The following is a 71,934-nucleotide window of genomic DNA, read 5'->3' as shown; positions in this document are numbered from 1 at the left end:
TTTGGGCACGAAAAATGCATCCTACACCCCTGAAAGTTCAGAATATGATAGCAGCCCAAAAAAAGGCCTTAAAATGCATCTTAGGCCTGCAAAAAGGTTGAAAACTTTGAAGGCCCAAAAAAGGGGTTTACAGGCATCCTAGCCCCCCTAAAGTCCAGAAAATGTTGGTGGCCCAAAAACTGTGCCAGAGAGCTCTGAATGTCCCAAAAGCATTTGCAGCCTGAAAGGGGCATTAACCCGCATCCTAGACCACTGAATTTCCCAAAAATATTTTGGGCACGGGAAATGCATCCTACACCCTGAAAGTTCAGTATATTTTAGCAGCCCAAAAAGGCCTTAAAATGCATCTTAGGCCTGCAAAAAGGTTGAAAACTTTGGATGCCCAAAAAAGGGGTTTACAGGCATCCTAGAGCCCCTAAATCCAGAAATTATTGGTGGCCCAAAAACTGTGTCAGAGAGCTCTGCATGTCCCAAAAACATTTGCAGCCTGAAAGGGGCATTAACCCGCATCCTAGACCACTGAAAATCCCAAAAATATATTGGGAACGAAAAAATGAATCCTATACCCCTGAACGTTCAGTATATGTTAGCAGCCAAAAAAATCCCTTAAAATGCCTCTAAGGCCTGCAAAAAAGTTGAAAACTTTGGAGGCCCAAAAAAGGGGTTTACAGGCATCCTAGCCCCCCTAAAGTCCAGAAAATGTTGGTGGCCCAAAAACTGTGCCAGAGAGCTCTGAATGTCCCAAAAACATTTGCAGCCTGAAAGGGGCATTAACCCGCATCCTAGACCACTGAATTTCCCAAAAATATTTTGGGCATGGGAAATGCATCCTACACCCTGAAAGTTCAGTATATTTTAGCAGCCCAAAAAGGCCTTAAAATGCATCTTAGGCCTGCAAAAAGGTTGAAAACTTTGGATGCCCAAAAAAGGGGTTTAGAGGCATCCTAGAGCCCCTAAAGTCCAGAAATTATTGGTGGCCAAAAAACTGTGTCAGAGAGCTCTGCATGTCCCAAAAACATTTGCAGCCTGAAAGGGGCATTAACCCGCATCCTAGACCACTGAAAATCCCAAAAATATATTGGGAACGAAAAAATGAATCCTATACCCCTGAACGTTCAGTATATGTTAGCAGCCAAAAAAGCCCTTAAAATGCCTCTAAGGCCTGCAAAAAAGTTGAAAACTTTGGAGGCCCAAAAAAGGGCTTTACAGACATACTAGACCCCCTAAAGTCCAGAAAATGTTTGTGGCCCAAAAACGGTGTCAGAGAGCTCTGAATGTCCCAAAAACATTTGCATCCTGAAAGGGGCATTAACCCGCATCCTAGACGACTGAATTTCCCAAAAATATTTTGGGCACGGAAAATGCATCCTACACCCGTGAACGTTCAGAATATGTTAGCAGGCAAAAAAGGCCTTAAAATGCATCTTAGGCCTGCAAAAAGGTTGAAAACTTTGAAGGCCCAAAAAAGGGGTTTACAGGCATCCTAGACCCCCTAAAGTCCAGAAAATGTTGGTGGCCCAAAAACTGTTTCAGAGAGCTCTGAATGTCCAAAAAACATTTGCAGCCTGAAAGGGGCATTAACCCGCATCCTAGACGACTGAATTTCCCAAAAATATTTTGGGCACAGAAAATGCATCCTACACCCGTGAACGTTCAGAATATGTTAGCAGGCAAAAAAGGCCTTAAAATGCATCTTAGGCCTGCAAAAAGGTTGAAAACTTTGGAGGCCCAAAAAAGGGGTTTACAGACATCCTAGACCCCCTAAAGTCCAGAAAATGTTGGTGGCCCAAAAACTGTCAGAGAGCTCTGAATGACCCCAAAAACATTTGCAGCTTGAAAGGGGCATTAACCAGCATCCTAGACCACTGAAATTCTCAAAAATATTTTGGGCACGAAAAATGCATCCTACACCCCTGAAAGTTCAGAATATGATAGCAGCCCAAAAAAAGGCCTTAAAATGCATCTTAGGCCTGCAAAAAGGTTGAAAACTTTGAAGGCCCAAAAAAGGGGTTTACAGGCATCCTAGCCCCCCTAAAGTCCAGAAAATGTTGGTGGCCCAAAAACTGTGCCAGAGAGCTCTGAATGTCCCAAAAACATTTGCAGCCTGAAAGGGGCATTAACCCGCATCCTAGACCACTGAAAATCCCGAAAATATATTGGGCACGAAAAATGCATCCTACACCCCTGAAAGTTCAGTATATGTTAGCAGCCCAAAAAGGCCTTAAAATGCATCTTAGGCCTGCAAAAAGGTTGAAAACTTTGGATGCCCAAAAAAGGGGTTTACAGGCATCCTAGAGCCCCTAAAGTCCAGAAATTATTGGTGGCCCAAAAACTGTGTCAGAGAGCTCTGCATGTCCCAAAAACATTTGCAGCCTGAAAGGGGCATTAACCCGCATCCTAGACCACTGAAAATCCCAAAAATATATTGGGAACGAAAAAATGAATCCTATACCCCTGAACGTTCAGTATATGTTAGCAGCCAAAAAAGCCCTTAAAATGCCTCTAAGGCCTACAAAAAAGTTGAAAACTTTGGAGGCCCAAAAAAGGGCTTTACAGACATCCTAGACCCCCTAAAGTCCAGAAAATGTTTGTGGCCCAAAAACGGTGTCAGAGAGCTCTGAATGTCCCAAAAACATTTGCATCCTGAAAGGGGCATTAACCCGCATCCTAGACGACTGAATTTCCAAAAAATATTTTGGGCACGGAAAATGCATCCTACACCCGTGAACGTTCAGAATATGTTAGCAGGCAAAAAAGGCCTTAAAATGCATATTAGGCCTGCAAAAAGGTTGAAAACTTTGAAGGCCCAAAAAAGGGGTTTACAGGCATCCTAGACCCCCTAAAGTCCAGAAAATGTTGGTGGCCCAAAAACTGTTTCAGAGAGCTCTGAATGTCCAAAAAACATTTGCAGCCTGAAAGGGGCATTAACCCGCATCCTAGACGACTGAATTTCCCAAAAATATTTTGGGCACAGAAAATGCATCCTACACCCGTGAACGTTCAGAATATGTTAGCAGGCAAAAAAGGCCTTAAAATGCATCTTAGGCCTGCAAAAAGGTTGAAAACTTTGGAGGCCCAAAAAAGGGGTTTACAGACATCCTAGACCCCCTAAAGTCCAGAAAATGTTGGTGGCCCAAAAACTGTCAGAGAGCTCTGAATGACCCCAAAAACATTTGCAGCTTGAAAGGGGCATTAACCAGCATCCTAGACCACTGAAATTCTCAAAAATATTTTGGGCACGAAAAATGCATCCTACACCCCTGAAAGTTCAGAATATGATAGCAGCCCAAAAAAAGGCCTTAAAATGCATCTTAGGCCTGCAAAAAGGTTGAAAACTTTGAAGGCCCAAAAAAGGGGTTTACAGGCATCCTAGCCCCCCTAAAGTCCAGAAAATGTTGGTGGCCCAAAAACTGTGCCAGAGAGCTCTGAATGTCCCAAAAGCATTTGCAGCCTGAAAGGGGCATTAACCCGCATCCTAGACCACTGAATTGCCCAAAAATATTTTGGGCACGGGAAATGCATCCTACACCCTGAAAGTTCAGTATATTTTAGCAGCCCAAAAAGGCCTTAAAATGCATCTTAGGCCTGCAAAAAGGTTGAAAACTTTGGATGCCCAAAAAAGGGGTTTACAGGCATCCTAGAGCCCCTAAATCCAGAAATTATTGGTGGCCCAAAAACTGTGTCAGAGAGCTCTGCATGTCCCAAAAACATTTGCAGCCTGAAAGGGGCATTAACCCGCATCCTAGACCACTGAAAATCCCAAAAATATATTGGGAACGAAAAAATGAATCCTATACCCCTGAACGTTCAGTATATGTTAGCAGCCAAAAAAATCCCTTAAAATGCCTCTAAGGCCTGCAAAAAAGTTGAAAACTTTGGAGGCCCAAAAAAGGGGTTTACAGGCATCCTAGCCCCCCTAAAGTCCAGAAAATGTTGGTGGCCCAAAAACTGTGCCAGAGAGCTCTGAATGTCCCAAAAACATTTGCAGCCTGAAAGGGGCATTAACCCGCATCCTAGACCACTGAATTTCCCAAAAATATTTTGGGCACGGGAAATGCATCCTACACCCTGAAAGTTCAGTATATTTTAGCAGCCCAAAAAGGCCTTAAAATGCATCTTAGGCCTGCAAAAAGGTTGAAAACTTTGGATGCCCAAAAAAGGGGTTTACAGGCATCCTAGAGCCCCTAAAGTCCAGAAATTATTGGTGGCCAAAAAACTGTGTCAGAGAGCTCTGCATGTCCCAAAAACATTTGCAGCCTGAAAGGGGCATTAACCCGCATCCTAGACCACTGAAAATCCCAAAAATATATTGGGAACGAAAAAATGAATCCTATACCCCTGAACGTTCAGTATATGTTAGCAGCCAAAAAAGCCCTTAAAATGCCTCTAAGGCCTGCAAAAAAGTTGAAAACTTTGGAGGCCCAAAAAAGGGCTTTACAGACATACTAGACCCCCTAAAGTCCAGAAAATGTTTGTGGCCCAAAAACGGTGTCAGAGAGCTCTGAATGTCCCAAAAACATTTGCATCCTGAAAGGGGCATTAACCCGCATCCTAGACGACTGAATTTCCCAAAAATATTTTGGGCACGGAAAATGCATCCTACACCCGTGAACGTTCAGAATATGTTAGCAGGCAAAAAAGGCCTTAAAATGCATCTTAGGCCTGCAAAAAGGTTGAAAACTTTGAAGGCCCAAAAAAGGGGTTTACAGGCATCCTAGACCCCCTAAAGTCCAGAAAATGTTGGTGGCCCAAAAACTGTTTCAGAGAGCTCTGAATGTCCAAAAAACATTTGCAGCCTGAAAGGGGCATTAACCCGCATCCTAGACGACTGAATTTCCCAAAAATATTTTGGGCACAGAAAATGCATCCTACACCCGTGAACGTTCAGAATATGTTAGCAGGCAAAAAAGGCCTTAAAATGCATCTTAGGCCTGCAAAAAGGTTGAAAACTTTGGAGGCCCAAAAAAGGGGTTTACAGACATCCTAGACCCCCTAAAGTCCAGAAAATGTTGGTGGCCCAAAAACTGTCAGAGAGCTCTGAATGACCCCAAAAACATTTGCAGCTTGAAAGGGGCATTAACCAGCATCCTAGACCACTGAAATTCTCAAAAATATTTTGGGCACGAAAAATGCATCCTACACCCCTGAAAGTTCAGAATATGATAGCAGCCCAAAAAAAGGCCTTAAAATGCATCTTAGGCCTGCAAAAAGGTTGAAAACTTTGAAGGCCCAAAAAAGGGGTTTACAGGCATCCTAGCCCCCCTAATGTCCAGAAAATGTTGGTGGCCCAAAAACTGTGCCAGAGAGCTCTGAATGTCCCAAAAACATTTGCAGCCTGAAAGGGGCATTAACCCGCATCCTAGACCACTGAATTTCCCAAAAATATTTTGGGCACGGGAAATGCATCCTACACCCTGAAAGTTCAGTATATTTTAGCAGCCCAAAAAGGCCTTAAAATGCATCTTAGGCCTGCAAAAAGGTTGAAAACTTTGGATGCCCAAAAAAGGGGTTTACAGGCATCCTAGAGCCCCTAAAGTCCAGAAATTATTGGTGGCCCAAAAACTGTGTCAGAGAGCTCTGCATGTCCCAAAAACATTTGCAGCCTGAAAGGGGCATTAACCCGCATCCTAGACCACTGAAAATCCCAAAAATATATTGGGAACGAAAAAATGAATCCTATACCCCTGAACGTTCAGTATATGTTAGCAGCCAAAAAAGCCCTTAAAATGCCTCTAAGGCCTGCAAAAAAGTTGAAAACTTTGGAGGCCCAAAAAAGGGCTTTACAGACATCCTAGACCCCCTAAAGTCCAGAAAATGTTTGTGGCCCAAAAACGGTGTCAGAGAGCTCTGAATGTCCCAAAAACATTTGCATCCTGAAAGGGGCATTAACCCGCATCCTAGACGACTGAATTTCCAAAAAATATTTTGGGCACGGAAAATCCATCCTACACCCGTGAACGTTCAGAATATGTTAGCAGGCAAAAAAGGCCTTAAAATGCATCTTAGGCCTGCAAAAAAGTTGAAAACTTTGAAGGCCCAAAAAAGGGGTTTACAGGCATCCTAGACCCCCTAAAGTCCAGAAAATGTTGGTGGCCCAAAAACTGTTTCAGAGAGCTCTGAATGTCCAAAAAACATTTGCAGCCTGAAAGGGGCATTAACCCGCATCCTAGACGACTGAATTTCCCAAAAATATTTTGGGCACAGAAAATGCATCCTACACCCGTGAACGTTCAGAATATGTTAGCAGGCAAAAAAGGCCTTAAAATGCATTTTAGGCCTGCAAAAAGGTTGAAAACTTTGGAGGCCCAAAAAAGGGGTTTACAGACATCCTAGACCCCCTAAAGTCCAGAAAATGTTGGTGGCCCAAAAACTGTCAGAGAGCTCTGAATGACCCCAAAAACATTTGCAGCTTGAAAGGGGCATTAACCAGCATCCTAGACCACTGAAATTCTCAAAAATATTTTGGGCACGAAAAATGCATCCTACACCCCTGAAAGTTCAGAATATGACAGCAGCCCAAAAAAAGGCCTTAAAATGCATCTTAGGCCTGCAAAAAGGTTGAAAACTTTGAAGGCCCAAAAAAGGGGTTTACAGGCATCCTAGCCCCCCTAAAGTCCAGAAAATGTTGGTGGCCCAAAAACTGTGCCAGAGAGCTCTGAATGTCCCAAAAACATTTGCAGCCTGAAAGGGGCATTAACCCGCATCCTAGACCACTGAATTTCCCAAAAATATTTTGGGCACGGGAAATGCATCCTACACCCTGAAAGTTCAGTATATTTTAGCAGCCCAAAAAGGCCTTAAAATGCATCTTAGGCCTGCAAAAAGGTTGAAAACTGTGAAGGCCCAAAAAAGGGGTTTACAGGCATCCTAGACCCCCTAAAGTCCAGAAAATGTTGGTGGCCCAAAAACTGTTTCAGAGAGCTCTGAATGTCCAAAAACATTTGCAGCCTGAAAGGGGCATTAACCCGCATCCTAGACGACTGAATTTCCCAAAAATATTTTGGGCACAGAAAATGCATCCTACACCCGTGAACATTCAGAATATGTTAGCAGGCAAAAAAGGCCTTAAAATGCATTTTAGGCCTGCAAAAAGGTTGAAAACTTTGGAGGCCCAAAAAAGGGGTTTACAGACATCCTAGACCCCCTAAAGTCCAGAAAATGTTGGTGGCCCAAAAACTGTCAGAGAGCTCTGAATGACCCCAAAAACATTTGCAGCTTGAAAGGGGCATTAACCAGCATCCTAGACCACTGAAATTATCAAAAATATTTTGGGCACGAAAAATGCATCCTACACCCCTGAAAGTTCAGAATATGATAGCAGCCCAAAAAAAACCCTTAAAATGCATCTTAGGCCTGCAAAAAGGTTGAAAACTTTGAAGGCCCAAAAAAGGGGTTTACAGGCATCCTAGCCCCCCTAAAGTCCAGAAAATGTTGGTGGCCCAAAAACTGTGCCAGAGAGCTCTGAATGTCCCAAAAACATTTGCAGCCTGAAAGGGGCATTAACCCGCATCCTAGACCACTGAAAATCCCAAAAATATATTGGGAACGAAAAAATGAATCCTATACCCCTGAACGTTCAGTATATGTTAGCAGCCAAAAAAGCCCTTAAAATGCCTCTAAGGCCTGCAAAAAAGTTGAAAACTTTGGAGGCCCAAAAAAGGGCTTTACAGACATCCTAGACCCCCTAAAGTCCAGAAAATGTTTGTGGCCCAAAAACGGTGTCAGAGAGCTCTGAATGTCCCAAAAACATTTGCATCCTGAAAGGGGCATTAACCCGCATCCTAGACGACTGAATTTCCAAAAAATATTTTGGGCACGGAAAATGCATCCTACACCCGTGAACGTTCAGAATATGTTAGCAGGCAAAAAAGGCCTTAAAATGCATCTTAGGCCTGCAAAAAGGTTGAAAACTTTGGAGGCCCAAAAAAGGGGTTTACAGACATCCTAGACCCTCTAAAGTCCAGAAAATGTTGGTGTCCCAAAAACTGTCAGAGAGCTCTGAATGACCCCAAAAACATTTGCAGCTTGAAAGGGGCATTAACCAGCATCCTAGACCACTGAAATTCTCAAAAATATTTTGGGCACGAAAAATGCATCCTACACCCCTGAAAGTTCAGAATATGATAGCAGCCCAAAAAAAGGCCTTAAAATGCATCTTAGGCCTGCAAAAAGGTTGAAAACTTTGAAGGCCCAAAAAAGGGGTTTACAGGCATCCTAGCCCCCCTAATGTCCAGAAAATGTTGGTGGCCCAAAAACTGTGCCAGAGAGCTCTGAATGTCCCAAAAACATTTGCAGCCTGAAAGGGGCATTAACCCGCATCCTAGACCACTGAATTTCCCAAAAATATTTTGGGCACGGGAAATGCATCCTACACCCTGAAAGTTCAGTATATTTTAGCAGCCCAAAAAGGCCTTAAAATGCATCTTAGGCCTGCAAAAAGGTTGAAAACTTTGGATGCCCAAAAAAGGGGTTTACAGGCATCCTAGAGCCCCTAAAGTCCAGAAATTATTGGTGGCCCAAAAACTGTGTCAGAGAGCTCTGCATGTCCCAAAAACATTTGCTGCCTGAAAGGGGCATTAACCCGCATCCTAGACCACTGAAAATCCCAAAAATATATTGGGAACGAAAAAATGAATCCTATACCCCTGAACGTTCAGTATATGTTAGCAGCCAAAAAAATCCCTTAAAATGCCTCTAAGGCCTGCAAAAAAGTTGAAAACTTTGGAGGCCCAAAAAAGGGGTTTACAGGCATCCTAGCCCCCCTAAAGTCCAGAAAATGTTGGTGGCCCAAAAACTGTGCCAGAGAGCTCTGAATGTCCCAAAAACATTTGCAGCCTGAAAGGGGCATTAACCCGCATCCTAGACCACTGAATTTCCCAAAAATATTTTGGGCACGGGAAATGCATCCTACACCCTGAAAGTTCAGTAGGCCTGCAAAAAGGTTGAAAACTTTGGATGCCCAAAAAAGGGGTTTAGAGGCATCCTAGAGCCCCTAAAGTCCAGAAATTATTGGTGGCCCAAAAACTGTGTCAGAGAGCTCTGCATGTCCCAAAAACATTTGCAGCCTGAAAGGGGCATTAACCCGCATCCTAGACCACTGAAAATCCCAAAAATATATTGGGAACGAAAAAATGAATCCTATACCCCTGAACGTTCAGTATATGTTAGCAGCCAAAAAAGCCCTTAAAATGCCTCTAAGGCCTGCAAAAAAGTTGAAAACTTTGGAGGCCCAAAAAAGGGCTTTACAGACATACTAGACCCCCTAAAGTCCAGAAAATGTTTGTGGCCCAAAAACGGTGTCAGAGAGCTCTGAATGTCCCAAAAACATTTGCATCCTGAAAGGGGCATTAACCCGCATCCTAGACGACTGAATTTCCCAAAAATATTTTGGGCACGGAAAATGCATCCTACACCCGTGAACGTTCAGAATATGTTAGCAGGCAAAAAAGGCCTTAAAATGCATCTTAGGCCTGCAAAAAGGTTGAAAACTTTGAAGGCCCAAAAAAGGGGTTTACAGGCATCCTAGACCCCCTAAAGTCCAGAAAATGTTGGTGGCCCAAAAACTGTTTCAGAGAGCTCTGAATGTCCAAAAAACATTTGCAGCCTGAAAGGGGCATTAACCCGCATCCTAGACGACTGAATTTCCCAAAAATATTTTGGGCACAGAAAATGCATCCTACACCCGTGAACGTTCAGAATATGTTAGCAGGCAAAAAAGGCCTTAAAATGCATCTTAGGCCTGCAAAAAGGTTGAAAACTTTGGAGGCCCAAAAAAGGGGTTTACAGACATCCTAGACCCCCTAAAGTCCAGAAAATGTTGGTGGCCCAAAAACTGTTGCAGAGAGCTCTGAATGTCCCAAAAACATTTGCAGCCTGAAAAGGCCATTAACCCGCATCCTAGACCACTGAATTTCCCAAAAATATTTTGGGCACGGGAAATGCATCCTACACCCTGAAAGTTCAGTATATTTTAGCAGCCCAAAAAGGCCTTAAAATGCATCTTAGGCCTGCAAAAAGGTTGAAAACTTTGGATGCCCAAAAAAGGGGTTTACAAGCATCCTAGAGCCCCTAAAGTCCAGAAATAATTGGTGGCCCAAAAACTGTGTCAGAGAGCTCTGCATGTCCCAAAAACATTTGCAGCCTGAAAGGGGCATTAACCCGCATCCTAGACCACTGAAAATCCCAAAAATATATTGGGAACGAAAAAATGAATCCTATACCCCTGAACGTTCAGTATATGTTAGCAGCCAAAAAAGCCCTTAAAATGCCTCTAAGGCCTGCAAAAAAGTTGAAAACTTTGGAGGCCCAAAAAAGGGCTTTACAGACATCCTAGACCCCCTAAAGTCCAGAAAATGTTTGTGGCCCAAAAACGGTGTCAGAGAGCTCTGAATGTCCCAAAAACATTTGCATCCTGAAAGGGGCATTAACCCGCATCCTAGACGACTGAATTTCCAAAAAATATTTTGGGCACGGAAAATGCATCCTACACCCGTGAACGTTCAGAATATGTTAGCAGGCAAAAAAGGCCCTAAAATGCATCTTAGGCCTGCAAAAAGGTTGAAAACTTTGAAGGCCCAAAAAAGGGGTTTACAGGCATCCTAGACCCCCTAAAGTCCAGAAAATGTTGGTGGCCCAAAAACTGTTTCAGAGAGCTCTGAATGTCCAAAAAACATTTGCAGCCTGAAAGGGGCATTAACCCGCATCCTAGACGACTGAATTTCCCAAAAATATTTTGGGCACAGAAAATGCATCCTACACCCGTGAACGTTCAGAATATGTTAGCAGGCAAAAAAGGCCTTAAAATGCATCTTAGGCCTGCAAAAAGGTTGAAAACTTTGGAGGCCCAAAAAAGGGGTTTACAGACATCCTAGACCCCCTAAAAAGTCCAGAAAATGTTGGTGGCCCAAAAACTGTCAGAGAGCTCTGAATGACCCCAAAAACATTTGCAGCTTGAAAGGGGCATTAACCAGCATCCTAGACCACTGAAATTCTCAAAAATATTTTGGGCACGAAAAATGCATCCTACACCCCTGAAAGTTCAGAATATGATAGCAGCCCAAAAAAAGGCCTTAAAATGCATCTTAGGCCTGCAAAAAGGTTGAAAACTTTGAAGGCCCAAAAAAGGGGTTTACAGGCATCCTAGCCCCCTAAAGTCCAGAAAATGTTGGTGGCCCAAAAACTGTGCCAGAGAGCTCTGAATGTCCCAAAAACATTTGCAGCCTGAAAGGGGCATTAACCCGCATCCTAGACCACTGAAAATCCCGAAAATATATTGGGCACGAAAAATGCATCCTACACCCCTGAAAGTTCAGTATATGTTAGCAGCCCAAAAAGGCCTTAAAATGCATCTTAGGCCTGCAAAAAGGTTGAAAACTTTGGATGCCCAAAAAAGGGGTTTACAGGCATCCTAGAGCCCCTAAAGTCCAGAAATTATTGGTGGCCCAAAAACTGTGTCAGAGAGCTCTGCATGTCCCAAAAACATTTGCAGCCTGAAAGGGGCATTAACCCGCATCCTAGACCACTGAAAATCCCAAAAATATATTGGGAACGAAAAAATGAATCCTATACCCCTGAACGTTCAGTATATGTTAGCAGCCAAAAAAGCCCTTAAAATGCCTCTAAGGCCTACAAAAAAGTTGAAAACTTTGGAGGCCCAAAAAAGGGCTTTACAGACATCCTAGACCCCCTAAAGTCCAGAAAATGTTTGTGGCCCAAAAACGGTGTCAGAGAGCTCTGAATGTCCCAAAAACATTTGCATCCTGAAAGGGGCATTAACCCGCATCCTAGACGACTGAATTTCCAAAAAATATTTTGGGCACGGAAAATGCATCCTACACCCGTGAACGTTCAGAATATGTTAGCAGGCAAAAAAGGCCTTAAAATGCATATTAGGCCTGCAAAAAGGTTGAAAACTTTGAAGGCCCAAAAAAGGGGTTTACAGGCATCCTAGACCCCCTAAAGTCCAGAAAATGTTGGTGGCCCAAAAACTGTTTCAGAGAGCTCTGAATGTCCAAAAAACATTTGCAGCCTGAAAGGGGCATTAACCCGCATCCTAGACGACTGAATTTCCCAAAAATATTTTGGGCACAGAAAATGCATCCTACACCCGTGAACGTTCAGAATATGTTAGCAGGCAAAAAAGGCCTTAAAATGCATCTTAGGCCTGCAAAAAGGTTGAAAACTTTGGAGGCCCAAAAAAGGGGTTTACAGACATCCTAGACCCCCTAAAGTCCAGAAAATGTTGGTGGCCCAAAAACTGTCAGAGAGCTCTGAATGACCCCAAAAACATTTGCAGCTTGAAAGGGGCATTAACCAGCATCCTAGACCACTGAAATTCTCAAAAATATTTTGGGCACGAAAAATGCATCCTACACCCCTGAAAGTTCAGAATATGATAGCAGCCCAAAAAAAGGCCTTAAAATGCATCTTAGGCCTGCAAAAAGGTTGAAAACTTTGAAGGCCCAAAAAAGGGGTTTACAGGCATCCTAGCCCCCCTAAAGTCCAGAAAATGTTGGTGGCCCAAAAACTGTGCCAGAGAGCTCTGAATGTCCCAAAAGCATTTGCAGCCTGAAAGGGGCATTAACCCCCATCCTAGACCACTGAATTTCCCAAAAATATTTTGGGCACGGGAAATGCATCCTACACCCTGAAAGTTCAGTATATTTTAGCAGCCCAAAAAGGCCTTAAAATGCATCTTAGGCCTGCAAAAAGGTTGAAAACTTTGGATGCCCAAAAAAGGGGTTTACAGGCATCCTAGAGCCCCTAAATCCAGAAATTATTGGTGGCCCAAAAACTGTGTCAGAGAGCTCTGCATGTCCCAAAAACATTTGCAGCCTGAAAGGGGCATTAACCCGCATCCTAGACCACTGAAAATCCCAAAAATATATTGGGAACGAAAAAATGAATCCTATACCCCTGAACGTTCAGTATATGTTAGCAGCCAAAAAAATCCCTTAAAATGCCTCTAAGGCCTGCAAAAAAGTTGAAAACTTTGGAGGCCCAAAAAAGGGGTTTACAGGCATCCTAGCCCCCCTAAAGTCCAGAAAATGTTGGTGGCCCAAAAACTGTGCCAGAGAGCTCTGAATGTCCCAAAAACATTTGCAGCCTGAAAGGGGCATTAACCCGCATCCTAGACCACTGAATTTCCCAAAAATATTTTGGGCACGGGAAATGCATCCTACACCCTGAAAGTTCAGTATATTTTAGCAGCCCAAAAAGGCCTTAAAATGCATCTTAGGCCTGCAAAAAGGTTGAAAACTTTGGATGCCCAAAAAAGGGGTTTAGAGGCATCCTAGAGCCCCTAAAGTCCAGAAATTATTGGTGGCCCAAAAACTGTGTCAGAGAGCTCTGCATGTCCCAAAAACATTTGCAGCCTGAAAGGGGCATTAACCCGCATCCTAGACCACTGAAAATCCCAAAAATATATTGGGAACGAAAAAATGAATCCTATACCCCTGAACGTTCAGTATATGTTAGCAGCCAAAAAAGCCCTTAAAATGCCTCTAAGGCCTGCAAAAAAGTTGAAAACTTTGGAGGCCCAAAAAAGGGCTTTACAGACATACTAGACCCCCTAAAGTCCAGAAAATGTTTGTGGCCCAAAAACGGTGTCAGAGAGCTCTGAATGTCCCAAAAACATTTGCATCCTGAAAGGGGCATTAACCCGCATCCTAGACGACTGAATTTCCCAAAAATATTTTGGGCACGGAAAATGCATCCTACACCCGTGAACGTTCAGAATATGTTAGCAGGCAAAAAAGGCCTTAAAATGCATCTTAGGCCTGCAAAAAGGTTGAAAACTTTGAAGGCCCAAAAAAGGGGTTTACAGGCATCCTAGCCCCCCTAAAGTCCAGAAAATGTTGGTGGCCCAAAAACTGTGCCAGAGAGCTCTGAATGTCCCAAAAGCATTTGCAGCCTGAAAGGGGCATTAACCCGCATCCTAGACCACTGAATTTCCCAAAAATATTTTGGGCACGGGAAATGCATCCTACACCCTGAAAGTTCAGTATATTTTAGCAGCCCAAAAAGGCCTTAAAATGCATCTTAGGCCTGCAAAAAGGTTGAAAACTTTGGATGCCCAAAAAAGGGGTTTACAGGCATCCTAGAGCCCCTAAATCCAGAAATTATTGGTGGCCCAAAAACTGTGTCAGAGAGCTCTGCATGTCCCAAAAACATTTGCAGCCTGAAAGGGGCATTAACCCGCATCCTAGACCACTGAAAATCCCAAAAATATATTGGGAACGAAAAAATGAATCCTATACCCCTGAACGTTCAGTATATGTTAGCAGCCAAAAAAATCCCTTAAAATGCCTCTAAGGCCTGCAAAAAAGTTGAAAACTTTGGAGGCCCAAAAAAGGGGTTTACAGGCATCCTAGCCCCCCTAAAGTCCAGAAAATGTTGGTGGCCCAAAAACTGTGCCAGAGAGCTCTGAATGTCCCAAAAACATTTGCAGCCTGAAAGGGGCATTAACCCGCATCCTAGACCACTGAATTTCCCAAAAATATTTTGGGCACGGGAAATGCATCCTACACCCTGAAAGTTCAGTATATTTTAGCAGCCCAAAAAGGCCTTAAAATGCATCTTAGGCCTGCAAAAAGGTTGAAAACTTTGGATGCCCAAAAAAGGGGTTTAGAGGCATCCTAGAGCCCCTAAAGTCCAGAAATTATTGGTGGCCCAAAAACTGTGTCAGAGAGCTCTGCATGTCCCAAAAACATTTGCAGCCTGAAAGGGGCATTAACCCGCATCCTAGACCACTGAAAATCCCAAAAATATATTGGGAACGAAAAAATGAATCCTATACCCCTGAACGTTCAGTATATGTTAGCAGCCAAAAAAGCCCTTAAAATGCCTCTAAGGCCTGCAAAAAAGTTGAAAACTTTGGAGGCCCAAAAAAGGGCTTTACAGACATACTAGACCCCCTAAAGTCCAGAAAATGTTTGTGGCCCAAAAACGGTGTCAGAGAGCTCTGAATGTCCCAAAAACATTTGCATCCTGAAAGGGGCATTAACCCGCATCCTAGACGACTGAATTTCCCAAAAATATTTTGGGCACGGAAAATGCATCCTACACCCGTGAACGTTCAGAATATGTTAGCAGGCAAAAAAGGCCTTAAAATGCATCTTAGGCCTGCAAAAAGGTTGAAAACTTTGAAGGCCCAAAAAAGGGGTTTACAGGCATCCTAGACCCCCTAAAGTCCAGAAAATGTTGGTGGCCCAAAAACTGTTTCAGAGAGCTCTGAATGTCCAAAAAACATTTGCAGCCTGAAAGGGGCATTAACCCGCATCCTAGACGACTGAATTTCCCAAAAATATTTTGGGCACAGAAAATGCATCCTACACCCGTGAACGTTCAGAATATGTTAGCAGGCAAAAAAGGCCTTAAAATGCATCTTAGGCCTGCAAAAAGGTTGAAAACTTTGGAGGCCCAAAAAAGGGGTTTACAGACATCCTAGACCCCCTAAAGTCCAGAAAATGTTGGTGGCCCAAAAACTGTCAGAGAGCTCTGAATGACCCCAAAAACATTTGCAGCTTGAAAGGGGCATTAACCAGCATCCTAGACCACTGAAATTCTCAAAAATATTTTGGGCACGAAAAATGCATCCTACACCCCTGAAAGTTCAGAATATGATAGCAGCCCAAAAAAAGGCCTTAAAATGCATCTTAGGCCTGCAAAAAGGTTGAAAACTTTGAAGGCCCAAAAAAGGGGTTTACAGGCATCCTAGCCCCCCTAATGTCCAGAAAATGTTGGTGGCCCAAAAACTGTGCCAGAGAGCTCTGAATGTCCCAAAAACATTTGCAGCCTGAAAGGGGCATTAACCCGCATCCTAGACCACTGAATTTCCCAAAAATATTTTGGGCACGGGAAATGCATCCTACACCCTGAAAGTTCAGTATATTTTAGCAGCCCAAAAAGGCCTTAAAATGCATCTTAGGCCTGCAAAAAGGTTGAAAACTTTGGATGCCCAAAAAAGGGGTTTACAGGCATCCTAGAGCCCCTAAAGTCCAGAAATTATTGGTGGCCCAAAAACTGTGTCAGAGAGCTCTGCATGTCCCAAAAACATTTGCAGCCTGAAAGGGGCATTAACCCGCATCCTAGACCACTGAAAATCCCAAAAATATATTGGGAACGAAAAAATGAATCCTATACCCCTGAACGTTCAGTATATGTTAGCAGCCAAAAAAGCCCTTAAAATGCCTCTAAGGCCTGCAAAAAAGTTGAAAACTTTGGAGGCCCAAAAAAGGGCTTTACAGACATCCTAGACCCCCTAAAGTCCAGAAAATGTTTGTGGCCCAAAAACGGTGTCAGAGAGCTCTGAATGTCCCAAAAACATTTGCATCCTGAAAGGGGCATTAACCCGCATCCTAGACGACTGAATTTCCCAAAAATATTTTGGGCACGGAAAATCCATCCTACACCCGTGAACGTTCAGAATATGTTAGCAGGCAAAAAAGGCCTTAAAATGCATTTTAGGCCTGCAAAAAGGTTGAAAACTTTGGAGGCCCAAAAAAGGGGTTTACAGACATCCTAGACCCCCTAAAGTCCAGAAAATGTTGGTGGCCCAAAAACTGTCAGAGAGCTCTGAATGACCCCAAAAACATTTGCAGCTTGAAAGGGGCATTAACCAGCATCCTAGACCACTGAAATTCTCAAAAATATTTTGGGCACGAAAAATGCATCCTACACCCCTGAAAGTTCAGAATATGATAGCAGCCCAAAAAAAGGCCTTAAAATGCATCTTAGGCCTGCAAAAAGGTTGCAAACTTTGAAGGCCCAAAAAAGGGGTTTACAGGCATCCTAGCCCCCCTAAAGTCCAGAAAATGTTGGTGGCCCAAAAACTGTGCCAGAGAGCTCTGAATGTCCCAAAAACATTTGCAGCCTGAAAGGGGCATTAACCCGCATCCTAGACCACTGAATTTCCCAAAAATATTTTGGGCACGGGAAATGCATCCTACACCCTGAAAGTTCAGTATATTTTAGCAGCCCAAAAAGGCCTTAAAATGCATCTTAGGCCTGCAAAAAGGTTGAAAACTGTGAAGGCCCAAAAACGGGGTTTACAGGCATCCTAGACCCCCTAAAGTCCAGAAAATGTTGGTGGCCCAAAAACTGTTTCAGAGAGCTCTGAATGTCCAAAAACATTTGCAGCCTGAAAGGGGCATTAACCCGCATCCTAGACGACTGAATTTCCCAAAAATATTTTGGGCACAGAAAATGCATCCTACACCCGTGAACATTCAGAATATGTTAGCAGGCAAAAAAGGCCTTAAAATGCATTTTAGGCCTGCAAAAGGTTGAAAACTTTGGAGGCCCAAAAAAGGGGTTTACAGACATCCTAGACCCCCTAAAGTCCAGAAAATGTTGGTGGCCCAAAAACTGTCAGAGAGCTCTGAATGACCCCAAAAACATTTGCAGCTTGAAAGGGGCATTAACCAGCATCCTAGACCACTGAAATTATCAAAAATATTTTGGGCACGAAAAATGCATCCTACACCCCTGAAAGTTCAGAATATGATAGCAGCCCAAAAAAAACCCTTAAAATGCATCTTAGGCCTGCAAAAAGGTTGAAAACTTTGAAGGCCCAAAAAAGGGGTTTACAGGCATCCTAGCCCCCCTAAAGTCCAGAAAATGTTGGTGGCCCAAAAACTGTGCCAGAGAGCTCTGAATGTCCCAAAAACATTTGCAGCCTGAAAGGGGCATTAACCCGCATCCTAGACCACTGAATTTCCCAAAAATATTTTGGGCACGGGAAATGCATCCTACACCCTGAAAGTTCAGTATATTTTAGCAGCCCAAAAAGGCCTTAAAATGCATCTTAGGCCTGCAAAAAGGTTGAAAACTTTGGATGCCCAAAAAAGGGGTTTACAGGCATCCTAGAGCCCCTAAAGTCCAGAAATTATTGGTGGCCCAAAAACTGTGTCAGAGAGCTCTGCATGTCCCAAAAACATTTGCAGCCTGAAAGGGGCATTAACCTGCATCCTAGACCACTGAAAATCCCAAAAATATATTGGGAACGAAAAAATGAATCCTATACCCCTGAACGTTCAGTATATGTTAGCAGCCAAAAAAGCCCTTAAAATGCCTCTAAGGCCTGCAAAAAAGTTGAAAACTTTGGAGGCCCAAAAAAGGGCTTTACAGACATCCTAGACCCCCTAAAGTCCAGAAAATGTTTGTGGCCCAAAAACGGTGTCAGAGAGCTCTGAATGTCCCAAAAACATTTGCATCCTGAAAGGGGCATTAACCCGCATCCTAGACGACTGAATTTCCAAAAAATATTTTGGGCACGGAAAATGCATCCTACACCCGTGAACGTTCAGAATATGTTAGCAGGCAAAAAAGGCCTTAAAATGCATCTTAGGCCTGCAAAAAGGTTGAAAACTTTGGAGGCCCAAAAAAGGGGTTTACAGACATCCTAGACCCTCTAAAGTCCAGAAAATGTTGGTGGCCCAAAAACTGTCAGAGAGCTCTGAATGACCCCAAAAACATTTGCAGCTTGAAAGGGGCATTAACCAGCATCCTAGACCACTGAAATTCTCAAAAATATTTTGGGCACGAAAAATGCATCCTACACCCCTGAAAGTTCAGAATATGATAGCAGCCCAAAAAAAGGCCTTAAAATGCATCTTAGGCCTGCAAAAAGGTTGAAAACTTTGAAGGCCCAAAAAAGGGGTTTACAGGCATCCTAGCCCCCCTAATGTCCAGAAAATGTTGGTGGCCCAAAAACTGTGCCAGAGAGCTCTGAATGTCCCAAAAACATTTGCAGCCTGAAAGGGGCATTAACCCGCATCCTAGACCACTGAATTTCCCAAAAATATTTTGGGCACGGGAAATGCATCCTACACCCTGAAAGTTCAGTATATTTTAGCAGCCCAAAAAGGCCTTAAAATGCATCTTAGGCCTGCAAAAAGGTTGAAAACTTTGGATGCCCAAAAAAGGGGTTTACAGGCATCCTAGAGCCCCTAAAGTCCAGAAATTATTGGTGGCCCAAAAACTGTGTCAGAGAGCTCTGCATGTCCCAAAAACATTTGCTGCCTGAAAGGGGCATTAACCCGCATCCTAGACCACTGGAAATCCCAAAAATATATTGGGAACGAAAAAATGAATCCTATACCCCTGAACGTTCAGTATATGTTAGCAGCCAAAAAAGCCCTTAAAATGCCTCTAAGGCCTGCAAAAAAGTTGAAAACTTTGGAGGCCCAAAAAAGGGCTTTACAGACATCCTAGACCCCCTAAAGTCCAGAAAATGTTTGTGGCCCAAAAACGGTGTCAGAGAGCTCTGAATGTCCCAAAAACATTTGCATCCTGAAAGGGGCATTAACTCGCATCCTAGACGACTGAATTTCCAAAAAATATTTTGGGCACGGAAAATGCATCCTACACCCGTGAACGTTCAGAATATGTTAGCAGGCAAAAAAGGCCTTAAAATGCATCTTAGGCCTGCAAAAAGGTTGAAAACTTTGAAGGCCCAAAAAAGGGGTTTACAGGCATCCTAGACCCCCTAAAGTCCAGAAAATGTTGGTGGCCCAAAAACTGTTTCAGAGAGCTCTGAATGTCCAAAAAACATTTGTAGCCTGAAAGGGGCATTAACCCGCATCCTAGACCACTGAATTTCCCAAAAATATTTTGGGCACGGAAAATGCATCCTACACCCTGAAAGTTCAGTATATGTTAGCACCCCAAAAAGGCCTTAAAATGCATTTTAGGCCTGCAAAAAGGTTGAAAACTTTGGATGCCCAAAAAAGGGGTTCATAGGCATCCTAGAGCCCCTAAAGTCCAGAAAATATTGGTGGCCCAAAAACTGTGTCAGAGAGCTCTGAATGTCCCAAAAACATTTGCAGCCTGAAAGGGGCATTAACCCACATCCTAGACCACTGAAAATCCCAAAAATATATTGGGGACGAAAAAATGAATCCTATACCCTTGAACGTTCAGTATATGTTAGCAGCCAAAAAAGCCCTGAAAATGCATCTAAGGCCTGCAAAAAGGTTGAAAACTTTGGAGGCCCAAAAAAGGGCTTTACAGACATCCTAGACCCCCTAAAGTCCAGAAAATGTTTGTGGCCCAAAAACTGTGTCAGAGAGCTCTGAATGTCCCAAAAACATTTGCAGCCTGAAAGGGGCATGAACCCGCATCCTAGACGACTGAATTTCCCAAAAATATTTTGGGCACGGAAAATGCATCCTACACCCGTGAACGTTCAGAATATGTTAGCAGGCAAAAAAGGCCTTAAAATGCATCTTAGGCCTGCAAATGGTTGAAAACTTTGGAGGCCCAAAAAAGGGGTTTACAGACATCCTAGACCCCCTAAAGTCCAGAAAATGTTGGTGGCCCAAAAACTGTCAGAGAGCTCTGAATGACCCAAAAACATTTGCAGCTTCAAAGGGGCATTAACCCGCATCCTAGACCACTGAAATTCTCAAAAATATTTTGGGCACGAAACATGCATCCTACACCCCTGAAAGTTCAGAATATGATAGCAGCCCAAAAAAAGGCCTTAAAATGCATCTTAGGCCTGCAAAAAGGTTGAAAACTTTGAAGGCCCAAAAAAGGGGTTTACAGGCATCCTAGCCCCCCTAAAGTCCAGAAAATGTTGGTGGCCCAAAAACTGTGCCAGAGAGCTCTGAATGTCCCAAAAACATTTGCAGCCTGAAAGGGGCATTAACCCGCATCCTAGACCACTGAATTTCCCAAAAATATTTTGGGCACGGGAAATGCATCCTACACCCTGAAAGTTCAGTATATTTTAGCAGCCCAAAAAGGCCTTAAAATGGATCTTAGGCCTGCAAAAAGGTTGAAAACTTTGGATGCCCAAAAAAGGGGTTTATAGGCATCCTAGAGCCCCTAAAGTCCAGAAAATATTGGTGGCCCAAAAACTGTGTCAGAGAGCTCTGAATGTCCCAAAAACATTTGCAGCCTGAAAGGGGCATTAACCCACATCCTAGACCACTGAAAATCCCAAAAATATATTAGGGACGAAAAAATGAATCCTATACCCTTGAACGTTCAGTATATGTTAGCAGCCAAAAAAGCCCTTAAAATGCATCTAAGGCCTGCAAAAAGGTTGAAAACTTTGGAGGCCCAAAAAAGGGCTTTACAGACATCCTAGACCCCCTAAAGTCCAGAAAAGGTTTGTGGCCCAAAAACTGTGTCAGAGAGCTCTGAATGTCCCAAAAACATTTGCAGCCTGAAAGGGGCATTAACCCGCATCCTAGACGACTGAATTTCCCAAAAATATTTTGGGCACAGAAAATGCATCCTACACCCGTGAACGTTCAGAATATGTTAGCAGGCAAAAAAGGCCTTAAAATGCATCTTAGGCCTGCAAAAAGGTTGAAAACTTTGGAGGCCCAAAAAAGGGGTTTACAGACATCCTAGACCCCCTAAAGTCTAGAAAATGTTGGTGGCCTAAAAACTGTCAGAGAGCTCTGAATGACCCCAAAAACATTTGCAGCTTGAAAGGGGCATTAACCAGCATCCTAGACCACTGAAATTCTCAAAAATATTTTGGGCACGAAAAATGCATCCTACACCCCTGAAAGTTCAGAATATGATAGCAGCCCAAAAAAAGGCCTTAAAATGCATCTTAGGCCTGCAAAAAGGTTGAAAACTTTGAAGGCCCAAAAAAGGGGTTTACAGGCATCCTAGCCCCCCTAAAGTCCAGAAAATGTTGGTGGCCCAAAAACTGTGTCAGAGAGCTCTGAATGTCCCAAAAACATTTGCAGCCTGAAAGGGGCATTAACCCACATCCTAGACCACTGAATTTCCCAAAAATATTTTGGGAACGAAAAAATGCATCCTACACCCGTGAACGTTCAGAATATGTTAGCAGGCAAAAAAGGCCTTAAAATGCATCTTAGGCCTGCAAAAAGGTTGAAAACTTTGAAGGCCCAAAAAAGGGGTTTACAGACATCCTAGACCCCCTAAAGTCCAGAAAATGTTTGTGGCCTAAAAACTGTGTCGGAGAGCTCTGAATGTCCCAAAAACATTTGCAGCCTGAAAGGGGCATTAACCCGCATCCTAGACGACTGAATTTCCCAAAAATATTTTGGGCACGGAAAATGCATCCTACACCGGTGAACGTTCAGAATATGTTAGCAGGCAAAAAAGGCCTTAAAATGCATCTTAGGCCTGCAAAAAGGTTGAAAACTTTGGAGGCCCAAAAAAGGGGTTTACAGACATCCTAGACCCCCTAAAGTACAGAAAATGTTGGTGGCCCAAAAACTGTCAGAGAGCTCTGAATGACCCAAAAACATTTGCAGCTTGAAAGGGGCATTAACCAGCATCCTAGACCACTGAATTTCCCAAAAATATTTTGGGCACGGGAAATGCATCCTACACCCTGAAAGTTCAGTATATTTTAGCAGCCCAAAAAGGCCTTAAAATGCATCTTAGGCCTGCAAAAAGGTTGAAAACTTTGGATGCCCAAAAAAGGGGTTTACAAGCAATCCTATAGCCCCTAAAGTCCATAAAATATTGGTGGCCCAAAAACTGTGTCAGAGAGCTCTGAATGTCCCAAAAACATTTGCAGCCTGAAAGGGGCATTAACCCACATCCTAGACCACTGAATTTCCCAAAAATATTTTGGGAACGAAAAAATGAATCCTATACCCTTGAACGTTCAGTATATGTTAGCAGCCAAAAAAGCCCTGAAAATGCATCTAAGGCCTGCAAAAAGGTTGAAATCTTTGGAGGCCCAAATAAGGGCTTTACAGACATCCTAGACCCCCTAAAGTCCAGAAAATGTTTGTGGCCCAAAAACGGTGTCAGAGAGCTCTGAATGTCCCAAAAACATTTGCATCCTGAAAGGGGCATTAACCGCATCCTAGACGACTGAATTTCCCAAAAATATTTTGGGCACGGAAAATGCATCCTACACCCGTGAACGTTCAGAATATGTTAGCAGGCAAAAAAGGCCTTAAAATGCATCTTAGGCCTGCAAAAAGGTTGAAAACTTTGAAGGCCCAAAAAAGGGGTTTACAGGCATCCTAGACCCCCTAAAGTCCAGAAAATGTTGGTGGCCCAAAAACTGTTTCAGAGAGCTCTGAATGTCCAAAAAACATTTGCAGCCTGAAAGGGGCATTAACCCGCATCCTAGATGACTGAATTTCCCAAAAATATTTTGGGCACAGAAAATGCATCCTACACCCGTGAACGTTCAGAATATGTTAGCAGGCAAAAAAGGCCTTAAAATGCATCTTAGGCCTGCAAAAAGGTTGAAAACTTTGGAGGCCCAAAAAAGGGGTTTACAGACATCCTAGACCCCCTAAAGTCCAGAAAATGTTGGTGGCCCAAAAACTGTCAGAGAGCTCTGAATGACCCCAAAAACATTTGCAGCTTGAAAGGGGCATTAACCAGCATCCTAGACCACTGAAATTCTCAAAAATATTTTGGGCACGAAAAATGCATCCTACACCCCTGAAAGTTCAGAATATGATAGCAGCCCAAAAAAAAGGCCTTAAAATGCATCTTAGGCCTGCAAAAAGGTTGAAAACTTTGAAGGCCCAAAAAAGGGGTTTACAGGCATCCTAGCCCCCCTAAAGTCCAGAAAATGTTGGTGGCCCAAAAACTGTGCCAGAGAGCTCTGAATGTCCCAAAAACATTTGCAGCCTGAAAGGGGCATTAACCCGCATCCTAGACCACTGAATTTCCCAAAAATATTTTGGGCACGGGAAATGCATCCTACACCCTGAAAGTTCAGTATATTTTAGCAGTCCAAAAAGGCCTTAAAATGCATCTTAGGCCTGCAAAAAGGTTGAAAACTTTGGATGCCCAAAAAAGGGGTTCACAGGCATCCTAGAGCAGCTAAAGTCCAGAAATTATTGGTGGCCCAAAAACTGTGTCAGAGAGCTCTGCATGTCCCAAAAACATTTGCAGCCTGAAAGGGGCATTAACCCGCATCCTAGACCACTGAAATTCCCAAAAATATATTGGGAACGAAAAAATGAATCCTATACCCCTGAACGTTCAGTATATGTTAGCAGCCAAAAAAGCCCTTAAAGTGCCTCTAAGGCCTGCAAAAAAGTTGAAAACTTTGGAGGCCCAAAAAAGGGCTTTACAGACATCCTAGACCCCCTAAAGTCCAGAAAATGTTTGTGGCCCAAAAACGGTGTCAGAGAGCTCTGAATGTCCCAAAAACATTTGCATCCTGAAAGGGGCATTAACCCGCATCCTAGACGACTGAATTTCCAAAAAATATTTTGGGCACAGAAAATGCATCCTACACCCGTGAACGTTCAGAATATGTTAGCAGGCAAAAAAGGCCTTAAAATGCATCTTAGGCCTGCAAAAAGGTTGAAAACTTTGAAGGCCCAAAAAAGGGGTTTACAGGCATCCTAGACCCCCTAAAGTCCAGAAAATGTTGGTGGCCCAAAAACTGTTTCAGAGAGCTCTGAATGACCCAAAAATATTTGCAGCTTGAAAGGGGCATTAACCAGCATCCTAGACCACTGAATTTCCCAAAAATATTTTGGGCACGGAAAATGCATCCTACACCCTGAAAGTTCAGTATATGTTAGCAGCCCAAAAAGGCCTTAAAATGCATCTTAGGCCTGCAAAAAGGTTGAAAACTTTGGATGCCCAAAAAAGGGGTTTACAGGCATCCTAGAGCCCCTAAAGTCCAGAAATTATTGGTGGCCCAAAAACTGTGTCAGAGAGCTCTGCATGTCCCAAAAACATTTGCAGCCTGAAAGGGGCATTAACCCGCATCCTAGAACAATGAAAATCCCAAAAATATATTGGGAACGAAAAAATGAATCCTATACCCCTGAACGTTCAGTATATGTTAGCAGCAAAAAAAGCCCTTAAAATGCCTCTAAGGCCTGCAAAAAAGTTGAAAACTTTGGAGGCCCAAGAAAGGGCTTTACAGACATCCTAGACACCCTAAAGTCCAGAAAATGTTGGTGGCCCAAAAACTGTTTCAGAGAGCTCTGAATGTCCAAAAAACATTTGCAGCCTGAAAGGGGCATTAACCCGCATCCTAGACCACTGAATTTCCCAAAAATATTTTGGCACGGGAAATGCATCCTACACCCTGAAAGTTCAGTATATTTTAGCAGCCCAAAAAGGCCTTAAAATGCATCTTAGGCCTGCAAAAAGGTTGAAAACTTTGGATGCACAAAAAAGGGGTTTATAGGCATCCTAGAGCCCCTAAAGTCCAGAAAATATTGGTGGCCCAAAAACTGTGTCAGACAGCTCTGAATGTCCCAAAAACATTTGCAGCCTGAAAGGGGCATTAACCCACATCCTAGACCACTGAAAATCCCAAAAATATATTAGGGACGAAAAAATGAATCCTATACCCTTGAACGTTCAGTATATGTTAGCAGCCAAAAAAAGCCCTTAAAATGCATCTAAGGCCTGCAAAAAGGTTGAAAACTTTGGAGGCCCTAAAAAGGGCTTTACAGACATCCTAGACCCCCTAAAGTCCAGAAAAGGTTTGTGGCCCAAAAACTGTGTCAGAGAGCTCTGAATGTCCCAAAAATATTTGCAGCCTGAAAGGGGCATTAACCCGCATCCTAGACGACTGAATTTCCCAAAAATATTTTGGGCACAGAAAATGCATCCTACACCCGTGAACGTTCAGAATATGTTAGCAGGCAAAAAAGGCCTTAAAATGCATCTTAGGCCTGCAAAAAGGTTGAAAACTTTGGAGGCCCAAAAAAGGGGTTTACAGACATCCTAGAGCCCCTAAAGTCCAGAAAATGTTGGTGGCCCAAAAACTGTCAGAGAGCTCTGAATGAACCCAAAAACATTTGCAGCTTGAAAGGGGCATTAACCAGCATCCTAGACCACTGAAATTCTCAAAAATATTTTGGGCACGAAAAATGCATCCTACACCCCTGAAAGTTCAGAATATGATAGCAGCCCAAAAAAAGGCCTTAAAATGCATCTTAGGCCTGCAAAAAGGTTGAAAACTTTGAAGGCCCAAAAAAGGGGTTTACAGGCATCCTAGCCCCCCTAAAGTCCAGAAAATGTTGGTGGCCCAAAAACTGTGCCAGAGAGCTCTGAATGTCCCAAAAACATTTGCAGCCTGAAAGGGGCATTAACCCGCATCCTAGACCACTGAATTTCCCAAAAATATTTTGGGCACGGGAAATGCATCCTATACCCTGAAAGTTCAGTATATTTTAGCAGCCCAAAAAGGCCTTAAAATGCATCTTAGGCCTGCAAAAAGGTTGAAAACTTTGGATGCCCAAAAAAGGGGTTTACAGGCATCCTAGAGCCCCTAAAGTCCAGAAATTATTGGTGGCCCAAAAACTGTGTCAGAGAGCTCTGCATGTCCCAAAAACATTTGCAGCCTGAAAGGGGCATTAACCCGCATCCTAGACCACTGAAAATCCCAAAAATATATTGGGAACGAAAAAATGAATCCTATACCCCTGAACGTTCAGAATATGTTAGCAGGCAAAAAAGGCCTTAAAATGCATCTTAGGCCTGCAAAAAGGTTGAAAACTTTGGAGGCCCAAAAAAGGGGTTTACAGACATCCTAGACCCCCTATAGTCCAGAAAATGTTGGTGGCCCAAAAACTGTCAGAGAGCTCTGAATGACCCAAAAATATTTGCAGCTTGAAAGGGGCATTAACCAGCATCCTAGACCACTGAATTTCCCAAAAATATTTTGGGCACGGAAAATGCATCCTACACCCTGAAAGTTCAGTATATGTTAGCAGCCCAAAAAGGCCTTAAAATGCATCTTAGGCCTGCAAAAAGGTTGAAAACTTTGGATGCCCAAAAAAGGGGTTTACAGGCATCCTAGAGCACCTAAAGTCCAGAAATTATTGGTGGCCCAAAAACAGTGTCAGAGAGCTCTGCATGTCCCAAAAACATTTGCAGCCTGAAAGGGGCATTAACCCGCATCCTAGACCACTGAAAATCCCAAAAATATATTGGGAACGAAAAAATGAATCCTATACCCCTGAACGTTCAGTATATGTTAGCAGCCAAAAAAGCCCTTAAGATGCCTCTAAGGCCTGCAAAAAAGTTGAAAACTTTGGAGGCCCAAAAAAGGGCTTTACAGACATCCTAGACCCCCTAAAGTCCAGAAAATGTTTGTGGCCCAAAAATGGTGTCAGAGAGCTCTGAATGTCCCAAAAACATTTGCATCCTGAAAGGGGCATTAACCCGCATCCTAGACGACTGAATTTCCCAAAAATATTTTGGGCACGGGAAATGCATCCTACACCCTGAAAGTTCAGTATATTTTAGCAGCCCAAAAAGGCCTTAAAATGCATCTTAGGCCTGCAAAAAGGTTGAAAACTTTGGATGCCCAAAAAAGGGGTTTACAGGCATCCTAGAGCCCCTAAAGTCCATAAAATATTGGTGGCCCAAAAACTGTGTCAGAGAGCTCTGAATGTCCCAAAAACATTTGCAGCCTGAAAGGGGCATTAACCCACATCCTAGACCACTGAATTTCCCAAAAATATTTTGGGAACGAAAAAATGAATCCTATACCATTGAACGTTCAGTATATGTTAGCAGCCAAAAAAGCCCTGAAAATGCATCTAAGGCCTGCAAAAAGGTTGAAATCTTTGGAGGCCCAAATAAGGGCTTTACAGACATCCTAGACCCCCTAAAGTCCAGAAAATGTTTGTGGCCCAAATACTGTGGCGGAGAGCTCTGAATGTCCCAAAAACATTTGCAGCCTGAAAGGGGCATTAACCCGCATCCTAGACGACTGAATTTCCCAAAAATATTTTGGGCACGGAAAATGCATCCTACACCCGTGAACGTTCAGAATATGTTAGCAGGCAAAAAAGGCCTTAAAATGCATCTTAGGCCTGCAAAAAGGTTGAAAACTTTGGAGGCCCAAAAAAGGGGTTTACAGACATCCTAGACCCCCTAAAGTACAGAAAATGTTGGTGGCCCAAAAACTGTCAGAGAGCTCTGAATGACCCAAAAACATTTGCAGCTTGAAAGGGGCATTAACCAGCATCCTAGACCACTGAATTTCCCAAAAATATTTTGGGCACGGAAAATGCATCCTACACCCTGAAAGTTCAGTATATGTTAGCAGCCTAAAAAAGCCTTAACATGCATCTTAGGCCTGCAAAAAGGTTGAAAACTTTGGATGCCCAAAAAAGGGGTTTACAGGCATCCTAGAGCCCCTAAAGTCCAGAAATTATTGGTGGCCCAAAAACTGTGTCAGAGAGCTCTGAATGTCCCAAAAACATTTGCAGCCTGAAAGGGGCATTAACCCGCATCCTAGACCACTGAAAATCCCAAAAATATTTTGGGCACGAAAAATGCACCCTACACCCCTGAAAGTTCAGAATATGATAGCAGCCCAAAAGAAGGCCTTAAAATGCATCTTAGGCCTGCAAAAAGGTTGAAAACTGTGAAGGCCCAAAAAAGGGGTTTACAGGCATCCTAGCCCCCCTAAAGTCCAGAAAATGTTGGTGGGCCAAAAACTGTGCCAGAGAGCTCTGAATGTCCCAAAAACATGTGCAGCCTGAAAGGGGCATTAACCCGCATCCTAGACCACTGATTTCCCAAAAATATTTTGGAAACGAAAAAATGAATCCTATATCCTTGAACGTTCAGTATATGTTAGCAGCCAAAAAAGCCCTGAAAATGCATCTAAGCCCTGCAAAAAGGTTGAAATCTTTGGAGGCCCAAGAAAGGGCTTTACAGACATCCTAGACCCCCTAAAGTCCAGAAAATGTTTGTGGCCCAAAAACTGTGTCAGAGAGCTCTGAATGTCCCAAAAACATTTGCATCCTGAAAGGGGCATTAACCCGCATCCTAGACGACTGAATTTCCAAAAAAATATTTTGGGCACGGAAAATGCATCCTACACCCATGAACGTTCAGAATATGTTAGCAGGCAAAAAAGGCCTTAAAATGCATCTTAGGCCTGCAAAAAGGTTGAAAACTTTGAAGGCCCAAAAAAGGGGTTTACAGGCATCCTAGACCCCCTAAAGTCCAGAAAATGTTGGTGGCCCAAAAACTGTTTCAGAGAGCTCTGAATGTCCAAAAAACATTTGCAGCCTGAAAGGGGCATTAACCCGCATCCTAGACCACTGAATTTCCCAAAAATATTTTGGGCACGGAAAATGCATCCTACACCCTGAAAGTTCAGTATATGTTAGCACCCCAAAAAGGCCTTAAAATGCATTTTAGGCCTGCAAAAAGGTTGAAAACTTTGGATGCCCAAAAAAGGGGTTCATAGGCATCCTAGAGCCCCTAAAGTCCAGAAAATATTGGTGGCCCAAAAACTGTGTCAGAGAGCTCTGAATGTCCCAAAAACATTTGCAGCCTGAAAGGGGCATTAACCCGCATCCTAGACCACTGAAAATCCCAAAAATATATTGGGGACGAAAAAATGAATCTTATACCCTTGAACGTTCAGTATATGTTAGCAGCCAAAAAAGCCCTGAAAATGCATCTAAGGCCTGCAAAAAGGTTGAAAACTTTGGAGGCCAAAAAAGGGCTTTACAGACATCCTAGACCCCCTAAAGTCCAGAAAATGTTTGTGGCCCAAAAACTGTGTCAGAGAGCTCTGAATGTCCCAAAAACATTTGCAGCCTGAAAGGGGCATGAACCCGCATCCTAGACGACTGAATTTCCCAAAAATATTTTGGGCACGGAAAATGCATCCTACACCCCTGAAAGTTCAGAATATGATAGCAGCCCAAGAAAAGGCCTTAAAATGCATCTTAGGCCTGCAAAAAGGTTGAAAACTTTGAAGGCCCAAAAAAGGGGTTTACAGGCATCCTAGCCCCCCTAAAGTCCAGAAAATGTTGGTGGCCCAAAAACTGTGCCAGAGAGCTCTGAATGTCCCAAAAACATTTGCAGCCTGAAAGGGGCATTAACCCGCATCCTAGACCACTGAATTTCCCAAAAATATTTTGGCACGGGAAATGCATCCTACACCCTGAAAGTTCAGTATATTTTAGCAGCCCAAAAAGGCCTTAAAATGCATCTTAGGCCTGCAAAAAGGTTGAAAACTTTGGATGCCCAAAAAAGGGGTTTATAGGCATCCTAGAGCCCCTAAAGTCCAGAAAATATTGGTGGGCCAAAAACTGTGTCAGACAGCTCTGAATTTCCCAAAAACATTTGCAGCCTGAAAGGGGCATTAACCCACATCCTAGACCACTGAAAATCCCAAAAATATATTAGGGACGAAAAAATGAATCCTATACCCTTGAACGTTCAGTATATGTTAGCAGCCAAAAAAGCCCTTAAAATGCATCTAAGGCCTGCAAAAAGGTTGAAAACTTTGGAGGCCCAAAAAAGGGCTTTACAGACATCCTAGACCCCCTAAAGTCCAGAAAAGGTTTGTGGACCAAAAACTGTGTCAGAGAGCTCTGAATGTCCCAAAAATATTTGCAGCCTGAAAGGGGCATTAACCCGCATCCTAGACGACTGAATTTCCCAAAAATATTTTGGGCACAGAAAATGCATCCTACACCCGTGAACGTTCAGAATATGTGAGCAGGCAAAAAAGGCCTTAAAATGCATCTTAGGCCTGCAAAAAGGTTGAAAAATTTGGAGGCCCAAAAAAGGGGTTTACAGGCATCCTAGCCCCCCTAAAGTCCAGAAAATGTTGGTGGCCCAAAAACTGTGCCAGAGAGCTCTGAATGTCCCAAAAACATTTGCAGCCTGAAAGGGGCATTAACCCGCATCCTAGACCAGTGAATTTCCCAAAAATATTTTGGGCACGGGAAATGCATCCTATACCCTGAAAGTTCAGTATATTTTAGCAGCCCAAAAAGGCCTTAAAATGCATCTTAGGCCTGCAAAAAGGTTGAAAACTTTGGATGCCCAAAAAAGGGGTTTACAGGCATCCTAGAGCCCCTAAAGTCCAGAAATTTATGGTGGCCCAAAAACTGTGTCAGAGAGCTCTGCATGTCCCAAAAACATTTGCAGCCTGAAAGGTGCATTAACCCGCATCCTAGTCCACTGAAAATCCCAAAAATATATTGGGAACGAAAAAATGAATCCTATACCCCTGAACGTTCAGTATATGTTAGCAGCCAAAAAAGCCCTTAAAATGCCTCTAAGGCCTGCAAAAAAGTTGAAAACTTTGGAGGCCCAAAAAAGGGCTTTACAGACATCCTAGACCCCCTAAAGTCCAGAAAATGTTGGTGGCCCAAAAACTGTTTCAGAGAGCTCTGAATGTCCAAAAAACATTTGCAGCCTGAAAGGGGCATTAACCCGCATCCTAGACGACTGAATTTCCAAAAAATATTTTGGGCACGGAAAATGCATCCTACACCCGTGAACGTTCAGAATATGTTAGCAGGCAAAAAAGGCCTTAAAATGCATCTTAGGCCTGCAAAAAGGTTGAAAACTTTGAAGGCCCAAAAAAGGGGTTTACAGGCATCCTAGACCCCCTAAAGTCCAGAAAATGTTGGTGGCCCAAAAACTGTTTCAGAGAGCTCTGAATGTCCAAAAAACATTTGCAGCCTGAAAGGGGCATTAACCCGCATCCTAGACGACTGAATTTCCCAAAAATATTTTTGGCACAGAAAATGCATCCTACACCCGTGAACGTTCAGAATATGTTAGCAGGCAAAAAAGGCCTTAAAATGCATCTTAGGCCTGCAAAAAGGTTGAAAACTTTGGAGGCCCAAAAAAGGGGTTTACAGACATCCTAGACCCCCTAAAGTCCAGAAAATGTTGGTGGCCCAAAAACTGTCAGAGAGCTCTGAATGACCCCAAAAACATTTGCAGCTTGAAAGGGGCATTAACCAGCATCCTAGACCACTGAAATTCTCAAAAATATTTAGGGAACGAAAAAATGAATCCTATACCCCTGAACGTTCAGAATATGTTAGCAGGCAAAAAAGGCCTTAAAATGCATCTTAGGCCTGCAAAAAGGTTGAAAACTTTGGAGGCCCAAAAAAGGGGTTTACAGACATCCTAGACCCCCTATAGTCCAGAAAATGTTGGTGGCCCAAAAACTGTCAGAGAGCTCTGAATGACTCAAAAATATTTGCAGCTTGAAAGGGGCATTAACCAGCATCCTAGACCACTGAATTTCCCAAAAATATTTTGGGCACGGAAAATGCATCCTACACCCTGAAAGTTCAGTATATGTTAGCAGCCCAAAAAGGCCTTAAAATGCATCTTAGGCCTGCAAAAAGGTTGAAAACTTTGGATGCCCAAAAAAGGGGTTTACAGGCATCCTAGAGCCCCTAAAGTCCAGAAATTATTGGTGGCCCAAAAACAGTGTCAGAGAGCTCTGCATGTCCCAAAAACATTTGCAGCCTGAAAGGGGCATTAACCCGCATCCTAGACCACTGAAAATCCCAAAAATATATTGGGAACGAAAAAATGAATCCTATACCCCTGAACGTCTAGTATATGTTAGCAGCCAAAAAAGCCCTTAAAATGCCTCTAAGGCCTGCAAAAAAGTTGAAAACTTTGGAGGCCCAAAAAAGGGCTTTACAGACATCCTAGACCCCCTAAAGTCCAGAAAATGTTTGTGGCCCAAAAATGGTGTCAGAGAGCTCTGAATGTCCCAAAAACATTTGCATCCTGAAAGGGGCATTAACCCGCATCCTAGACGACTGAATTTCCAAAAAATATTTTGGGCACGGAAAATGCATCCTACACCCATGAACGTTCAGAATATGTTAGCAGGCAAAAAAGGCCTTAAAATGCATCTTAGGCCTGCAAAAAGGTTGAAAACTTTGAAGGCCCAAAAAAGGGGTTTACAGGCATCCTAGACCCCCTAAAGTCCAGAAAATGTTGGTGGCCCAAAAACTGTTTCAGAGAGCTCTGAATGTCCAAAAAACATTTGCAGCCTGAAAGGGGCATTAACCCGCATCCTAGACCACTGAATTTCCCAAAAATATTTTGGGCACGGAAAATGCATCCTACACCCTGAAAGTTCAGTATATGTTAGCACCCCAAAAAGGCCTTAAAATGCATTTTAGGCCTGCAAAAAGGTTGAAAACTTTGGATGCCCAAAAAAGGGGTTCATAGGCATCCTAGAGCCCCTAAAGTCCAGAAAATATTGGTGGCCCAAAAACTGTGTCAGAGAGCTCTGAATGTCCCAAAAACATTTGCAGCCTGAAAGGGGCATTAACCCGCATCCTAGACCACTGAAAATCCCAAAAATATATTGGGGACGAAAAAATGAATCTTATACCCTTGAACGTTCAGTATATGTTAGCAGCCAAAAAAGCCCTGAAAATGCATCTAAGGCCTGCAAAAAGGTTGAAAACTTTGGAGGCCAAAAAAGGGCTTTACAGACATCCTAGACCCCCTAAAGTCCAGAAAATGTTTGTGGCCCAAAAACTGTGTCAGAGAGCTCTGAATGTCCCAAAAACATTTGCAGCCTGAAAGGGGCATGAACCCGCATCCTAGACGACTGAATTTCCCAAAAATATTTTGGGCACGGAAAATGCATCCTACACCCCTGAAAGTTCAGAATATGATAGCAGCCCAAGAAAAGGCCTTAAAATGCATCTTAGGCCTGCAAAAAGGTTGAAAACTTTGAAGGCCCAAAAAAGGGGTTTACAGGCATCCTAGCCCCCCTAAAGTCCAGAAAATGTTGGTGGCCCAAAAACTGTGCCAGAGAGCTCTGAATGTCCCAAAAACATTTGCAGCCTGAAAGGGGCATTAACCCGCATCCTAGACCACTGAATTTCCCAAAAATATTTTGGCACGGGAAATGCATCCTACACCCTGAAAGTTCAGTATATTTTAGCAGCCCAAAAAGGCCTTAAAATGCATCTTAGGCCTGCAAAAAGGTTGAAAACTTTGGATGCCCAAAAAAAGGGTTTATAGGCATCCTAGAGCCCCTAAAGTCCAGAAAATATTGGTGGGCCAAAAACTGTGTCAGACAGCTCTGAATTTCCCAAAAACATTTGCAGCCTGAAAGGGGCATTAACCCACATCCTAGACCACTGAAAATCCCAAAAATATATTAGGGACGAAAAAATGAATCCTATACCCTTGAACGTTCAGTATATGTTAGCAGCCAAAAAAGCCCTTAAAATGCATCTAAGGCCTGCAAAAAGGTTGAAAACTTTGGAGGCCCAAAAAAGGGCTTTACAGACATCCTAGACCCCCTAAAGTCCAGAAAAGGTTTGTGGACCAAAAACTGTGTCAGAGAGCTCTGAATGTCCCAAAAATATTTGCAGCCTGAAAGGGGCATTAACCCGCATCCTAGACGACTGAATTTCCCAAAAATATTTTGGGCACAGAAAATGCATCCTACACCCGTGAACGTTCAGAATATGTGAGCAGGCAAAAAAGGCCTTAAAATGCATCTTAGGCCTGCAAAAAGGTTGAAAAATTTGGAGGCCCAAAAAAGGGGTTTACAGGCATCCTAGCCCCCCTAAAGTCCAGAAAATGTTGGTGGCCCAAAAACTGTGCCAGAGAGCTCTGAATGTCCCAAAAACATTTGCAGCCTGAAAGGGGCATTAACCCGCATCCTAGACCAGTGAATTTCCCAAAAATATTTTGGGCACGGGAAATGCATCCTATACCCTGAAAGTTCAGTATATTTTAGCAGCCCAAAAAGGCCTTAAAATGCATCTTAGGCCTGCAAAAAGGTTGAAAACTTTGGATGCCCAAAAAAGGGGTTTACAGGCATCCTAGAGCCCCTAAAGTCCAGAAATTTATGGTGGCCCAAAAACTGTGTCAGAGAGCTCTGCATGTCCCAAAAACATTTGCAGCCTGAAAGGTGCATTAACCCGCATCCTAGTCCACTGAAAATCCCAAAAATATATTGGGAACGAAAAAATGAATCCTATACCCCTGAACGTTCAGTATATGTTAGCAGCCAAAAAAGCCCTTAAAATGCCTCTAAGGCCTGCAAAAAAGTTGAAAACTTTGGAGGCCCAAAAAAGGGCTTTACAGACATCCTAGACCCCCTAAAGTCCAGAAAATGTTGGTGGCCCAAAAACTGTTTCAGAGAGCTCTGAATGTCCAAAAAACATTTGCAGCCTGAAAGGGGCATTAACCCGCATCCTAGACGACTGAATTTCCAAAAAATATTTTGGGCACGGAAAATGCATCCTACACCCGTGAACGTTCAGAATATGTTAGCAGGCAAAAAAGGCCTTAAAATGCATCTTAGGCCTGCAAAAAGGTTGAAAACTTTGAAGGCCCAAAAAAGGGGTTTACAGGCATCCTAGACCCCCTAAAGTCCAGAAAATGTTGGTGGCCCAAAAACTGTTTCAGAGAGCTCTGAATGTCCAAAAAACATTTGCAGCCTGAAAGGGGCATTAACCCGCATCCTAGACGACTGAATTTCCCAAAAATATTTTTGGCACAGAAAATGCATCCTACACCCGTGAACGTTCAGAATATGTTAGCAGGCAAAAAAGGCCTTAAAATGCATCTTAGGCCTGCAAAAAGGTTGAAAACTTTGGAGGCCCAAAAAAGGGGTTTACAGACATCCTAGACCCCCTAAAGTCCAGAAAATGTTGGTGGCCCAAAAACTGTCAGAGAGCTCTGAATGACCCCAAAAACATTTGCAGCTTGAAAGGGGCATTAACCAGCATCCTAGACCACTGAAATTCTCAAAAATATTTAGGGAACGAAAAAATGAATCCTATACCCCTGAACGTTCAGAATATGTTAGCAGGCAAAAAAGGCCTTAAAATGCATCTTAGGCCTGCAAAAAGGTTGAAAACTTTGGAGGCCCAAAAAAGGGGTTTACAGACATCCTAGACCCCCTATAGTCCAGAAAATGTTGGTGGCCCAAAAACTGTCAGAGAGCTCTGAATGACCCAAAAATATTTGCAGCTTGAAAGGGGCATTAACCAGCATCCTAGACCACTGAATTTCCCAAAAATATTTTGGGCACGGAAAATGCATCCTACACCCTGAAAGTTCAGTATATGTTAGCAGCCCAAAAAGGCCTTAAAATGCATCTTAGGCCTGCAAAAAGGTTGAAAACTTTGGATGCCCAAAAAAGGGGTTTACAGGCATCCTAGAGCCCCTAAAGTCCAGAAATTATTGGTGGCCCAAAAACAGTGTCAGAGAGCTCTGCATGTCCCAAAAACATTTGCAGCCTGAAAGGGGCATTAACCCGCATCCTAGACCACTGAAAATCCCAAAAATATATTGGGAACGAAAAAATGAATCCTATACCCCTGAACGTCTAGTATATGTTAGCAGCCAAAAAAGCCCTTAAAATGCCTCTAAGGCCTGCAAAAAAGTTGAAAACTTTGGAGGCCCAAAAAAGGGCTTTACAGACATCCTAGACCCCCTAAAGTCCAGAAAATGTTTGTGGCCCAAAAATGGTGTCAGAGAGCTCTGAATGTCCCAAAAACATTTGCATCCTGAAAGGGGCATTAACCCGCATCCTAGACGACTGAATTTCCAAAAAATATTTTGGGCACGGAAAATGCATCCTACACCCGTGAACGTTCAGAATATGTTAGCAGGCAAAAAAGGCCTTAAAATGCATCTTAGGCCTGCAAAAAGGTTGAAAACTTTGAAGGCCCAAAAAAGGGGTTTACAGGCATCCTAGACCCCCTAAAGTCCAGAAAATGTTGGTGGCCCAAAAACTGTTTCAGAGAGCTCTGAATGTCCAAAAAACATTTGCAGCCTGAAAGGGGCATTAACCCGCATCCTAGACCACTGAATTTCCCAAAAATATTTTGGGCACGGAAAATGCATCCTACACCCTGAAAGTTCAGTATATGTTAGCACCCCAAAAAGGCCTTAAAATGCATTTTAGGCCTGCAAAAAGGTTGAAAACTTTGGATGCCCAAAAAAGGGGTTCATAGGCATCCTAGAGCCCCTAAAGTCCAGAAAATATTGGTGGCCCAAAAACTGTGTCAGAGAGCTCTGCATGTCCCAAAAACATTTGCAGCCTGAAAGGGGCATTAACCCGCATCCTAGACCACTGAAAATCCCAAAAATATATTGGGAACGAAAAAATGAATCCTATACCCCTGAACGTTCAGTATATGTTAGCAGCCAAAAAAATCCCTTAAAATGCCTCTAAGGCCTGCAAAAAAGTTGAAAACTTTGGAGGCCCAAAAAAGGGGTTTACAGGCATCCTAGCCCCCCTAAAGTCCAGAAAATGTTGGTGGCCCAAAAACTGTGCCAGAGAGCTCTGAATGTCCCAAAAACATTTGCAGCCTGAAAGGGGCATTAACCCGCATCCTAGACCACTGAATTTCCCAAAAATATTTTGGGCACGGGAAATGCATCCTACACCCTGAAAGTTCAGTATATTTTAGCAGCCCAAAAAGGCCTTAAAATGCATCTTAGGCCTGCAAAAAGGTTGAAAACTTTGGATGCCCAAAAAAGGGGTTTAGAGGCATCCTAGAGCCCCTAAAGTCCAGAAATTATTGGTGGCCCAAAAACTGTGTCAGAGAGCTCTGCATGTCCCAAAAACATTTGCAGCCTGAAAGGGGCATTAACCCGCATCCTAGACCACTGAAAATCCCAAAAATATATTGGGAACGAAAAAATGAATCCTATACCCCTGAACGTTCAGTATATGTTAGCAGCCAAAAAAGCCCTTAAAATGCCTCTAAGGCCTGCAAAAAAGTTGAAAACTTTGGAGGCCCAAAAAAGGGCTTTACAGACATACTAGACCCCCTAAAGTCCAGAAAATGTTTGTGGCCCAAAAACGGTGTCAGAGAGCTCTGAATGTCCCAAAAACATTTGCATCCTGAAAGGGGCATTAACCCGCATCCTAGACGACTGAATTTCCCAAAAATATTTTGGGCACGGAAAATGCATCCTACACCCGTGAACGTTCAGAATATGTTAGCAGGCAAAAAAGGCCTTAAAATGCATCTTAGGCCTGCAAAAAGGTTGAAAACTTTGAAGGCCCAAAAAAGGGGTTTACAGGCATCCTAGACCCCCTAAAGTCCAGAAAATGTTGGTGGCCCAAAAACTGTTTCAGAGAGCTCTGAATGTCCAAAAAACATTTGCAGCCTGAAAGGGGCATTAACCCGCATCCTAGACGACTGAATTTCCCAAAAATATTTTGGGCACAGAAAATGCATCCTACACCCGTGAACGTTCAGAATATGTTAGCAGGCAAAAAAGGCCTTAAAATGCATCTTAGGCCTGCAAAAAGGTTGAAAACTTTGGAGGCCCAAAAAAGGGGTTTACAGACATCCTAGACCCCCTAAAGTCCAGAAAATGTTGGTGGCCCAAAAACTGTCAGAGAGCTCTGAATGACCCCAAAAACATTTGCAGCTTGAAAGGGGCATTAACCAGCATCCTAGACCACTGAAATTCTCAAAAATATTTTGGGCACGAAAAATGCATCCTACACCCCTGAAAGTTCAGAATATGATAGCAGCCCAAAAAAAGGCCTTAAAATGCATCTTAGGCCTGCAAAAAGGTTGAAAACTTTGAAGGCCCAAAAAAGGGGTTTACAGGCATCCTAGCCCCCCTAATGTCCAGAAAATGTTGGTGGCCCAAAAACTGTGCCAGAGAGCTCTGAATGTCCCAAAAACATTTGCAGCCTGAAAGGGGCATTAACCCGCATCCTAGACCACTGAATTTCCCAAAAATATTTTGGGCACGGGAAATGCATCCTACACCCTGAAAGTTCAGTATATTTTAGCAGCCAAAAAAGGCCTTAAAATGCATCTTAGGCCTGCAAAAAGGTTGAAAACTTTGGATGCCCAAAAAAGGGGTTTACAGGCATCCTAGAGCCCCTAAAGTCCAGAAATTATTGGTGGCCCAAAAACTGTGTCAGAGAGCTCTGCATGTCCCAAAAACATTTGCAGCCTGAAAGGGGCATTAACCCGCATCCTAGACCACTGAAAATCCCAAAAATATATTGGGAACGAAAAAATGAATCCTATACCCCTGAACGTTCAGTATATGTTAGCAGCCAAAAAAGCCCTTAAAATGCCTCTAAGGCCTGCAAAAAAGTTGAAAACTTTGGAGGCCCAAAAAAGGGCTTTACAGACATCCTAGACCCCCTAAAGTCCAGAAAATGTTTGTGGCCCAAAAACGGTGTCAGAGAGCTCTGAATGTCCCAAAAACATTTGCATCCTGAAAGGGGCATTAACCCGCATCCTAGACGACTGAATTTCCAAAAAATATTTTGGGCACGGAAAATGCATCCTACACCCGTGAACGTTCAGAATATGTTAGCAGGCAAAAAAGGCCTTAAAATGCATCTTAGGCCTGCAAAAAGGTTGAAAACTTTGAAGGCCCAAAAAAGGGGTTTACAGGCATCCTAGACCCCCTAAAGTCCAGAAAATGTTGGTGGCCCAAAAACTGTTTCAGAGAGCTCTGAATGTCCAAAAAACATTTGCAGCCTGAAAGGGGCATTAACCCGCATCCTAGACGACTGAATTTCCCAAAAATATTTTGGGCACAGAAAATGCATCCTACACCCGTGAACGTTCAGAATATGTTAGCAGGCAAAAAAGGCCTTAAAATGCATTTTAGGCCTGCAAAAAGGTTGAAAACTTTGGAGGCCCAAAAAAGGGGTTTACAGACATCCTAGACCCCCTAAAGTCCAGAAAATTTTGGTGGCCCAAAAACTGTCAGAGAGCTCTGAATGACCCCAAAAACATTTGCAGCTTGAAAGGGGCATTAACCAGCATCCTAGACCACTGAAATTCTCAAAAATATTTTGGGCACGAAAAATGCATCCTACACCCCTGAAAGTTCAGAATATGATAGCAGCCCAAAAAAAGGCCTTAAAATGCATCTTAGGCCTGCAAAAAGGTTGAAAACTTTGAAGGCCCAAAAAAGGGGTTTACAGGCATCCTAGCCCCCCTAAAGTCCAGAAAATGTTGGTGGCCCAAAAACTGTGCCAGAGAGCTCTGAATGTCCCAAAAACATTTGCAGCCTGAAAGGGGCATTAACCCGCATCCTAGACCACTGAATTTCCCAAAAATATTTTGGGCACGGGAAATGCATCCTACACCCTGAAAGTTCAGTATATTTTAGCAGCCCAAAAAGGCCTTAAAATGCATCTTAGGCCTGCAAAAAGGTTGAAAACTGTGAAGGCCCAAAAAAGGGGTTTACAGGCATCCTAGACCCCCTAAAGTCCAGAAAATGTTGGTGGCCCAAAAACTGTTTCAGAGAGCTCTGAATGTCCAAAAACATTTGCAGCCTGAAAGGGGCATTAACCCGCATCCTAGACGACTGAATTTCCCAAAAATATTTTGGGCACAGAAAATGCATCCTACACCCGTGAACATTCAGAATATGTTAGCAGGCAAAAAAGGCCTTAAAATGCATTTTAGGCCTGCAAAAAGGTTGAAAACTTTGGAGGCCCAAAAAAGGGGTTTACAGACATCCTAGACCCCCTAAAGTCCAGAAAATGTTGGTGGCCCAAAAACTGTCAGAGAGCTCTGAATGACCCCAAAAACATTTGCAGCTTGAAAGGGGCATTAACCAGCATCCTAGACCACTGAAATTCTCAAAAATATTTTGGGCACGAAAAATGCATCCTACACCCCTGAAAGTTCAGAATATGATAGCAGCCCAAAAAAAGCCCTTAAAATGCATCTTAGGCCTGCAAAAAGGTTGAAAACTTTGAAGGCCCAAAAAAGGGGTTTACAGGCATCCTAGCCCCCCTAAAGTCCAGAAAATGTTGGTGGCCCAAAAACTGTGCCAGAGAGCTCTGAATGTCCCAAAAACATTTGCAGCCTGAAAGGGGCATTAACCCGCATCCTAGACCACTGAATTTCCCAAAAATATTTTGGGCACGGGAAATGCATCCTACACCCTGAAAGTTCAGTATATTTTAGCAGCCCAAAAAGGCCTTAAAATGCATCTTAGGCCTGCAAAAAGGTTGAAAACTTTGGATGCCCAAAAAAGGGGTTTACAGGCATCCTAGAGCCCCTAAAGTCCAGAAATTATTGGTGGCCCAAAAACTGTGTCAGAGAGCTCTGCATGTCCCAAAAACATTTGCAGCCTGAAAGGGGCATTAACCCGCATCCTAGACCACTGAAAATCCCAAAAATATATTGGGAACGAAAAAATGAATCCTATACCCCTGAACGTTCAGTATATGTTAGCAGCCAAAAAAGCCCTTAAAATGCCTCTAAGGCCTGCAAAAAAGTTGAAAACTTTGGAGGCCCAAAAAAGGGCTTTACAGACATTCTAGACCCCCTAAAGTCCAGAAAATGTTTGTGGCCCAAAAACGGTGTCAGAGAGCTCTGAATGTCCCAAAAACATTTGCATCCTGAAAGGGGCATTAACCCGCATCCTAGACGACTGAATTTCCAAAAAATATTTTGGGCACGGAAAATGCATCCTACACCCGTGAACGTTCGAATATGTTAGCAGGCAAAAAAGGCCTTAAAATGCATCTTAGGCCTGCAAATGGTTGAAAACTTTGGAGGCCCAAAAAAGGGGTTTACAGACATCCTAGACCCCCTAAAGTCCAGAAAATGTTGGTGGCCCAAAAACTGTCAGAGAGCTCTGAATGACCCAAAAACATTTGCAGCTTCAAAGGGGCATTAACCCGCATCCTAGACCACTGAAATTCTCAAAAATATTTTGGGCACGAAAAATGCATCCTACACCCCTGAAAGTTCAGAATATGATAGCAGCCCAAAAAAAGGCCTTAAAATGCATCTTAGGCCTGCAAAAAGGTTGAAAACTTTGAAGGCCCAAAAAAGGGGTTTACAGGCATCCTAGCCCCCCTAAAGTCCAGAAAATGTTGGTGGCCCAAAAACTGTGCCAGAGAGCTCTGAATGTCCCAAAAACATTTGCAGCCTGAAAGGGGCATTAACCCGCATCCTAGACCACTGAATTTCCCAAAAATATTTTGGGCACGGGAAATGCATCCTACACCCTGAAAGTTCAGTATATTTTAGCAGCCCAAAAAGGCCTTAAAATGCATCTTAGGCCTGCAAAAAGGTTGAAAACTTTGGATGCCCAAAAAAGGGGTTTACAGGCATCCTAGAGCCCCTACTGTCCAGAAATTATTGGTGGCCCAAAAACTGTGTCAGAGAGCTCTGCATGTCCCAAAAACATTTGCAGCCTGAAAGGGGTATTAACCCGCATCCTAGACCACTGAAAATCCCAAAAATATATTGGGAACGAAAAAATGAATCCTATACCCCTGAACGTTCAGTATATGTTAGCAGCCAAAAAAGCCCTTAAAATGCCTCTAAGGCCTGCAAAAAAGTTGAAAACTTTGGAGGCCCAAAAAAGGGCTTTACAGACATCCTAGACCCCCTAAAGTCCAGAAAATGTTTGTGGCCCAAAAACGGTGTCAGAGAGCTCTGAATGTCCCAAAAACATTTGCATCCTGAAAGGGGCATTAACCCGCATCCTAGACGACTGAATTTCCAAAAAATATTTTGGGCACAGAAAATGCATCCTACACCCGTGAACGTTCAGAATATGTTAGCAGGCAAAAAAGGCCTTAAAATGCATCTTAGGCCTGCAAAAAGGTTGAAAACTTTGAAGGCCCAAAAAAGGGGTTTACAGGCATCCTAGACCCCCTAAAGTCCAGAAAATGTTGGTGGCCCAAAAACTGTGTCAGAGAGCTCTGAATGTCCCAAAAACATTTGCAGCCTGAAAGGGGCATGAACCCGCATCCTAGACGACTGAATTTCCCAAAAATATTTTGGGCACGGAAAATGCATCCTACACCCGTGAACGTTCAGAATATGTTAGCAGGCAAAAAAGGCCTTAAAATGCATCTTAGGCCTGCAAATGGTTGAAAACTTTGGAGGCCCAAAAAAGGGGTTTACAGACATCCTAGACCCCCTAAAGTCCAGAAAATGTTGGTGGCCCAAAAACTGTCAGAGAGCTCTGAATGACCCAAAAACATTTGCAGCTTCAAAGGGGCATTAACCAGCATCCTAGACCACTGAATTTCCCAAAAATATTTTGGGCACGGAAAATGCATCCTACACCCTGAAAGTTCAGTATATGTTAGCAGCCCAAAAAGGCCTTAAAATGCATCTTAGGCCTGCAAAAAGGTTGAAAACTTTGGATGCCCAAAAAAGGGGTTTACAGGCATCCTAGAGCCCCTAAAGTCCAGAAATTATTGGTGGCCCAAAAACAGTGTCAGAGAGCTCTGCATGTCCCAAAAACATTTGCAGCCTGAAAGGGGCATTAACCCGCATCCTAGACCACTGAAAATCCCAAAAATATATTGGGAACGAAAAAATGAATCCTATACCCCTGAACGTCTAGTATATGTTAGCAGCCAAAAAAGCCCTTAAAATGCCTCTAAGGCCTGCAAAAAAGTTGAAAACTTTGGAGGCCCAAAAAAGGGCTTTACAGACATCCTAGACCCCCTAAAGTCCAGAAAATGTTTGTGGCCCAAAAATGGTGTCAGAGAGCTCTGAATGTCCCAAAAACATTTGCATCCTGAAAGGGGCATTAACCCGCATCCTAGACGACTGAATTTCCAAAAAATATTTTGGGCACGGAAAATGCATCCTACACCCGTGAACGTTCAGAATATGTTAGCAGGCAAAAAAGGCCTTAAAATGCATCTTAGGCCTGCAAAAAGGTTGAAAACTTTGAAGGCCCAAAAAAGGGGTTTACAGGCATCCTAGACCCCCTAAAGTCCAGAAAATGTTGGTGGCCCAAAAACTGTTTCAGAGAGCTCTGAATGTCCAAAAAACATTTGCAGCCTGAAAGGGGCATTAACCCGCATCCTAGACCACTGAATTTCCCAAAAATATTTTGGGCACGGAAAATGCATCCTACACCCTGAAAGTTCAGTATATGTTAGCACCCCAAAAAGGCCTTAAAATGCATTTTAGGCCTGCAAAAAGGTTGAAAACTTTGGATGCCCAAAAAAGGGGTTCATAGGCATCCTAGAGCCCCTAAAGTCCAGAAAATATTGGTGGCCCAAAAACTGTGTCAGAGAGCTCTGCATGTCCCAAAAACATTTGCAGCCTGAAAGGGGCATTAACCCGCATCCTAGACCACTGAAAATCCCAAAAATATATTGGGAACGAAAAAATGAATCCTATACCCCTGAACGTTCAGTATATGTTAGCAGCCAAAAAAATCCCTTAAAATGCCTCTAAGGCCTGCAAAAAAGTTGAAAACTTTGGAGGCCCAAAAAAGGGGTTTACAGGCATCCTAGCCCCCCTAAAGTCCAGAAAATGTTGGTGGCCCAAAAACTGTGCCAGAGAGCTCTGAATGTCCCAAAAACATTTGCAGCCTGAAAGGGGCATTAACCCGCATCCTAGACCACTGAATTTCCCAAAAATATTTTGGGCACGGGAAATGCATCCTACACCCTGAAAGTTCAGTATATTTTAGCAGCCCAAAAAGGCCTTAAAATGCATCTTAGGCCTGCAAAAAGGTTGAAAACTTTGGATGCCCAAAAAAGGGGTTTAGAGGCATCCTAGAGCCCCTAAAGTCCAGAAATTATTGGTGGCCCAAAAACTGTGTCAGAGAGCTCTGCATGTCCCAAAAACATTTGCAGCCTGAAAGGGGCATTAACCCGCATCCTAGACCACTGAAAATCCCAAAAATATATTGGGAACGAAAAAATGAATCCTATACCCCTGAACGTTCAGTATATGTTAGCAGCCAAAAAAGCCCTTAAAATGCCTCTAAGGCCTGCAAAAAAGTTGAAAACTTTGGAGGCCCAAAAAAGGGCTTTACAGACATACTAGACCCCCTAAAGTCCAGAAAATGTTTGTGGCCCAAAAACGGTGTCAGAGAGCTCTGAATGTCCCAAAAACATTTGCATCCTGAAAGGGGCATTAACCCGCATCCTAGACGACTGAATTTCCCAAAAATATTTTGGGCACGGAAAATGCATCCTACACCCGTGAACGTTCAGAATATGTTAGCAGGCAAAAAAGGCCTTAAAATGCATCTTAGGCCTGCAAAAAGGTTGAAAACTTTGAAGGCCCAAAAAAGGGGTTTACAGGCATCCTAGACCCCCTAAAGTCCAGAAAATGTTGGTGGCCCAAAAACTGTTTCAGAGAGCTCTGAATGTCCAAAAAACATTTGCAGCCTGAAAGGGGCATTAACCCGCATCCTAGACGACTGAATTTCCCAAAAATATTTTGGGCACAGAAAATGCATCCTACACCCGTGAACGTTCAGAATATGTTAGCAGGCAAAAAAGGCCTTAAAATGCATCTTAGGCCTGCAAAAAGGTTGAAAACTTTGGAGGCCCAAAAAAGGGGTTTACAGACATCCTAGACCCCCTAAAGTCCAGAAAATGTTGGTGGCCCAAAAACTGTCAGAGAGCTCTGAATGACCCCAAAAACATTTGCAGCTTGAAAGGGGCATTAACCAGCATCCTAGACCACTGAAATTCTCAAAAATATTTTGGGCACGAAAAATGCATCCTACACCCCTGAAAGTTCAGAATATGATAGCAGCCCAAAAAAAGGCCTTAAAATGCATCTTAGGCCTGCAAAAAGGTTGAAAACTTTGAAGGCCCAAAAAAGGGGTTTACAGGCATCCTAGCCCCCCTAATGTCCAGAAAATGTTGGTGGCCCAAAAACTGTGCCAGAGAGCTCTGAATGTCCCAAAAACATTTGCAGCCTGAAAGGGGCATTAACCCGCATCCTAGACCACTGAATTTCCCAAAAATATTTTGGGCACGGGAAATGCATCCTACACCCTGAAAGTTCAGTATATTTTAGCAGCCAAAAAAGGCCTTAAAATGCATCTTAGGCCTGCAAAAAGGTTGAAAACTTTGGATGCCCAAAAAAGGGGTTTACAGGCATCCTAGAGCCCCTAAAGTCCAGAAATTATTGGTGGCCCAAAAACTGTGTCAGAGAGCTCTGCATGTCCCAAAAACATTTGCAGCCTGAAAGGGGCATTAACCCGCATCCTAGACCACTGAAAATCCCAAAAATATATTGGGAACGAAAAAATGAATCCTATACCCCTGAACGTTCAGTATATGTTAGCAGCCAAAAAAGCCCTTAAAATGCCTCTAAGGCCTGCAAAAAAGTTGAAAACTTTGGAGGCCCAAAAAAGGGCTTTACAGACATCCTAGACCCCCTAAAGTCCAGAAAATGTTTGTGGCCCAAAAACGGTGTCAGAGAGCTCTGAATGTCCCAAAAACATTTGCATCCTGAAAGGGGCATTAACCCGCATCCTAGACGACTGAATTTCCAAAAAATATTTTGGGCACGGAAAATGCATCCTACACCAGTGAACGTTCAGAATATGTTAGCAGGCAAAAAAGGCCTTAAAATGCATCTTAGGCCTGCAAAAAGGTTGAAAACTTTGAAGGCCCAAAAAAGGGGTTTACAGGCATCCTAGACCCCCTAAAGTCCAGAAAATGTTGGTGGCCCAAAAACTGTTTCAGAGAGCTCTGAATGTCCAAAAAACATTTGCAGCCTGAAAGGGGCATTAACCCGCATCCTAGACGACTGAATTTCCCAAAAATATTTTGGGCACAGAAAATGCATCCTACACCCGTGAACGTTCAGAATATGTTAGCAGGCAAAAAAGGCCTTAAAATGCATTTTAGGCCTGCAAAAAGGTTGAAAACTTTGGAGGCCCAAAAAAGGGGTTTACAGACATCCTAGACCCCCTAAAGTCCAGAAAATTTTGGTGGCCCAAAAACTGTCAGAGAGCTCTGAATGACCCCAAAAACATTTGCAGCTTGAAAGGGGCATTAACCAGCATCCTAGACCACTGAAATTCTCAAAAATATTTTGGGCACGAAAAATGCATCCTACACCCCTGAAAGTTCAGAATATGATAGCAGCCCAAAAAAAGGCCTTAAAATGCATCTTAGGCCTGCAAAAAGGTTGAAAACTTTGAAGGCCCAAAAAAGGGGTTTACAGGCATCCTAGCCCCCCTAAAGTCCAGAAAATGTTGGTGGCCCAAAAACTGTGCCAGAGAGCTCTGAATGTCCCAAAAACATTTGCAGCCTGAAAGGGGCATTAACCCGCATCCTAGACCACTGAATTTCCCAAAAATATTTTGGGCACGGGAAATGCATCCTACACCCTGAAAGTTCAGTATATTTTAGCAGCCCAAAAAGGCCTTAAAATGCATCTTAGGCCTGCAAAAAGGTTGAAAACTGTGAAGGCCCAAAAAAGGGGTTTACAGGCATCCTAGACCCCCTAAAGTCCAGAAAATGTTGGTGGCCCAAAAACTGTTTCAGAGAGCTCTGAATGTCCAAAAACATTTGCAGCCTGAAAGGGGCATTAACCCGCATCCTAGACGACTGAATTTCCCAAAAATATTTTGGGCACAGAAAATGCATCCTACACCCGTGAACATTCAGAATATGTTAGCAGGCAAAAAAGGCCTTAAAATGCATTTTAGGCCTGCAAAAAGGTTGAAAACTTTGGAGGCCCAAAAAAGGGGTTTACAGACATCCTAGACCCCCTAAAGTCCAGAAAATGTTGGTGGCCCAAAAACTGTCAGAGAGCTCTGAATGACCCCAAAAACATTTGCAGCTTGAAAGGGGCATTAACCAGCATCCTAGACCACTGAAATTCTCAAAAATATTTTGGGCACGAAAAATGCATCCTACACCCCTGAAAGTTCAGAATATGATAGCAGCCCAAAAAAAGCCCTTAAAATGCATCTTAGGCCTGCAAAAAGGTTGAAAACTTTGAAGGCCCAAAAAAGGGGTTTACAGGCATCCTAGCCCCCCTAAAGTCCAGAAAATGTTGGTGGCCCAAAAACTGTGCCAGAGAGCTCTGAATGTCCCAAAAACATTTGCAGCCTGAAAGGGGCATTAACCCGCATCCTAGACCACTGAATTTCCCAAAAATATTTTGGGCACGGGAAATGCATCCTACACCCTGAAAGTTCAGTATATTTTAGCAGCCCAAAAAGGCCTTAAAATGCATCTTAGGCCTGCAAAAAGGTTGAAAACTTTGGATGCCCAAAAAAGGGGTTTACAGGCATCCTAGAGCCCCTAAAGTCCAGAAATTATTGGTGGCCCAAAAACTGTGTCAGAGAGCTCTGCATGTCCCAAAAACATTTGCAGCCTGAAAGGGGCATTAACCCGCATCCTAGACCACTGAAAATCCCAAAAATATATTGGGAACGAAAAAATGAATCCTATACCCCTGAACGTTCAGTATATGTTAGCAGCCAAAAAAGCCCTTAAAATGCCTCTAAGGCCTGCAAAAAAGTTGAAAACTTTGGAGGCCCAAAAAAGGGCTTTACAGACATCCTAGACCCCCTAAAGTCCAGAAAATGTTTGTGGCCCAAAAACGGTGTCAGAGAGCTCTGAATGTCCCAAAAACATTTGCATCCTGAAAGGGGCATTAACCCGCATCCTAGACGACTGAATTTCCAAAAAATATTTTGGGCACGGAAAATGCATCCTACACCCGTGAACGTTCGAATATGTTAGCAGGCAAAAAAGGCCTTAAAATGCATCTTAGGCCTGCAAATGGTTGAAAACTTTGGAGGCCCAAAAAAGGGGTTTACAGACATCCTAGACCCCCTAAAGTCCAGAAAATGTTGGTGGCCCAAAAACTGTCAGAGAGCTCTGAATGACCCAAAAACATTTGCAGCTTCAAAGGGGCATTAACCCGCATCCTAGACCACTGAAATTCTCAAAAATATTTTGGGCACGAAAAATGCATCCTACACCCCTGAAAGTTCAGAATATGATAGCAGCCCAAAAAAAGGCCTTAAAATGCATCTTAGGCCTGCAAAAAGGTTGAAAACTTTGAAGGCCCAAAAAAGGGGTTTACAGGCATCCTAGCCCCCCTAAAGTCCAGAAAATGTTGGTGGCCCAAAAACTGTGCCAGAGAGCTCTGAATGTCCCAAAAACATTTGCAGCCTGAAAGGGGCATTAACCCGCATCCTAGACCACTGAATTTCCCAAAAATATTTTGGGCACGGGAAATGCATCCTACACCCTGAAAGTTCAGTATATTTTAGCAGCCCAAAAAGGCCTTAAAATGCATCTTAGGCCTGCAAAAAGGTTGAAAACTTTGGATGCCCAAAAAAGGGGTTTACAGGCATCCTAGAGCCCCTACTGTCCAGAAATTATTGGTGGCCCAAAAACTGTGTCAGAGAGCTCTGCATGTCCCAAAAACATTTGCAGCCTGAAAGGGGTATTAACCCGCATCCTAGACCACTGAAAATCCCAAAAATATATTGGGAACGAAAAAATGAATCCTATACCCCTGAACGTTCAGTATATGTTAGCAGCCAAAAAAGCCCTTAAAATGCCTCTAAGGCCTGCAAAAAAGTTGAAAACTTTGGAGGCCCAAAAAAGGGCTTTACAGACATCCTAGACCCCCTAAAGTCCAGAAAATGTTTGTGGCCCAAAAACGGTGTCAGAGAGCTCTGAATGTCCCAAAAACATTTGCATCCTGAAAGGGGCATTAACCCGCATCCTAGACGACTGAATTTCCAAAAAATATTTTGGGCACAGAAAATGCATCCTACACCCGTGAACGTTCAGAATATGTTAGCAGGCAAAAAAGGCCTTAAAATGCATCTTAGGCCTGCAAAAAGGTTGAAAACTTTGAAGGCCCAAAAAAGGGGTTTACAGGCATCCTAGACCCCCTAAAGTCCAGAAAATGTTGGTGGCCAAAAAACTGCTTCAGAGAGCTCTGAATGTCCAAAAAACATTTGCAGCCTGAAAGGGGCATTAACCCGCATCCTAGACCACTGAATTTCCCAAAAATATTTTGGGCACGGAAAATGCATCCTACACCCTGAAAGTTCAGTATATGTTAGCACCCCAAAAAGGCCTTAAAATGCATTTTAGGCCTGCAAAAAGGTTGAAAACTTTGGATGCCCAAAAAAGGGGTTCATAGGCATCCTAGAGCCCCTAAAGTCCAGAAAATATTGGTGGCCCAAAAACTGTGTCAGAGAGCTCTGAATGTCCCAAAAACATTTGCAGCCTGAAAGGGGCATTAACCCACATCCTAGACCACTGAAAATCCCAAAAATATATTGGGGACGAAAAAATGAATCCTATACCCTTGAAACGTTCAGTATATGTTAGCAGCCAAAAAAGCCCTGAAAATGCATCTAAGGCCTGCAAAAAGGTTGAAAACTTTGGAGGCCCAAAAAAGGGCTTTACAGACATCCTAGACCCCCTAAAGTCCAGAAAATGTTTGTGGCCCAAAAACTGTGTCAGAGAGCTCTGAATGTCCCAAAAACATTTGCAGCCTGAAAGGGGCATGAACCCGCATCCTAGACGACTGAATTTCCCAAAAATATTTTGGGCACGGAAAATGCATCCTACACCCGTGAACGTTCAGAATATGTTAGCAGGCAAAAAAGGCCTTAAAATGCATCTTAGGCCTGCAAATGGTTGAAAACTTTGGAGGCCCAAAAAAGGGGTTTACAGACATCCTAGACCCCCTAAAGTCCAGAAAATGTTGGTGGCCCAAAAACTGTCAGAGAGCTCTGAATGACCCAAAAACATTTGCAGCTTCAAAGGGGCATTAACCCGCATCCTAGACCACTGAAATTCTCAAAAATATTTTGGGCACGAAACATGCATCCTACACCCCTGAAAGTTCAGAATATGATAGCAGCCCAAAAAAAGGCCTTAAAATGCATCTTAGGCCTGCAAAAAGGTTGAAAACTTTGAAGGCCCAAAAAAGGGGTTTACAGGCATCCTAGCCCCCCTAAAGTCCAGAAAATGTTGGTGGCCCAAAAACTGTGCCAGAGAGCTCTGAATGTCCCAAAAACATTTGCAGCCTGAAAGGGGCATTAACCCGCATCCTAGACCACTGAATTTCCCAAAAATATTTTGGGCACGGGAAATGCATCCTACACCCTGAAAGTTCAGTATATTTTAGCAGCCCAAAAAGGCCTTAAAATGGATCTTAGGCCTGCAAAAAGGTTGAAAACTTTGGATGCCCAAAAAAGGGGTTTATAGGCATCCTAGAGCCCCTAAAGTCCAGAAAATATTGGTGGCCCAAAAACTGTGTCAGAGAGCTCTGAATGTCCCAAAAACATTTGCAGCCTGAAAGGGGCATTAACCCACATCCTAGACCACTGAAAATCCCAAAAATATATTAGGGACGAAAAAATGAATCCTATACCCTTGAACGTTCAGTATATGTTAGCAGCCAAAAAAGCCCTTAAAATGCATCTAAGGCCTGCAAAAAGGTTGAAAACTTTGGAGGCCCAAAAAAGGGCTTTACAGACATCCTAGACCCCCTAAAGTCCAGAAAAGGTTTGTGGCCCAAAAACTGTGTCAGAGAACTCTGAATGTCGCAAAAACATTTGCAGCCTGAAAGGGGCATTAACCTGCATCCTAGACGACTGAATTTCCCAAAAATATTTTGGGCACAGAAAATGCATCCTACACCCGTGAACGTTCAGAATATGTTAGCAGGCAAAAAAGGCCTTAAAATGCATCTTAGGCCTGCAAAAAGGTTGAAAACTTTGGAGGCCCAAAAAAGGGGTTTACAGACATCCTAGACCCCCTAAAGTCTAGAAAATGTTGGTGGCCTAAAAACTGTCAGAGAGCTCTGAATGACCCCAAAAACATTTGCAGCTTGAAAGGGGCATTAACCAGCATCCTAGACCACTGAAATTCTCAAAAATATTTTGGGCACGAAAAATGCATCCTACACCCCTGAAAGTTCAGAATATGATAGCAGCCCAAAAAAAGGCCTTAAAATGCATCTTAGGCCTGCAAAAAGGTTGAAAACTTTGAAGGCCCAAAAAAGGGGTTTACAGGCATCCTAGCCCCCCTAAAGTCCAGAAAATGTTGGTGGCCCAAAAACTGTGTCAGAGAGCTCTGAATGTCCCAAAAACATTTGCAGCCTGAAAGGGGCATTAACCCACATCCTAGACCACTGAATTTCCCAAAAATATTTTGGGAACGAAAAAATGCATCCTACACCCGTGAACGTTCAGAATATGTTAGCAGGCAAAAAAGGCCTTAAAATGCATCTTAGGCCTGCAAAAAGGTTGAAAACTTTGAAGGCCCAAAAAAGGGGTTTACAGACATCCTAGACCACCTAAAGTCCAGAAAATGTTTGTGGCCTAAAAATTGTGTCGGAGAGCTCTGAATGTCCCAAAAACATTTGCAGCCTGAAAGGGGCATTAACCCGCATCCTAGACGACTGAATTTCCCAAAAATATTTTGGGCACGGAAAATGCATCCTACACCCGTGAACGTTCAGAATATGTTAGCAGGCAAAAAAGGCCTTAAAATGCATCTTAGGCCTGCAAAAAGGTTGAAAACTTTGGAGGCCCAAAAAAGGGGTTTACAGACATCCTAGACCCCCTAAAGTACAGAAAATGTTGGTGGCCCAAAAACTGTCAGAGAGCTCTGAATGACCCAAAAACATTTGCAGCTTGAAAGGGGCATTAACCAGCATCCTAGACCACTGAATTTCCCAAAAATATTTTGGGCACGGGAAATGCATCCTACACCCTGAAAGTTCAGTATATTTTAGCAGCCCAAAAAGGCCTTAAAATGCATCTTAGGCCTGCAAAAAGGTTGAAAACTTTGGATGCCCAAAAAAGGGGTTTACAGGCATCCTAGAGCCCCTAAAGTCCATAAAATATTGGTGGCCCAAAAACTGTGTCAGAGAGCTCTGAATGTCCCAAAAACATTTGCAGCCTGAAAGGGGCATTAACCCACATCCTAGACCACTGAATTTCCCAAAAATATTTTGGGAACGAAAAAATGAATCCTATACCCTTGAACGTTCAGTATATGTTAGCAGCCAAAAAAGCCCTGAAAATGCATCTAAGGCCTGCAAAAAGGTTGAAATCTTTGGAGGCCCAAATAAGGGCTTTACAGACATCCTAGACCCCCTAAAGTCCAGAAAATGTTTGTGGCCCAAAAACGGTGTCAGAGAGCTCTGAATGTCCCAAAAACATTTGCATCCTGAAAGGGGCATTAACCCGCATCCTAGACGACTGAATTTCCAAAAAATATTTTGGGCACGGAAAATGCATCCTACACCCGTGAACGTTCAGAATATGTTAGCAGGCAAAAAAGGCCTTAAAATGCATCTTAGGCCTGCAAAAAGGTTGAAAACTTTGAAGGCCCAAAAAAGGGGTTTACAGGCATCCTAGACCCCCTAAAGTCCAGAAAATGTTGGTGGCCCAAAAACTGTTTCAGAGAGCTCTGAATGTCCAAAAAACATTTGCAGCCTGAAAGGGGCATTAACCCGCATCCTAGATGACTGAATTTCCCAAAAATATTTTGGGCACAGAAAATGCATCCTACACCCGTGAACGTTCAGAATATGTTAGCAGGCAAAAAAGGCCTTAAAATGCATCTTAGGCCTGCAAAAAGGTTGAAAACTTTGGAGGCCCAAAAAAGGGGTTTACAGACATCCTAGACCCCCTAAAGTCCAGAAAATGTTGGTGGCCCAAAAACTGTCAGAGAGCTCTGAATGACCCCAAAAACATTTGCAGCTTGAAAGGGGCATTAACCAGCATCCTAGACCACTGAAATTCTCAAAAATATTTTGGGCACGAAAAATGCATCCTACACCCCTGAAAGTTCAGAATATGATAGCAGCCCAAAAAAAAGGCCTTAAAATGCATCTTAGGCCTGCAAAAAGGTTGAAAACTTTGAAGGCCCAAAAAAGGGGTTTACAGGCATCCTAGCCCCCCTAAAGTCCAGAAAATGTTGGTGGCCCAAAAACTGTGCCAGAGAGCTCTGAATGTCCCAAAAACATTTGCAGCCTGAAAGGGGCATTAACCCGCATCCTAGACCACTGAATTTCCCAAAAATATTTTGGGCACGGGAAATGCATCCTACACCCTGAAAGTTCAGTATATTTTAGCAGTCCAAAAAGGCCTTAAAATGCATCTTAGGCCTGCAAAAAGGTTGAAAACTTTGGATGCCCAAAAAAGGGGTTCACAGGCATCCTAGAGCAGCTAAAGTCCAGAAATTATTGGTGGCCCAAAAACTGTGTCAGAGAGCTCTGCATGTCCCAAAAACATTTGCAGCCTGAAAGGGGCATTAACCCGCATCCTAGACCACTGAAAATCCCAAAAATATATTGGGAACGAAAAAATGAATCCTATACCCCTGAACGTTCAGTATATGTTAGCAGCCAAAAAAGCCCTTAAAGTGCCTCTAAGGCCTGCAAAAAAGTTGAAAACTTTGGAGGCCCAAAAAAGGGCTTTACAGACATCCTAGACCCCCTAAAGTCCAGAAAATGTTTGTGGCCCAAAAACGGTGTCAGAGAGCTCTGAATGTCCCAAAAACATTTGCATCCTGAAAGGGGCATTAACCCGCATCCTAGACGACTGAATTTCCAAAAAATATTTTGGGCACAGAAAATGCATCCTACACCCGTGAACGTTCAGAATATGTTAGCAGGCAAAAAAGGCCTTAAAATGCATCTTAGGCCTGCAAAAAGGTTGAAAACTTTGAAGGCCCAAAAAAGGGGTTTACAGGCATCCTAGACCCCCTAAAGTCCAGAAAATGTTGGTGGCCCAAAAACTGTTTCAGAGAGCTCTGAATGTCCAAAAAACATTTGCAGCCTGAAAGGGGCATTAACCCGCATCCTAGACCACTGAATTTCCCAAAAATATTTTGGGCACGGAAAATGCATCCTACACCCTGAAAGTTCAGTATATGTTAGCACCCCAAAAAGGCCTTAAAATGCATCTGAGGCCTGCAAAAAGGTTGAAAACTTTGGAGGCCCAAAAAAGGGGTTTACAGACATGCTAGACCCCCTACAGTCCAGAAAATGTTGGTGGCCCAAAAACTGTCAGAGAGCTCTGAATGACCCAAAAATATTTGCAGCTTGAAAGGGGCATTAACCAGCATCCTAGACCACTGAATTTCCCAAAAATATTTTGGGCACGGAAAATGCATCCTACACCCTGAAAGTTCAGTATATGTTAGCAGCCCAAAAAGGCCTTAAAATGCATCTTAGGCCTGCAAAAAGGTTGAAAACTTTGGATGCCCAAAAAAGGGGTTTACAGGCATCCTAGAGCCCCTAAAGTCCAGAAATTATTGGTGGCCCAAAAACTGTGTCAGAGAGCTCTGCATGTCCCAAAAACATTTGCAGCCTGAAAGGGGCATTAACCCGCATCCTAGAACAATGAAAATCCCAAAAATATATTGGGAACGAAAAAATGAATCCTATACCCCTGAACGTTCAGTATATGTTAGCAGCCAAAAAAGCCCTTAAAATGCCTCTAAGGCCTGCAAAAAAGTTGAAAACTTTGGAGGCCCAAGAAAGGGCTTTACAGACATCCTAGACCCCCTAAAGTCCAGAAAATGTGTGTGGCCCAAAAATGGTGTCAGAGAGCTCTGAATGTCCCAAAAACATTTGCATCCTGAAAGGGGCATTAACCCGCATCCTAGACGACTGAATTTCCAAAAAATATTTTGGGCACGGAAAATGCATCCTACACCCATGAACGTTCAGAATATGTTAGCAGGCAAAAAAGGCCTTAAAATGCATCTTAGGCCTGCAAAAAGGTTGAAAACTTTGAAGGCCCAAAAAAGGGGTTTACAGGCATCCTAGACCCCCTAAAGTCCAGAAAATGTTGGTGGCCCAAAAACTGTTTCAGAGAGCTCTGAATGTCCAAAAAACATTTGCAGCCTGAAAGGGGCATTAACCCGCATCCTAGACCACTGAATTTCCCAAAAATATTTTGGCACGGGAAATGCATCCTACACCCTGAAAGTTCAGTATATTTTAGCAGCCCAAAAAGGCCTTAAAATGCATCTTAGGCCTGCAAAAAGGTTGAAAACTTTGGATGCCCAAAAAAGGGGTTTATAGGCATCCTAGAGCCCCTAAAGTCCAGAAAATATTGGTGGCCCAAAAACTGTGTCAGACAGCTCTGAATGTCCCAAAAACATTTGCAGCCTGAAAGGGGCATTAACCCACATCCTAGACCACTGAAAATCCCAAAAATATATTAGGGACGAAAAAATGAATCCTATACCCTTGAACGTTCAGTATATGTTAGCAGCCAAAAAAAGCCCTTAAAATGCATCTAAGGCCTGCAAAAAGGTTGAAAACTTTGGAGGCCCAAAAAAGGGCTTTACAGACATCCTAGACCCCCTAAAGTCCAGAAAAGGTTTGTGGCCCAAAAACTGTGTCAGAGAGCTCTGAATGTCCCAAAAATATTTGCAGCCTGAAAGGGGCATTAACCCGCATCCTAGACGACTGAATTTCCCAAAAATATTTTGGGTACAGAAAATGCATCCTACACCCGTGAACGTTCAGAATATGTTAGCAGGCAAAAAAGGCCTTAAAATGCATCTTAGGCCTGCAAAAAGGTTGAAAACTTTGGAGGCCCAAAAAAGGGGTTTACAGACATCCTAGAGCCCCTAAAGTCCAGAAAATGTTGGTGGCCCAAAAACTGTCAGAGAGCTCTGAATGAACCCAAAAACATTTGCAGCTTGAAAGGGGCATTAACCAGCATCCTAGACCACTGAAATTCTCAAAACTATTTTGGGCACGAAAAATGCATCCTACACCCCTGAAAGTTCAGAATATGATAGCAGCCCAAAAAAAGGCCTTAAAATGCATCTTAGGCCTGCAAAAAGGTTGAAAACTTTGAAGGCCCAAAAAAGGGGTTTACAGGCATCCTAGCCCCCCTAAAGTCCAGAAAATGTTGGTGGCCCAAAAACTGTGCCAGAGAGCTCTGAATGTCCCAAAAACATTTGCAGCCTGAAAGGGGCATTAACCCGCATCCTAGACCACTGAATTTCCCAAAAATATTTTGGGCACGGGAAATGCATCCTATACCCTGAAAGTTCAGTATATTTTAGCAGCCCAAAAAGGCCTTAAAATGCATCTTAGGCCTGCAAAAAGGTTGAAAACTTTGGATGCCCAAAAAAGGGGTTTACAGGCATCCTAGAGCCCCTAAAGTCCAGAAATTTATGGTGGCCCAAAAACTGTGTCAGAGAGCTCTGCATGTCCCAAAAACATTTGCAGCCTGAAAGGGGCATTAACCCGCATCCTAGACCACTGAAAATCCCAAAAATATATTGGGAACGAAAAAATGAATCCTATACCCCTGAACGTTCAGTATATGTTAGCAGCCAAAAAAAGCCCTTAAAATGCCTCTAAGGCCTGCAAAAAAGTTGAAAACTTTGGAGGCCCAAAAAAGGGCTTTACAGACATCCTAGACCCCCTAAAGTCCAGAAAATGTTTGTGGCCCAAAAACGGTGTCAGAGAGCTCTGAATGTCCCAAAAACATTTGCATCCTGAAAGGGGCATTAACCCGCATCCTAGACGACTGAATTTCCAAAAAATATTTTGGGCACGGAAAATGCATCCTACACCCGTGAACGTTCAGAATATGTTAGCAGGCAAAAAAGGCCTTAAAATGCATCTTAGGCCTGCAAAAAGGTTGAAAACTTTGAAGGCCCAAAAAAGGGGTTTACAGGCATCCTAGACCCCCTAAAGTCCAGAAAATGTTGGTGGCCCAAAAACTGTTTCAGAGAGCTCTGAATGTCCAAAAAACATTTGCAGCCTGAAAGGGTCATTAACCCGCATCCTAGACGACTGAATTTCCCAAAAATATTTTGGGCACAGAAAATGCATCCTACACCCGTGAACGTTCAGAATATGTTAGCAGGCAAAAAAGGCCTTAAAATGCATCTTAGGCCTGCGAAAAGGTTGAAAACTTTGGAGGCCCAAAAAAGGGGTTTACAGACATCCTAGACCCCCTAAAGTCCAGAAAATGTTGGTGGCCCAAAAACTGTCAGAGAGCTCTGAATGACCCCAAAAACATTTGCAGCTTGAAAGGGGCATTAACCAGCATCCTAGACCACTGAAATTCTCAAAAATATTTTGGGAACGAAAAAATGAATCCTATACCCCTGAACGTTCAGAATATGTTAGCAGGCAAAAAAGGCCTTAAAATGCATCTTAGGCCTGCAAAAAGGTTGAAAACTTTGGAGGCCCAAAAAAGGGGTTTACAGACATCCTAGACCCCCTATAGTCCAGAAAATGTTGGTGGCCCAAAAACTGTCAGAGAGCTCTGAATGACCCAAAAATATTTGCAGCTTGAAAGGGGCATTAACCAGCATCCTAGACCACTGAATTTCCCAAAAATATTTTGGGCACGGAAAATGCATCCTACACCCTGAAAGTTCAGTATATGTTAGCAGCCCAAAAAGGCCTTAAAATGCATCTTAGGCCTGCAAAAAGGTTGAAAACTTTGGATGCCCAAAAAAGGGGTTTACAGGCATCCTAGAGCACCTAAAGTCCAGAAATTATTGGTGGCCCAAAAACAGTGTCAGAGAGCTCTGCATGTCCCAAAAACATTTGCAGCCTGAAAGGGGCATTAACCACTGAAAATCCCAAAAATATATTGGGAACGAAAAAATGAATCCTATACCCCTGAACGTTCAGTATATGTTAGCAGCCAAAAAAGCCCTTAAGATGCCTCTAAGGCCTGCAAAAAAGTTGAAAACTTTGGAGGCCCAAAAAAGGGCTTTACAGACATCCTAGACCCCCTAAAGTCCAGAAAATGTTTGTGGCCCAAAAATGGTGTCAGAGAGCTCTGAATGTCCCAAAAACATTTGCATCCTGAAAGGGGCATTAACCCGCATCCTAGACGACTGAATTTCCCAAAAATATTTTGGGCACGGGAAATGCATCCTACACCCTGAAAGTTCAGTATATTTTAGCAGCCCAAAAAGGCCTTAAAATGCATCTTAGGCCTGCAAAAAGGTTGAAAACTTTGGATGCCCAAAAAAGGGGTTTACAGGCATCCTAGAGCCCCTAAAGTCCATAAAATATTGGTGGCCCAAAAACTGTGTCAGAGAGCTCTGAATGTCCCAAAAACATTTGCAGCCTGAAAGGGGCATTAACCCACATCCTAGACCACTGAATTTCCCAAAAATATTTTGGGAACGAAAAAATGAATCCTATACCATTGAACGTTCAGTATATGTTAGCAGCCAAAAAAGCCCTGAAAATGCATCTAAGGCCTGCAAAAAGGTTGAAATCTTTGGAGGCCCAAATAAGGGCTTTACAGACATCCTAGACCCCCTAAAGTCCAGAAAATGTTTGTGGCCCAAATACTGTGGCGGAGAGCTCTGAATGTCCCAAAAACATTTGCAGCCTGAAAGGGGCATTAACCCGCATCCTAGACGACTGAATTTCCCAAAAATATTTTGGGCACGGAAAATGCATCCTACACCCGTGAACGTTCAGAATATGTTAGCAGGCAAAAAAGGCCTTAAAATGCATCTTAGGCCTGCAAAAAGGTTGAAAACTTTGGAGGCCCAAAAAAGGGGTTTACAGACATCCTAGACCCCCTAAAGTACAGAAAATGTTGGTGGCCCAAAAACTGTCAGAGAGCTCTGAATGACCCAAAAACATTTGCAGCTTGAAAGGGGCATTAACCAGCATCCTAGACCACTGAATTTCCCAAAAATATTTTGGGCACGGAAAATGCATCCTACACCCTGAAAGTTCAGTATATGTTAGCAGCCTAAAAAAGCCTTAAAATGCATCTTAGGCCTGCAAAAAGGTTGAAAACTTTGGATGCCCAAAAAAGGGGTTTACAGGCATCCTAGAGCCCCTAAAGTCCAGAAATTATTGGTGGCCCAAAAACTGTGTCAGAGAGCTCTGAATGTCCCAAAAACATTTGCAGCCTGAAAGGGGCATTAACCCGCATCCTAGACCACTGAAAATCCCAAAAATATTTTGGGCACGAAAAATGCACCCTACACCCCTGAAAGTTCAGAATATGATAGCAGCCCAAAAGAAGGCCTTAAAATGCATCTTAGGCCTGCAAAAAGGTTGAAAACTGTGAAGGCCCAAAAAAGGGGTTTACAGGCATCCTAGCCCCCCTAAAGTCCAGAAAATGTTGGTGGGCCAAAAACTGTGCCAGAGAGCTCTGAATGTCCCAAAAACATGTGCAGCCTGAAAGGGGCATTAACCCGCATCCTAGACCACTGATTTCCCAAAAATATTTTGGAAACGAAAAAATGAATCCTATATCCTTGAACGTTCAGTATATGTTAGCAGCCAAAAAAGCCCTGAAAATGCATCTAAGCCCTGCAAAAAGGTTGAAATCTTTGGAGGCCCAAAAAAGGGCTTTACAGACATCCTAGACCCCCTAAAGTCCAGAAAATGTTTGTGGCCCAAAAACTGTGTCAGAGAGCTCTGAATGTCCCAAAAACATTTGCAGCCTGAAAGGGGCATTAACCTGCATCCTAGACCACTGAATTTCCCAAAATTATTTTGGGCACGGAAAATGCATCCTACACCCGTGAACGTTCAGAATATGTTAGCAGGCAAAAAAGGCCTTAAAATGCATCTGAGGCCTGCATAAAGGTTGAAAACTTTGGAGGCCCCAAAAAGGGGTTTACAGACATCCTAGACCCCCTAAAGTCCAGAAAATGTTGGTGGCCCAAAAACTGTCAGAGAGCTCTGAATGACCCAAAAATATTTGCAGCTTGAAAGGGGCATTAACCAGCATCCTAGACCACTGAATTTCCCAAAAATATTTTGGGCACGGAAAATGCATCCTACACCCTGAAAGTTCAGTATATGTTAGCAGCCCAAAAAGGCCTTAAAATGCATCTTAGGCCTGCAAAAAGGTTGAAAACTTTGGATGCCCAAAAAAGGGGTTTACAGGCATCCTAGAGCCCCTAAAGTCCAGAAATTATTGGTGGCCCAAAAACTGTGTCAGAGAGCTCTGCATGTCCCAAAAACATTTGCAGCCTGAAAGGGGCATTAACCCGCATCCTAGAACAATGAAAATCCCAAAAATATATTGGGAACGAAAAAATGAATCCTATACCCCTGAACGTTCAGTATATGTTAGCAGCCAAAAAAGCCCTTAAAATGCATCTTAGGCCTGCAAAAAGGTTGAAAACTTTGAAGGCCCAAAAAAGGGGTTTACAGGCATCCTAGACCCCCTAAAGTCCAGAAAATGTTGGTGGCCCAAAAACTGTTTCAGAGAGCTCTGAATGTCCAAAAAACATTTGCAGCCTGAAAGGGGCATTAACCCGCATCCTAGACCACTGAATTTCCCAAAAATATTTTGGGCACGGAAAATGCATCCTACACCCTGAAAGTTCAGTATATGTTAGCACCCCAAAAAGGCCTTAAAATGCATTTTAGGCCTGCAAAAAGGTTGAAAACTTTGGATGCCCAAAAAAGGGGTTCATAGGCATCCTAGAGCCCCTAAAGTCCAGAAAATATTGGTGGCCCAAAAACTGTGTCAGAGAGCTCTGAATGTCCCAAAAACATTTGCAGCCTGAAAGGGGCATTAACCCGCATCCTAGACCACTGAAAATCCCAAAAATATATTGGGGACGAAAAAATGAATCCTATACCCTTGAACGTTCAGTATATGTTAGCAGCCAAAAAAGCCCTGAAAATGCATCTAAGGCCTGCAAAAAGGTTGAAAACTTTGGAGGCCAAAAAAGGGCTTTACAGACATCCTAGACCCCCTAAAGTCCAGAAAATGTTTGTGGCCCAAAAACGGTGTCAGAGAGCTCTGAATGTCCCAAAAACATTTGCATCCTGAAAGGGGCATTAACCCGCATCCTAGACGACTGAATTTCCAAAAAATATTTTGGGCACAGAAAATGCATCCTACACCCGTGAACGTTCAGAATATGTTAGCAGGCAAAAAAGGCCTTAAAATGCATCTTAGGCCTGCAAAAAGGTTGAAAACTTTGAAGGCCCAAAAAAGGGGTTTACAGGCATCCTAGACCCCCTAAAGTCCAGAAAATGTTGGTGGCCCAAAAACTGTTTCAGAGAGCTCTGAATGTCCAAAAAACATTTGCAGCCTGAAAGGGGCATTAACCCGCATCCTAGACCACTGAATTTCCCAAAAATATTTTGGGCACGGAAAATGCATCCTACACCCTGAAAGTTCAGTATATGTTAGCACCCCAAAAAGGCCTTAAAATGCATCTGAGGCCTGCAAAAAGGTTGAAAACTTTGGAGGCCCAAAAAAGGGGTTTACAGACATGCTAGACCCCCTACAGTCCAGAAAATGTTGGTGGCCCAAAAACTGTCAGAGAGCTCTGAATGACCCAAAAATATTTGCAGCTTGAAAGGGGCATTAACCAGCATCCTAGACCACTGAATTTCCCAAAAATATTTTGGGCACGGAAAATGCATCCTACACCCTGAAAGTTCAGTATATGTTAGCAGCCCAAAAAGGCCTTAAAATGCATCTTAGGCCTGCAAAAAGGTTGAAAACTTTGGATGCCCAAAAAAGGGGTTTACAGGCATCCTAGAGCCCCTAAAGTCCAGAAATTATTGGTGGCCCAAAAACTGTGTCAGAGAGCTCTGCATGTCCCAAAAACATTTGCAGCCTGAAAGGGGCATTAACCCGCATCCTAGAACAATGAAAATCCCAAAAATATATTGGGAACGAAAAAATGAGTCCTATACCCCTGAACGTTCAGTATATGTTAGCAGCCAAAAAAGCCCTTAAAATGCCTCTAAGGCCTGCAAAAAAGTTGAAAACTTTGGAGGCCCAAGAAAGGGCTTTACAGACATCCTAGACCCCCTAAAGTCCAGAAAATGTTTGTGGCCCAAAAATGGTGTCAGAGAGCTCTGAATGTCCCAAAAACATTTGCATCCTGAAAGGGGCATTAACCCGCATCCTAGACGACTGAATTTCCAAAAAATATTTTGGGCACGGAAAATGCATCCTACACCCATGAACGTTCAGAATATGTTAGCAGGCAAAAAAAGGCCTTAAAATGCATCTTAGGCCTGCAAAAAGGTTGAAAACTTTGAAGGCCCAAAAAAGGGGTTTACAGGCATCCTAGACCCCCTAAAGTCCAGAAAATGTTGGTGGCCCAAAAACTGTTTCAGAGAGCTCTGAATGTCCAAAAAACATTTGCAGCCTGAAAGGGGCATTAACCCGCATCCTAGACCACTGAATTTCCCAAAAATATTTTGGCACGGGAAATGCATCCTACACCCTGAAAGTTCAGTATATTTTAGCAGCCCAAAAAGGCCTTAAAATGCATCTTAGGCCTGCAAAAAGGTTGAAAACTTTGGATGCCCAAAAAAGGGGTTTATAGGCATCCTAGAGCCCCTAAAGTCCAGAAAATATTGGTGGCCCAAAAACTGTGTCAGACAGCTCTGAATGTCCCAAAAACATTTGCAGCCTGAAAGGGGCATTAACCCACATCCTAGACCACTGAAAATCCCAAAAATATATTAGGGACGAAAAAATGAATCCTATACCCTTGAACGTTCAGTATATGTTAGCAGCCAAAAAAAGCCCTTAAAATGCATCTAAGGCCTGCAAAAAGGTTGAAAACTTTGGAGGCCCAAAAAAGGGCTTTACAGACATCCTAGACCCCCTAAAGTCCAGAAAAGGTTTGTGGCCCAAAAACTGTGTCAGAGAGCTCTGAATGTCCCAAAAATATTTGCAGCCTGAAAGGGGCATTAACCCGCATCCTAGACGACTGAATTTCCCAAAAATATTTTGGGCACAGAAAATGCATCCTACACCCGTGAACGTTCAGAATATGTTAGCAGGCAAAAAAGGCCTTAAAATGCATCTTAGGCCTGCAAAAAGGTTGAAAACTTTGGAGGCCCAAAAAAGGGGTTTACAGACATCCTAGAGCCCCTAAAGTCCAGAAAATGTTGGTGGCCCAAAAACTGTCAGAGAGCTCTGAATGAACCCAAAAACATTTGCAGCTTGAAAGGGGCATTAACCAGCATCCTAGACCACTGAAATTCTCAAAAATATTTTGGGCACGAAAAATGCATCCTACACCCCTGAAAGTTCAGAATATGATAGCAGCCCAAAAAAAGGCCTTAAAATGCATCTTAGGCCTGCAAAAAGGTTGAAAACTTTGAAGGCCCAAAAAAGGGGTTTACAGGCATCCTAGCCCCCCTAAAGTCCAGAAAATGTTGGTGGCCCAAAAACTGTGCCAGAGAGCTCTGAATGTCCCAAAAACATTTGCAGCCTGAAAGGGGCATTAACCCGCATCCTAGACCACTGAATTTCCCAAAAATATTTTGGGCACGGGAAATGCATCCTATACCCTGAAAGTTCAGTATATTTTAGCAGCCCAAAAAGGCCTTAAAATGCATCTTAGGCCTGCAAAAAGGTTGAAAACTTTGGATGCCCAAAAAAGGGGTTTACAGGCATCCTAGAGCCCCTAAAGTCCAGAAATTTATGGTGGCCCAAAAACTGTGTCAGAGAGCTCTGCATGTCCCAAAAACATTTGCAGCCTGAAAGGGGCATTAACCCGCATCCTAGACCACTGAAAATCCCAAAAATATATTGGGAACGAAAAAATGAATCCTATACCCCTGAACGTTCAGTATATGTTAGCAGCCAAAAAAAGCCCTTAAAATGCCTCTAAGGCCTGCAAAAAAGTTGAAAACTTTGGAGGCCCAAAAAAGGGCTTTACAGACATCCTAGACCCCCTAAAGTCCAGAAAATGTTTGTGGCCCAAAAACGGTGTCAGAGAGCTCTGAATGTCCCAAAAACATTTGCATCCTGAAAGGGGCATTAACCCGCATCCTAGACGACTGAATTTCCAAAAAATATTTTGGGCACGGAAAATGCATCCTACACCCGTGAACGTTCAGAATATGTTAGCAGGCAAAAAAGGCCTTAAAATGCATCTTAGGCCTGCAAAAAGGTTGAAAACTTTGAAGGCCCAAAAAAGGGGTTTACAGGCATCCTAGACCCCCTAAAGTCCAGAAAATGTTGGTGGCCCAAAAACTGTTTCAGAGAGCTCTGAATGTCCAAAAAACATTTGCAGCCTGAAAGGGGCATTAACCCGCATCCTAGACGACTGAATTTCCCAAAAATATTTTGGGCACAGAAAATGCATCCTACACCCGTGAACGTTCAGAATATGTTAGCAGGCAAAAAAGGCCTTAAAATGCATCTTAGGCCTGCAAAAAGGTTGAAAACTTTGGAGGCCCAAAAAAGGGGTTTACAGACATCCTAGACCCCCTAAAGTCCAGAAAATGTTGGTGGCCCAAAAACTGTCAGAGAGCTCTGAATGACCCCAAAAACATTTGCAGCTTGAAAGGGGCATTAACCAGCATCCTAGACCACTGAAATTCTCAAAAATATTTTGGGAACGAAAAAATGAATCCTATACCCCTGAACGTTCAGAATATGTTAGCAGGCAAAAAAGGCCTTAAAATGCATCTTCGGCCTGCAAAAAGGTTGAAAACTTTGGAGGCCCAAAAAAGGGGTTTACAGACATCCTAGACCCCCTATAGTCCAGAAAATGTTGGTGGCCCAAAAACTGTCAGAGAGCTCTGAATGACCCAAAAATATTTGCAGCTTGAAAGGGGCATTAACCAGCATCCTAGACCACTGAATTTCCCAAAAATATTTTGGGCACGGAAAATGCATCCTACACCCTGAAAGTTAAGTATATGTTAGCAGCCCAAAAAGGCCTTAAAATGCATCTTAGGCCTGCAAAAAGGTTGAAAACTTTGGATGCCCAAAAAAGGGGTTTACAGGCATCCTAGAGCCCCTAAAGTCCAGAAATTATTGGTGGCCCAAAAACTGTGTCAGAGAGCTCTGCATGTCCCAAAAACATTTGCAGCCTGAAAGGGGCATTAACCCGCATCCTAGAACAATGAAAATCCCAAAAATATATTGGGAACGAAAAAATGAATCCTATACCCCTGAACGTTCAGTATATGTTAGCAGCCAAAAAAGCCCTTAAGATGCCTCTAAGGCCTGCAAAAAAGTTGAAAACTTTGGAGGCCCAAAAAAGGGCTTTACAGACATCCTAGACCCCCTAAAGTCCAGAAAATGTTTGTGGCCCAAAAATGGTGTCAGAGAGCTCTGAATGTCCCAAAAACATTTGCATCCTGAAAGGGGCATTAACCCGCATCCTAGACGACTGAATTTCCCAAAAATATTTTGGGCACGGGAAATGCATCCTACACCCTGAAAGTTCAGTATATTTTAGCAGCCCAAAAAGGCCTTAAAATGCATCTTAGGCCTGCAAAAAGGTTGAAAACTTTGGATGCCCAAAAAAGGGGTTTACAGGCATCCTAGAGCCCCTAAAGTCCATAAAATATTGGTGGCCCAAAAACTGTGTCAGAGAGCTCTGAATGTCCCAAAAACATTTGCAGCCTGAAAGGGGCATTAACCCACATCCTAGACCACTGAATTTCCCAAAAATATTTTGGGAACGAAAAAATGAATCCTATACCATTGAACGTTCAGTATATGTTAGCAGCCAAAAAAGCCCTGAAAATGCATCTAAGGCCTGCAAAAAGGTTGAAATCTTTGGAGGCCCAAATAAGGGCTTTACAGACATCCTAGACCCCCTAAAGTCCAGAAAATGTTTGTGGCCCAAATACTGTGGCGGAGAGCTCTGAATGTCCCAAAAACATTTGCAGCCTGAAAGGGGCATTAACCCGCATCCTAGACCACTGAATTTCCCAAAAATATTTTGGGCACGGAAAATGCATCCTACACCCGTGAACGTTCAGAATATGTTAGCAGGCAAAAAAGGCCTTAAAATGCATCTTAGGCCTGCAAAAAGGTTGAAAACTTTGGAGGCCCAAAAAAGGGGTTTACAGACATCCTAGACCCCCTAAAGTACAGAAAATGTTGGTGGCCCAAAAACTGTCAGAGAGCTCTGAATGACCCAAAAACATTTGCAGCTTGAAAGGGGCATTAACCCGCATCCTAGACCACTGAAAATCCCAAAAATATTTTGGGCACGAAAAATGCACCCTACACCCCTGAAAGTTCAGAATATGATAGCAGCCCAAAAGAAGGCCTTAAAATGCATCTTAGGCCTGCAAAAAGGTTGAAAACTGTGAAGGCCCAAAAAAGGGGTTTACAGGCATCCTAGCCCCCCTAAAGTCCAGAAAATGTTGGTGGGCCAAAAACTGTGCCAGAGAGCTCTGAATGTCCCAAAAACATGTGCAGCCTGAAAGGGGCATTAACCCGCATCCTAGACCACTGATTTCCCAAAAATATTTTGGAAACGAAAAAATGAATCCTATATCCTTGAACGTTCAGTATATGTTAGCAGCCAAAAAAGCCCTGAAAATGCATCTAAGCCCTGCAAAAAGGTTGAAATCTTTGGAGGCCCAAAAAAGGGCTTTACAGACATCCTAGACCCCCTAAAGTCCAGAAAATGTTTGTGGCCCAAAAACTGTGTCAGAGAGCTCTGAATGTCCCAAAAACATTTGCAGCCTGAAAGGGGCATTAACCCGCATCCTAGACCACTGAATTTCCCAAAATTATTTTGGGCACGGAAAATGCATCCTACACCCGTGAACGTTCAGAATATGTTAGCAGGCAAAAAAGGCCTTAAAATGCATCTGAGGCCTGCATAAAGGTTGAAAACTTTGGAGGCCCCAAAAAGGGGTTTACAGACATCCTAGACCCCCTAAAGTCCAGAAAATGTTGGTGGCCCAAAAACTGTCAGAGAGCTCTGAATGACCCAAAAATATTTGCAGCTTGAAAGGGGCATTAACCAGCATCCTAGACCACTGAATTTCCCAAAAATATTTTGGGCACGGAAAATGCATCCTACACCCTGAAAGTTCAGTATATGTTAGCAGCCCAAAAAGGCCTTAAAATGCATCTTAGGCCTGCAAAAAGGTTGAAAACTTTGGATGCCCAAAAAAGGGGTTTACAGGCATCCTAGAGCCCCTAAAGTCCAGAAATTATTGGTGGCCCAAAAACTGTGTCAGAGAGCTCTGCATGTCCCAAAAACATTTGCAGCCTGAAAGGGGCATTAACCCGCATCCTAGAACAATGAAAATCCCAAAAATATATTGGGAACGAAAAAATGAATCCTATACCCCTGAACGTTCAGTATATGTTAGCAGCCAAAAAAGCCCTTAAAATGCCTCTAAGGCCTGCAAAAAAGTTGAAAACTTTGGAGGCCCAAGAAAGGGCTTTACAGACATCCTAAAGTCCAGAAAATGTTTGTGGCCCAAAAATGGTGTCAGAGAGCTCTGAATGTCCCAAAAACATTTGCATCCTGAAAGGGGCATTAACCCGCATCCTAGACGACTGAATTTCCAAAAAAATATTTTGGGCACGGAAAATGCATCCTACACCCATGAACGTTCAGAATATGTTAGCAGGCAAAAAAGGCCTTAAAATGCATCTTAGGCCTGCAAAAAGGTTGAAAACTTTGAAGGCCCAAAAAAGGGGTTTACAGGCATCCTAGACCCCCTAAAGTCCAGAAAATGTTGGTGGCCCAAAAACTGTTTCAGAGAGCTCTGAATGTCCAAAAAACATTTGCAGCCTGAAAGGGGCATTAACCCGCATCCTAGACCACTGAATTTCCCAAAAATATTTTGGGCACGGAAAATGCATCCTACACCCTGAAAGTTCAGTATATGTTAGCACCCCAAAAAGGCCTTAAAATGCATTTTAGGCCTGCAAAAAGGTTGAAAACTTTGGATGCCCAAAAAAGGGGTTCATAGGCATCCTAGAGCCCCTAAAGTCCAGAAAATATTGGTGGCCCAAAAACTGTGTCAGAGAGCTCTGAATGACCCAAAAACATTTGCAGCTTCAAAGGGGCATTAACCCGCATCCTAGACCACTGAAATTCTCAAAAATATTTTGGGCACGAAACATGCATCCTACACCCCTGAAAGTTCAGAATATGATAGCAGCCCAAAAAAAGGCCTTAAAATGCATCTTAGGCCTGCAAAAAGGTTGAAAACTTTGAAGGCCCAAAAAAGGGGTTTACAGGCATCCTAGCCCCCCTAAAGTCCAGAAAATGTTGGTGGCCCAAAAACTGTGCCAGAGAGCTCTGAATGTCCCAAAAACATTTGCAGCCTGAAAGGGGCATTAACCCGCATCCTAGACCACTGAATTTCCCAAAAATATTTTGGCACGGGAAATGCATCCTACACCCTGAAAGTTCAGTATATTTTAGCAGCCCAAAAAGGCCTTAAAATGCATCTTAGGCCTGCAAAAAGGTTGAAAACTTTGGATGCCCAAAAAAGGGGTTTATAGGCATCCTAGAGCCCCTAAAGTCCAGAAAATATTGGTGGGCCAAAAACTGTGTCAGACAGCTCTGAATTTCCCAAAAACATTTGCAGCCTGAAAGGGGCATTAACCCACATCCTAGACCACTGAAAATCCCAAAAATATATTAGGGACGAAAAAATGAATCCTATACCCTTGAACGTTCAGTATATGTTAGCAGCCAAAAAAGCCCTTAAAATGCATCTAAGGCCTGCAAAAAGGTTGAAAACTTTGGAGGCCCAAAAAAGGGCTTTACAGACATCCTAGACCCCCTAAAGTCCAGAAAAGGTTTGTGGACCAAAAACTGTGTCAGAGAGCTCTGAATGTCCCAAAAATATTTGCAGCCTGAAAGGGGCATTAACCCGCATCCTAGACGACTGAATTTCCCAAAAATATTTTGGGCACAGAAAATGCATCCTACACCCGTGAACGTTCAGAATATGTTAGCAGGCAAAAAAGGCCTTAAAATGCATCTTAGGCCTGCAAAAAGGTTGAAAAATTTGGAGGCCCAAAAAAGGGGTTTACAGGCATCCTAGCCCCCCTAAAGTCCAGAAAATGTTGGTGGCCCAAAAACTGTGCCAGAGAGCTCTGAATGTCCCAAAAACATTTGCAGCCTGAAAGGGGCATTAACCCGCATCCTAGACCAGTGAATTTCCCAAAAATATTTTGGGCACGGGAAATGCATCCTATACCCTGAAAGTTCAGTATATTATATTTTAGCAGCCCAAAAAGGCCTTAAAATGCATCTTAGGCCTGCAAAAAGGTTGAAAACTTTGGATGCCCAAAAAAGGGGTTTACAGGCAACCTAGAGCCCCTAAAGTCCAGAAATTTGTGGTGGCCCAAAAACTGTGTCAGAGAGCTCTGCATGTCCCAAAAACATTTGCAGCCTGAAAGGGGCATTAACCCGCATCCTAGACCACTGAAAATCCCAAAAATATATTGGGAACGAAAAAATGAATCCTATACCCCTGAACGTTCAGTATATGTTAGCAGCCAAAAAAGCCCTTAAAATGCCTCTAAGGCCTGCAAAAAAGTTGAAAACTTTGGAGGCCCAAAAAAGGGCTTTACAGACATCCTAGACCCCCTAAAGCCCAGAAAATGTTGGTGGCCCAAAAACTGTTTCAGAGAGCTCTGAATGTCCAAAAAACATTTGCAGCCTGAAAGGGGCATTAACCCGCATCCTAGACGACTGAATTTCCAAAAAATATTTTGGGCACGGAAAATGCATCCTACACCCGTGAACGTTCAGAATATGTTAGCAGGCAAAAAAGGCCTTAAAATGCATCTTAGGCCTGCAAAAAGGTTGAAAACTTTGAAGGCCCAAAAAAGGGGTTTACAGGCATCCTAGACCCCCTAAAGTCCAGAAAATGTTGGTGGCCCAAAAACTGTTTCAGAGAGCTCTGAATGTCCAAAAAACATTTGCAGCCTGAAAGGGGCATTAACCCGCATCCTAGATGACTGAATTTCCCAAAAATATTTTGGGCACAGAAAATGCATCCTACACCCGTGAACGTTCAGAATATGTTAGCAGGGAAAAAAGGCCTTAAAATGCATCTTAGGCCTGCAAAAAGGTTGAAAACTTTGGAGGCCCAAAAAAGGGGTTTACAGACATCCTAGACCCCCTAAAGTCCAGAAAATGTTGGTGGCCCAAAAACTGTCAGAGAGCTCTGAATGACCCCAAAAACATTTGCAGCTTGAAAGGGGCATTAACCAGCATCCTAGACCACTGAAATTCTCAAAAATATTTAGGGAACGAAAAAATGAATCCTATACCCCTGAACGTTCAGAATATGTTAGCAGGCAAAAAAGGCCTTAAAATGCATCTTAGGCCTGCAAAAAGGTTGAAAACTTTGGAGGCCCAAAAAAGGGGTTTACAGACATCCTAGACCCCCTATAGTCCAGAAAATGTTGGTGGCCCAAAAACTGTCAGAGAGCTCTGAATGACCCAAAAATATTTGCAGCTTGAAAGGGGCATTAACCAGCATCCTAGACCACTGAATTTCCCAAAAATATTTTGGGCACGGAAAATGCATCCTACACCCTGAAAGTTCAGTATATGTTAGCAGCCCAAAAAGGCCTTAAAATGCATCTTAGGCCTGCAAAAAGGTTGAAAACTTTGGATGCCCAAAAAAGGGGTTTACAGACATCCTAGACCCCCTAAAGTCCAGAAAATGTTTGTGGCCCAAAAATGGTGTCAGAGAGCTCTGAATGTCCCAAAAACATTTGCATCCTGAAAGGGGCATTAACCCGCATCCTAGACGACTGAATTTCCAAAAAATATTTTGGGCACGGAAAATGCATCCTACACCCGTGAACGTTCAGAATATGTTAGCAGGCAAAAAAGGCCTTAAAATGCATCTTAGGCCTGCAAAAAGGTTGAAAACTTTGAAGGCCCAAAAAAGGGGTTTACAGGCATCCTAGACCCCCTAAAGTCCAGAAAATGTTGGTGGCCCAAAAACTGTTTCAGAGAGCTCTGAATGTCCAAAAAACATTTGCAGCCTGAAAGGGGCATTAACCCGCATCCTAGACCACTGAATTTCCCAAAAATATTTTGGGCACGGAAAATGCATCCTACACCCTGAAAGTTCAGTATATGTTAGCACCCCAAAAAGGCCTTAAAATGCATTTTAGGCCTGCAAAAAGGTTGAAAACTTTGGATGCCCAAAAAAGGGGTTCATAGGCATCCTAGAGCCCCTAAAGTCCAGAAAATATTGGTGGCCCAAAAACTGTGTCAGAGAGCTCTGAATGTCCCAAAAACATTTGCAGCCTGAAAAGGGCATTAACCCGCATCCTAGACCACTGAAAATCCCAAAAATATATTGGGGACGAAAAAATGAATCCTATACCCTTGAACGTTCAGTATATGTTAGCAGCCAAAAAAGCCCTGAAAATGCATCTAAGGCCTGCAAAAAGGTTGAAAACTTTGGAGGCCCAAAAAAGGGCTTTACAGACATCCTAGACCCCCTAAAGTCCAGAAAATGTTTGTGGCCCAAAAACTGTGTCAGAGAGCTCTGAATGTCCCAAAAACATTTGCAGCCTGAAAGGGGCATGAACCCGCATCCTAGACGACTGAATTTCCCAAAAATATTTTGGGCACGGAAAATGCATCCTACACCCGTGAACGTTCAGAATATGTTAGCAGGCAAAAAAGGCCTTAAAATGCATCTTAGGCCTGCAAAAAGGTTGAAAACTTTGAAGGCCCAAAAAAGGGGTTTACAGGCATCCTAGACCCCCTAAAGTCCAGAAAATGTTGGTGGC

This window comes from Ambystoma mexicanum, chromosome 14 (assembly GCF_040938575.1).
Source record: "Ambystoma mexicanum isolate Mex_15411 chromosome 14, UKY_AmexF1_1, whole genome shotgun sequence".
Lineage (NCBI taxonomy): Eukaryota > Metazoa > Chordata > Amphibia > Caudata > Ambystomatidae > Ambystoma > Ambystoma mexicanum.
Note: the sequence above shows the minus strand (reverse complement) of the source record.